This window comes from Galendromus occidentalis, unplaced genomic scaffold (assembly GCF_000255335.2).
Source record: "Galendromus occidentalis unplaced genomic scaffold, Mocc_1.1 scf7180000077488, whole genome shotgun sequence".
Classification (NCBI taxonomy): domain Eukaryota; kingdom Metazoa; phylum Arthropoda; class Arachnida; order Mesostigmata; family Phytoseiidae; genus Galendromus; species Galendromus occidentalis.
In genome coordinates this window covers 808,056-873,363 of record NW_003805476.1, presented here as the reverse complement: position 1 = coordinate 873,363, position 65,308 = coordinate 808,056, and the positions used below count along the sequence as shown (strand labels likewise).

The 65,308-nt window shown below is 51.1% G+C and overlaps 9 protein-coding genes and 1 pseudogene across 10 annotated transcripts; 6 read left to right on the top strand and 4 right to left on the bottom strand.

The window, feature by feature from the left end:
- Nucleotides 1-5,143: 5,143 nt before the first annotated feature.
- On the bottom strand, nt 5,144-9,930 carry LOC100902366 (sodium-dependent glucose transporter 1A-like). The gene is made up of 9 exons (XM_003746158.1): nt 9,856-9,930; nt 9,475-9,601; nt 9,183-9,341; nt 8,124-8,309; nt 6,523-6,671; nt 6,216-6,438; nt 5,783-5,968; nt 5,482-5,630; nt 5,144-5,356 (listed from the first exon to the last, which is right to left on the bottom strand). Exons 1-9 carry the CDS (start codon nt 9,928-9,930, stop codon nt 5,144-5,146), a joined length of 1,467 nt encoding a protein of 488 aa, XP_003746206.1.
- A 2,499-nt stretch (nt 9,931-12,429) lies between these two features.
- LOC114828382 (homeobox protein MSX-1-like) lies at nt 12,430-16,919 on the top strand. Its single transcript, XM_029112280.1, has 3 exons — nt 12,430-12,656; nt 13,748-13,898; nt 16,737-16,919. The coding sequence occupies exons 1-3, from the start codon at nt 12,430-12,432 to the stop codon at nt 16,917-16,919; spliced, it is 561 nt and encodes a 186-aa protein (XP_028968113.1).
- Nucleotides 16,920-18,378: 1,459 nt separating this feature from the next.
- Nucleotides 18,379-19,752, bottom strand: LOC100902225 (sugar transporter ERD6-like 6; annotated as a pseudogene).
- A 1,045-nt stretch (nt 19,753-20,797) lies between these two features.
- LOC100899573 (sugar transporter ERD6-like 6) lies at nt 20,798-22,364 on the top strand. The gene has a single exon (XM_003746056.2). The coding sequence runs from the start codon at nt 20,798-20,800 to the stop codon at nt 22,187-22,189; it is 1,392 nt and encodes a 463-aa protein (XP_003746104.2). The 3' UTR covers nt 22,190-22,364.
- Nucleotides 22,365-22,801: 437 nt separating this feature from the next.
- Nucleotides 22,802-24,897, top strand: NANS (N-acetylneuraminic acid synthase). The gene is made up of 6 exons (XM_003746155.1): nt 22,802-22,886; nt 23,121-23,238; nt 23,325-23,565; nt 24,121-24,298; nt 24,381-24,538; nt 24,637-24,897. Exons 1-6 carry the CDS (start codon nt 22,802-22,804, stop codon nt 24,895-24,897), a joined length of 1,041 nt encoding a protein of 346 aa, XP_003746203.1.
- A 224-nt stretch (nt 24,898-25,121) lies between these two features.
- On the bottom strand, nt 25,122-26,755 carry Fitm (acyl-coenzyme A diphosphatase Fitm). Of its 2 annotated transcripts, none has more exons than XM_003746053.1 (2): nt 26,520-26,755; nt 25,122-26,316 (listed from the first exon to the last, which is right to left on the bottom strand). In XM_003746053.1, exon 2 carries the CDS (start codon nt 26,189-26,191, stop codon nt 25,214-25,216), a length of 978 nt encoding a protein of 325 aa, XP_003746101.1. In that variant the 5' UTR covers nt 26,192-26,316; nt 26,520-26,755; the 3' UTR covers nt 25,122-25,213. The 2 variants fall into 2 exon arrangements, with proteins under 2 accessions (XP_003746101.1, XP_003746103.1); XM_003746055.2 differs by having other exon boundaries at nt 26,481-26,666.
- A 3,107-nt stretch (nt 26,756-29,862) lies between these two features.
- sud1 (Prolyl 3-hydroxylase sud1) lies at nt 29,863-32,437 on the top strand. The gene is made up of 2 exons (XM_003746154.2): nt 29,863-29,944; nt 30,712-32,437. Exon 2 carries the CDS (start codon nt 30,736-30,738, stop codon nt 32,215-32,217), a length of 1,482 nt encoding a protein of 493 aa, XP_003746202.1. The 5' UTR covers nt 29,863-29,944; nt 30,712-30,735; the 3' UTR covers nt 32,218-32,437.
- A 639-nt stretch (nt 32,438-33,076) lies between these two features.
- On the bottom strand, nt 33,077-40,511 carry LOC100901647 (uncharacterized). The gene is made up of 16 exons (XM_003746153.1): nt 40,319-40,511; nt 40,054-40,230; nt 39,331-39,903; nt 38,926-39,015; nt 38,740-38,841; nt 38,275-38,439; nt 37,667-37,844; nt 37,476-37,590; nt 36,598-36,685; nt 35,545-35,621; nt 35,060-35,206; nt 34,181-34,303; nt 33,932-34,074; nt 33,707-33,842; nt 33,582-33,624; nt 33,077-33,293 (listed from the first exon to the last, which is right to left on the bottom strand). The coding sequence occupies exons 1-16, from the start codon at nt 40,455-40,457 to the stop codon at nt 33,241-33,243; spliced, it is 2,349 nt and encodes a 782-aa protein (XP_003746201.1). The 5' UTR covers nt 40,458-40,511; the 3' UTR covers nt 33,077-33,240.
- A 2,383-nt stretch (nt 40,512-42,894) lies between these two features.
- Nucleotides 42,895-45,444, top strand: LOC100899085 (phospholipase D3). The gene is made up of 4 exons (XM_003746052.2): nt 42,895-43,078; nt 43,261-43,498; nt 44,178-44,455; nt 44,616-45,444. The coding sequence occupies exons 2-4, from the start codon at nt 43,261-43,263 to the stop codon at nt 45,366-45,368; spliced, it is 1,269 nt and encodes a 422-aa protein (XP_003746100.1). The 5' UTR covers nt 42,895-43,078; the 3' UTR covers nt 45,369-45,444.
- A 1,795-nt stretch (nt 45,445-47,239) lies between these two features.
- Nucleotides 47,240-50,210, top strand: LOC100901503 (rab-like protein 2A; the record flags this gene model as incomplete). The annotated part of the gene is made up of 7 exons (XM_029112279.1): nt 47,240-47,346; nt 47,547-47,576; nt 47,697-47,776; nt 48,369-48,448; nt 48,533-48,644; nt 49,503-49,684; nt 50,184-50,210. Coding segments are annotated over exons 1-7 (618 nt in total), but the record flags the coding sequence as incomplete, so codon positions are not given.
- Between the last annotated feature and the right edge of the window lie 15,098 nt (nt 50,211-65,308).

The window sequence follows — 65,308 nt, the reverse complement described above, 5'->3', positions numbered from 1 at the left end:
TGAAAAGTTATTGCGGTCTGCAACCTGTCGCAGAAAGAAGGTCTTGAGGAGAGCTTCCGGTGGTAGCGCCATTCAAACCCGTGGGTGCAGCCGTCCACGAGACATACCCGTGTGCAGGAAAAGTGGCCCGTGCATTGAACAGGGCCGGGCCCGTGACCAAAACCAGGACCCTCTGGTAGATAATCTTCTCAAGCTCACCTAGAGGAAGAGACTAATCTCTATTGGGTCGTTTTCAGAGAGCCGGATCTGCCCCCTTCCCCCAGACCTTTATCACAGTTTTATTATTCGATCCGCAGATATTCTAGGCCCTGCGCAGCTGCATCTCAGTACGCTCGCCAACGAGTAACCGTCACCGACGTCAGCGCTGAAAGCTCATCCAGGTGGTCTTGAGTCTCAGGAGGCTTCGAATGATAACGTCCTGGATCCCCTCCGGGCTCTGCTTCTGGAGTTGCATAGGTGACGCGCGATCCCAGCGGAATCCCATCATGAAGCTTCCGAGAAGTTCCTCCGAGGCCGAGGGGAAAGCCGGACGATCGGATAACTCTTTTCATCATTCTTCTACGGCGTACTTTATTGCTTATTTCTATTACACTTATTCTCAGCAGACTTCGGAGGCCCCTAGAGAGACACGGGGTGCGAGACTCCTCTTCGGGAACCCCTGAGCTTTATAGCGTCTCTTTCGGTGGCGTAGCTGGGGCGGCAAACCAGGGCACTCGACCTGAGCGCTGGCTCCCGGGGCGCGCTTCTCGACTAGGTCAATGAAGAAAAACGGTTGTCCCGCGAGGAAACCCTCAAGCCGCACCACTTTGGTTGAAGTTATTTGGAAAAACATGATTCCTCGGAGAATGAAGGCGCCGAGGGGGATGATCAATCTTCGAGGGAGCCGAACTTCCAGGGAAGCTTCGGATATGGGGCGACACTTTTTGGATTCGCCCTGGAGGCTTTTCGGCCCGGAGCGTCCCATTTGGGCGCCGCTCCATCTGGGCGCCAGTCCGTTTGGGCGCGAGCCATTCGGGCGCTAGAACCGTTTGGGCGCGAGCCATTTTGGCGCCGGTGCCGTTTGGGCGCGAGCCATTTTGGCGCCGGTGCCGTTTGGGCGCGAGCCATTTTGGCGCCGCCGCCGGTGCCTATTGGACGTCGCGCCGGCGCCGGTTTGATTGAGCGCGGGTCATCCGAGCGCGGGACCGGTGATCTCTATGAAACTCTGGCAGCTCATGAAGCTCTCCCACCAGGAAGCTCAATTCTTTGGGAACTTTTGGGTTTTTCGATAATCACAGCGAAGGCATGAATGAAGAGTGAGTCAATCATTTTGAAACACTCAATCGACCGCGTCAGAGACGCCGTTATTTCGTTTTAATCCTTATTCTTAGGTTATTCGTTCATCCCGGACCTTTCGGGATGGAGAGGAGAAGCTGAACGTATGTTCTCACAGTTTAAGAGTTTCGCGGATCACGTTCTATCGACGCTACTTTGGGACGGGGTTCTCGGAGGTAGTTTGCGATGCGCTCCTGGAAGCGTCTATCCTGAAGTTCCTCGCGAGTCCGCGCAAGTAATTAAAAGTTGTCCTGCCACCGAGTTCTCTGACTATTTATCATCGGCAGCGACACATTTACTGCGCTTCGGTTTCAGCTTGTTCCCAGCGACGTATCGAGCGTACCGTATTCTCTCTAAAAGTCGGGTACTCTCTAATAATCGGGCACTCTCTATTATGAGGGCAGGGTCGGGAAACTTGAAAAATACACGGGCACTCTTTATTATAAGGGCACTCTCTATTATGAGGGCAGGTTCGGGGAACTTGGAAAATGGAGGAGTATTCTCGGTCGGTGGACACTCGTCATGATGCAGCGGCGTTCCACGTCTTGTGGTTAAGTTCTCGCGGGATGACACCTTCGAATGGTCAGCTGTGTGAGTACGCGGCGGGATCGATCTCGCGTGAAAGTTTGAAGATACCTTCCACTCAAAGACTCATGGCTGCAGTGGAAAATATACAGGGGCACTCTCTAATATACGGGCACTCTCTATTTTTTTTTTTATCAGGAAGACTCCTCAGGGGAGTGAAATTTTATTTAGGTTATAACAAGTAATAATATTGGGATGGGCAAAAACAGCCCAACTATCCCACACCAGGCAGTCCGTCCGAGAAAGGAAGGGAGCCCTGTACTGCGGCCGCGTTCCCTCGCTGAACCTCAATCGCCATACGCTGCAGCAGGAACTCCGTAGCTCGTGTGTCTCCCGATTCTGTCTCGATTCTCTTGCCCAAGTCCTTCAAAAAGTTCTCCGTGGACCCTCCGAAGACACCCAACGTTTCGAACGCAACTGGTTGCACGATATAGCGGCTTTCAAGCTCCCGGTACTTCTCGAGTTCCTTTTCTCAGCCAACTCCGCAACCCGCCCGCCGAACGAGCAGCAAGGCTCCGATGAGATGGAGCGAGCGTATCCCATACAGTGGCGTCCCATATGAGAGATTTCCCGGCACTCCAAGATGATAGAGTTTGACCGTCGGGGCGGAGTGCTGAAGAACACGACAAGCCAGTTGGCTCCAACTCGTTCGCAATTCTAGCCGAGTGAAGTGCGCATGACAGAACCTTGTTGACAGCTCGGTGTCTGGGGTGACGACCTGCACTGCGAAGGCAACTCAGTCCGTGCTCTCCAGAAGCTGCTACCGGGGCGGTGCATCTGGCGCAAAGATGAGGCGAGCAGATAGCTATACCCAATCGTAGACCGACAGCGATGCGGAGTGTGTTGTTGTCCAGCATCGTGCCAATCGACGGAGAGGGCAGAGCGTGTAGCCATCTTCCGCTGCTAGGATGAAGCGCCGCGTTGAGCCTAGCTCTCTGAAGATTGTCTAGACCATCGTGGAACAGTTCTGATTGTCTCACACTTGCGACGATGTTGGCCAAGGATGCTTGACAAATCTCCTCGGGCAAGCTGCTCCAGGAATCGTTGAACCTTCGGGAAGAATTCAGTATCCGAGTTTCGAGGTGAGCAGCCACGTTGTTCGGCACCAATGTTACGGCGAGGGACCTGAATTGGCTTAAAGAAGCGAGGTGAGCGCTGATCCTCAAGTCGCTGAGCGACCTTATTCCCAGACCACCAGCGGTGATCGGGAGACAAGGCTGTTTCCAAGAGTCACCGGAAAGATCCAGGTTGAGCACCCTGCAGAGACAAAGTCTCAACTTTTCGTCCAGTTGCCTGAGGAGATCATCGAAGGGGTCGGCATCTGCGCTTCGCAGCAGATAGAGGAGTCGTGGGGCAGAAAGGCTGCAGCGAATGAGGAATAGGGCAGGATGAGCATCCAAGGTCGGAAGTCTCGAGCACCACAAGTCAACGAGCGCCATTTTCCTCGATAGGGTTATATCCATCGAAGGGCCATTAAGGGGAGCGCCTAAGGGTTCCCACTCGTTTTCTCTCAAAAGTTTGGCACTCTCTATTATACGGGCAGGTTTCGGAAACTTGAAAAATAGACGGGCAGGCCCGACTATTAGAGAGAATACGGGATGTCACGTCGCGACTTTGTTGAACTTTGCGGATCCCGTCTATGAACTTCCATAGATTGGGATGATCGACCCCGAACTCGCCCTGCAAACGACGGTGGGCAGCCTCCGCGAAATTATTCGTTCGAGCTTCACCGTCCAATGTACGTTGGTAAACCGACCACATATAGATCGGGAATCGAGGCGGAGTGCGAGCGATTTCTCCGCCGGGAACTAATCGCAAGCCTCCGACGTAACTGTCCTCGAAGTAATTCAAGACGGGCATGAGCTCTTCGGGCAGCTGTGGAGCCAGTTCGCTGATGGCGTTGTCGATGTGCGCCGGCGGAATCATCCGAGCACACAATGCGAAGTCGGCGTCTCGATTCTATCGTCTGATGAGCCCCAGATCCATGAGTTTTTCCTTCATGTTCTTAGCGAAGTGAAAGAGGCAACCGTTCATCTCAGCATCCGGGAAGGCGGTTCGGAAAGCGTTCACGAGACCGAGCTCGAAACCGACCGAGACTTTGTCTGAACCGGGGCCATGCTTCCCTCACGAGCTCCAGCATGCGCATGTACGTTGCTTGAGTTTTGTTGGGGAGGAGTGCGTAGCATACCGGTACGACGAAGCCCGAGCGCTCCGCTAGGATGGCGAAAACCTGATTGAACATCTTCGGAGCCAGGCTGAAGGTTCCGTCGACATATATCTTGTTGACGAGCCCGATCCAGCTCGAGGCAGACTCACGACCAAAGATGAGAATTCTGCCCTCGTCGCCGAAGCCCGAATCTCCAATCAGAAAACGTTCCGATGATCTGGGTTCGGGCTCGTTAACCGCATAATCATCAGGGATGACGATGAGGCTGCGGTCAGCAGGAAGAGCCGGTGCGCTTGCGCAAGCCTTGCGGACACGGTTCAGGACTTTCGCGAGCAAGCGGTTTGAGGGGAATTCCATCTGGATGGCAACGATGCTCCACTCTGGACATGGTTGATAACTTGAGCTGGACTTCCTTGGGTCTCTGCAGCCCGTCGTCTCAACGCTTCTCTCCTGCTCGCAACCTCTATCGCAGCCGTATCCGAAGAATCGCTATGATATCCAGAGACAAAATTGACCTCATTGGTAGCGATGGTTCGGTGCAAACGGATCTTTCAAGTTTTCTTGAACATTCAGCGCCAGGAATCCTCTGTACCATCCGAGCTGCTCTTGTCAAATACATACGTGTGCCCCTCCAAGCACAATTTATCCCGACCACGGCTTGATTTGACGAAAGTGGGAACCGACGACATGTTTGTATTGATTTTTTCTTCAGCTTCGCAATCGAACACCGTTCCCGCGCCCCGCGTTGATATGGTCGTTCCCGCGTACCCGCACACGCCCCACTCATCCATATCTTCAACGATCAAATACTGGGAGGACCTGCGAGTTGCTACCCAGGCAGAAAGTGAATTCTCAGGCCCGTAGACCGCTGGGGCGCCCAAACGGCTCGCGCCCAAATAGACGGATGCCCAAATGGACTGGTGCCCAAAAAGTTCGCGCCCAAATGGACCGGCGCCCAAATGAACCGGCGCCCAAACGGCCGCGCCAAAATGGCTCGCGCCCAAATGGGGTGCATCGTTTTCGGCCAGTTGCGTCACTGGTTTCATCCCTCTCAATCCGTAGAAGGTGGAGGCAAGATCACACGACAACATTTTCTTTTGATACCCTGTGCCGATCCCCCTTCCTCGCATGTATCGTCTGCTTTCCTCTGACGGCGCGGAACATCAAGAGTAGAATCAGCAGGTGCGTTATATTACAACATCCAGTATAGTACGGGAGGAACATCGGCCAGCTCTCCACGACCGGTGGCACGAAGTAGGCGGGGATGGCGATACCCAAACACGCACCCGTCTGTGGAAATGGTCAAACGATAATTTGCGTCCTCGCCAGGATATCCTCCACGTATTCTCTAGACTGAGATTTTCTCCCGGCAGATGTGTTCTCCCGATTCGCGAGTCCACCGCTAGCAAACTTACAAGGATCACGCTTATGTGGAAATGCCGCAGGTGGAAGTAATTGAAAACCAGAGCTTTTGCGGCGCCGTACATTGAAGACACACCGGAACCCATCATGGCGACTCCGATCCACGTACACGCAGCAGAGCCACCGAAGACTACGAGGATACCTGCGAAGTTCGCACTAGACAGTTAATAAATCACCGACTTGCATATCGAATCCTGGGGCTCGAGCGAGTCGTGCCTGTTTCTCTCGCTCGACTAGGAAGAATCGGGAGCCTAATCGACGCTCATATACATGCTTATAATTTTTGTCACTAACCCGATGCGCACAAAACGAGAGAGTGGGACACCAGCAGAAGTTGCTTCACGTCGAAGAAAGCCGCTATGAAGATTGAAACGATCCGGCCGCCCGTGAAAGTTGTCCAGAATACCCCCGCCAAGTAAGCTGCATCGGCCTTTGAAAACTGAAGGGATGGGCTGGCAAAAGCGTAAACCGATATGAGGGCTGCAAAATAGCGCAAAATCAGAACTGTCCCCGGTATTGAGTGAGAAGGGAGGAGCGTCAAAGACGCGGCTCTCGAATATTCGGAAGGTAGGAGTTCCGAGGATTTCTGAAACTCCTCTGCGAGAACCGATTCCATTGATGGATACTAATAGCCGAGGAAACAGAAGTCGAGAAAAAACAATGTAATTCTGGTGACTGGCTCCTCCCGATTTCTTTGATGTAATCTCAGGAAGTCGAAATCGCTCACTGCTGAATGTTGATTCGCTATTCACACTGATCGTCAAGTAGAAGAATAGCAGCGTCATGAGGAGGGTTTCAAAAGTTCCGTCCGAATCGGCATCCGCCGCCCTTTCGTTTTCCTTGGCCTTCTGGATGCCGACGGGGTCAGCGAAGTATGCCCCCACCATCGAAACAAGGATCAAAAGATAGAGAAATCCGGAAGCCGCGTATGGGACATGCAATTCCGATTCCTGCGAAAAACAGCAAAGACTCAGGACCAGGCTTCTTACTTTCAGAACTGCGGGGTTCGCCCGGATCGATGGACGAGAACTCACCCTCACGATGAGACCGTTCTCCCTCGAACTCAAAAATGGAGCTCCCAGGAAAGGCCCGATCGTTGCTCCAACACCGTAAGAGGCGTGAATAGCTTGGATGGCTGGAGCGCTATCTTCGGCCCAGATTTTGACTAGACGCACTTGAGAGCCTGCAAAATCATTCAAAACCCAGCAAGTTATCGACACCATCCCGGCGGAAATCTCTCCGAAAAATTACAACAGGATTCTATGCTAGTGAGGAAGAGAGATGGTGGAACATTCAGGATGAACTCGGCATGGTTTTCAACGGAGGACAGCGTGCTTCGTCGCACGATTATAAGGACCCCTGCTAAAGAAGGGGCGCCGTCATGGCGACGCACCCCATTCGTCACAACGCAGGAGCAGTCTCCTTATGATCTCTGGCTGAAGCAACGGACGTGTCAAGCTCGGACAGCGATGTCATCCCGGACCTAGGGATATCAAGGAATTCCAGGAGCTCATGCGAGGACTTTGGACTCGGCGGCATACGCTCACTATTCCTCCGTGGCAAAACTGACGCTGGAATCTCGTCCGAGATCGGAGTCAATTTCCCCGATTTACGAGATCCCACGAAAACTTACGAGCTACCTCTAGCTATCTTACGAGCTTCCGGGAGCGATAACATTTCGGGGGGAGTAAACTGCTTCTCGAATAACGTGTGATTCAATGACATTCGGTGAAATTGCCGAAATTGCGAAGTGTCCATACTCGCACACTACACATCTCACCGGTTCCAAGTTTCACGTTTCTTCCATCTTGCTGTTCATCTCCATTTGATCAATCAGAGAAAGGCGTCCCTCGCAAGTCAACACTTTTGCATGGATTTAACCCTCAGTGGAGGATCCACGAAGCACGCTAATTTTGTGAATGCGACCGACGCCACCTATCATTATGCGTGTGCTTTTCCGCCATTGAAGAACATCCAAACCACGCAAGCCTATATCACTCATCAATTCAGTCGGAACTGAACTGGCGCCTGCTTTTCGTCGTGAAACATCTTCAAGTCCGAGTTGGGGGCGCGTTCAATGTACTTCTTCTTGTAACGATTTAACGCCGCTTTCGAGAGGCTAGAACTATTATAATTGCGCACGGTAATTCAACTCAATTGTGTCGATCGCCAGACAATTTACGGACGATTCTCTCATTCGAGTTTGAATTGAATCTGTGATTGATCAGGGTCCTTACGACTCGAGTTTCCGATCTTCCTAAAAATCATCGCGCCCACTCGATAAATATGCCTGTGGCGCTCTTCAACATTGATTTTTGACGCTGATTTGACTCACAACGTGGAGTTTGCTTTTGGGCCGTCCAGTGCCGCTAGCTGATTAGGGTCTTAGGCTCCAGAAAAATTTCATTCCGAAAGGAAAAGGTGTGCGACTCGTCCTGATTATATACGCACATCGTTTTTCATGCACCGATTCTCCGTCTATTGTGAGAGGCTTTCTCAGTGGCGCGGTGAATATCCGTAGGCGGAACGTAACTCATCGCCCCGCATCAAACACGTAGCTTAATAGAATTGTTCCCATCGGCAACAATGGATGTCGACGCTTGCTCCCTCAATCCCTCGAAATCGGTGCCTGGACCTTCGTCGGTCCACCATTGACGTGAGCCGTTCTGAGCTTGAACTGTATCATCGCTACTTTTTTTCACGACGGTATTACTCGTGCTCATTAGGGTCGTGCGGTTAATGTATTCCTTTACCATGACGTTTTTGATCAGAAGGAGCATTCCTTCGCAGTCCTTGAGGCTCTCGAGTCTCATTGGATAGACTGAAACAGCCCGTCAATGCACTTGACTTTGAATTTAGATAATTTTCGGCGTGAAACGTCTTTAAAAAGGTTGGCCTAGTATTTCACCAAAAGTGACGAAACTTGTCCATTTTCTTCGCCCTGCAGCTCCGCGCCTTCCACACCGATCGACCCCCGGTTGGTGTCTTCAGATAGCAAATTTACGGGACATCAATTTCATATACTTCCTACGGAATTCCCCAATGCACAGATGAACTCCTGGACGCAAGAATGACACCCTATGCGCCCGATTCGCCCGTGAACATGGCTGCTCCTGGGAGAGGGCGATTTCGAATTTCCAGAGCGCGCGTAACGGCCCAATGGCTAGCAACGCAATTCCGCATCCACCTCTTTCAAAACTCAGAAGAAGATATTTTCCACTCAGAAGAAGATATTTTCCACTCAGAAGAAGATAATTTCCACTCAAAAGAAGATAATTTCCACTCAAAAGAAGATATTTTCCACTCAGAAGAAGATATTTCCCCAACTTCGGTGAAGAGTTCGACTACACCAGTGATAATGAGACCTAAAAGTACGTGCTGAGTTTGAAGAGATAATGACGATGCTCGAGTCTTACGAATGGCCATTCCAAAGACGATTCACGTCCTCTACACGGCAGTGGCTCTGCTGCTACCTCTGATTTTTTTTTCGGAAAACTTGATCGGTGAGAGAGATTGCGATGAAGAATTTCATACCGAAGAGTTGTTGAATGAGGAAATCGTGGGGAAATCATTATTACTCTGTTGATGAGCATTGCAAAAAATCATTGGAGAGACGTTTCACGTCCAATCGCGGTAGTGTCATGACGACACTACCTGTGGGAATTTTTTTCCCAATGCTGGAGCGTCCTCTTACCGATATGACATATTCCGATGGAAACTCCGGCGGAGAAGCCCAGAACGTGGAAGTAGTTGAGGTCCGGGAGGACTGGATTCAGGACCGTCCCCGCACCGTAGATGACACCCATAGCTATCATCAAGATTTGATCATTGATACGCTCATAGAGGAAGCCTCCTGTAAAGAGCGAGAAAACCTTCGAAGCTCGGCTCTCGGTGTTGGACGCGTTCCGGGGCAACCGGAGCCGCAGAAAAACCTCAATCTCACTCAGTCAAAAGGAAATACGGCTCGCTCGATCCATTCGACCCACCGACGCATGATCCGATGAATAGGCCAAGCGCTCTATATGAATTCATGACGGCGACCTCGTTCGGGGCTGAGGCATAGATCTCGCCCAGGTCGATCAAAGATGGCCCGAGAAGACTGTTCACCAGTCCCTGTATAATCGGGGAAAAAATCCATTATTTGCGATGTCAAATCATCCCCGGTTCTACAGAAAATTCTAGCCAAGCCGCATTTCATCCACAGTAGTCTCCCCACTTTAGAGCCCAGACTCAAGTCTAGACTCTCTCGAGCCTAAACTCTAGACTCTAGATAGACGGGGACGAAGCAAGGTGAATGCAAGGCAACCGGACCCTCGGTCCGGAGCAAGGTGAGCGCAGGGCTACCGGACCCTCGGTCCGAAGCTCACCACGCCGAAGACCACCAAGATCAGATTGGCGGTGTGCCACCAGTCCATTGCGGAGCGTTCCGATACTTTTGTCATTTTGAACGTCGTTCAAAGACGGTCACTGAAAACATATGATCAATGAGCGTCTCAGGTCGACAGGTGAAATTGTCTGAAGGGAAGCCTCGTGGCCATGCTCACGAGCGTGGAGAAGTCGGAAGGAGTTCGGAAATGTCATCCAGAGGAGTCTTATCACCCACCTCCGGTTGAGCTCGAGGTATGAGAGAGAAGACTCTTGAAAACGTTTCACCGTCGTCTATGAGATCTAGGACGCCTCAGACATCCCCGACACGTAGCCTGATACCTCGCTTGCGTCGACAGGGATCCAGTGAAACGATCGGAAGAAGCTTCGTCACGCCACAAACCGAAAGTATGGATGACTTCACCCCTTGCTCGATAAGGCCGCACGACCATGGATTCCGGAGGGAAGCGTTCGAATGTATCCCCAACCTCGATCCGATAGTACGAATCCCTCTGGCAGCGGGGCAGGAAGATAGCTGGAGTAGGAGAATTAGCCACTTGAATGTTCATTCATTCTCAGTGAGATCAATGACTGCGATCAGAAGCTCAAGGAATGAGGGGGAAGGGGAAATGGAGTTCGGCTGCATCCAAGCGGAACGGACCAACTTACCACGAGTGAAGTCACATGTGCCATAAAGGATTCAGCCGTTAATGACGCACCAATACCTCACAAAGTCCGGTGGGGCGAACGCAAAAATTTGTTCCTGAAATATATCATGGATTATCCATCGACCAAGACATCGATGATTCAGCGGAAGCGGCATTAGATGACATCCTAAAAAAAGGAAATGTAGGACTTCGTGTTGCGAGTGACGATCGTCCTCAATCGACGTGGCAGCGGTTTCCCTTCTTGACCAGTTCAAATAAGAGAAACTCAAACCTATCGATATGGCCTCGAACGAAAGCTCGCTGATTTCGCCGTCAACAAGACGCAATAACCCTGATCGATTCATTTGATTAGAATGATGTATAAAGGGTTGGGGATACGGGAAGCCGCATCCTCGGTGTGCCATCGGCGATCCATATATGGATAAGGGAATTTTCCGTGGTGACAGGGGCGGAGTGAATCTCAGAGACCTTGGAATAGCTTAATCTTATATACATCCGAAAAAAGATGAGCGAGTGTGCTTTTCATGGTCCGTGTTCATCGGTTTCGAACGGCTCTCATACGAGCCCCCGGGTAATTATGAACAGATTGAGTAAGAGACGGTACATCTTATGAAGAGTCATGGGAGCTTTCCAATGAACAAGGACGTATCCATTCTCTATGGCTTCATGAAACAGCGATTTCCCGGTAATGAGTCCTAGATCATTGTCTTCTGGGAGGATTTCGCGGAGTATTCTACCGGAAAGGAAGACCTCAAAATACGATATTTCGTCTCCACCATAAGTTTTGATGCTCTGTGTCTATGTGAAACTGATTGAATCAGAGACGCCTCAGCGAAACCAACGACGCGGCGTTAATCGACGCTCCTTGGGGAAGAGTGCTGAATACGACAGCCGGCTGAAGAAGCTCGAATCCGTTTCGCCCCCTTCCCCTCATCCCGGCGGTTTTCGGTAGCTACAGGTGTTCTGCGCCACGAAGCGATAAGCAGAAGAGGAGCACATCAGACTCGACCTAGCATCCGAATAAGTACTCATCTGAAGCAGTACGCGCAGGGAGTACCGCCTCCAGCGTACTGACTACTGCTCCTCCCACCAACGGCCGGAGTCTCCGCCTAGCGGTTGCAGATCTGGTGCTCTGGCGACGCCGCTCGGAGAAATTCTACCACCGGTATCGAGTTGTGCCCTGTTTCGCTGCGTGGACATCTGAACTTTCCGGCCGTGTGTGGGGACCGAAGAAGAAGAAACTTCCATTCGAGTGGTGGTCGCTTCGGAAGTCTTCGGAATCGTGTTCTATGGTGAAAAGTGCATGAAGTACCGCTCAAGCTAGCTTGGTCTATCATGTTGGAGCAACACAGAAATGTCCGCTGCAACTGTCGGAGCTCAAACGGAGTTCCGCAGTAATTTACTCTGAGGACAGATCCGGCAGGTAAGGTTCATCGGGCTCATTTGCTTATTCTCGAACTCGAGCCTGAGAAGATAGACAATAATTGCTCGAAGCCTCGTTGAGAAAGCCCTCCCCCGTTTAGACTGCATCAGATGAGATAGCGGATCATAAATAGTTCCAACTTAAGAGAAACCGAAGAGAAACAATGTAGCTCGATCGCACTCAAATTACAGACTTGCCTGGATTTGCGCGTTTAGTCATTTGAATGCGGAATTTATGATCACAGAGCAGAAAAAGCTCAATGCGGAACTAGAGCGGATCTCGATTGAGTTACGAATCAATTAACTTACGATCACAATTTACATTCGGGACCCTGCCTTAGACAGATCACATCCCCGACAGTGACTCCTCCGCCCGGACCCGTACCCGGGCTCAGCCGAGTCGCTGAGGCGCATGCTTCGCCTCGGTTACTATGTTGACGCTGATGCCGTACCATCCCGAATTTTCAGGGAGCGTCGGAAGTCGCGATGACTGATCTCGAACAGAAAAAACGGAACTTCTCGATTGAGTCCATATTGCAAAGAGGCGCCAGCTGTAGCTCTCAAGGAAGCAGATCGCCACCCGCTGGAGAGGCGTCCTATTCTCGGTATCTCCTGCCTGCGATACCACTCTTGAGGGAATCTGGTGACCATTTTGATTGGATAAGCTGCACGCGATATAATCCACCTCGACTGCAACGTAAGTTCGAAGGGCAGATATTTTTGTAATTCGAATCGACGATCACTTGGATCGATCTCTAACCCCGGGAGTCTGATCCCGCCGACTCCGGTCCGAGAGAGTGGAAATCAAATCGAGCTTCGCGAAGATTGGTTGTTCGCGCGTAGGCTCCTCCAGCTCCAGACACGAGGAGCTGGGACTTAGCCTGCGGGTCGAAATTACGGCCGCTTAGGGAAAATAGCCAATACGCATCAACGATCCGTCGGGAGCCGGGGCTATTATGGGCCGTCCGGCGTCCTCCATCCGACTCCCTCAGTCACAAGTGGCTCAACGTGATAAAACATCATCCACGGACAGTGAAATGTACTCAATCTCCTCCACGACGGTCCCACTAGAAGTTTGACGCCAGGCGAATCTCCCCGAGCTGGAATAGCTCACTGCCGATAGACCTCTGAGGGCATATCCTGAACCGCTGTTCAATTTTGACCAATCCTGGTTCTGCATCTTTCAAGTTCAACTCCGAGTCGGTGCCCGAAAATCTAATCAATCTTTTGCGTCATCCAGGGCTCCGTCTTTCCCCACAAATCGCACGACAAGGTTCGATCGAAACACTCCGAGCTATCCAGCTTGTTATCACGCCTGAAATCTCTTCTGAACTTTCTTCCTTATGAATTAGAGCTCGTAACTCTCTCCGGGAGGGACACGCACAAGCGAGGATGGAGCAGAAAATTCTCGTATCAGCCTGTCAGCAGCAGAAAATTCAAATCAAGATTCGAACAGATTGATTGCAGTGTATGCGGTGAAGAGGAAGCACTCGAGCACGTTCTTCCAGATACGAGAATGTCATGGAGTGGCATACAGTGGGTTACATGGGGAGTCTTGGAGGCGCCCAGATGTAAAGCCTCACTCAGTCTCTAGCGCCTCCCCCCCCCCGCAGTTAGAATCAGAGCGTGAATCAATCATCATTGGGGACTCGATCGCTCCGGATCGGAACTGGATCCCCCTCTTCCCGTTGCGCGAATGAGCTTCCTCCTCGAGGGTCTAGTCCCTGATAATGTCTCAATTGTCCATCATCAAAAGATAATTTACTGTTTTCCAAGCAGGTGATCTCGTGGGCCACGAACTGCCGAAAAAAAGGAAATATTTATCCAGATCTCCAAGGATCCCATTCAACTCGGAGCAATTGGCTGTGCTTGAAGGGAGATTCAAAGAATCGCCCTATCTAAGCGGCTCGGAGGTTCAAAAACTCGCCCGTGACTTGCATATGAGCGATGTTCGGGTAAGTGGCAATCCCACCCCTTTCCGAATTCGAACGATGGAATCGGGAGCACTCTCGAAACTGAAGGAGCAGTTTGTGGAATCTTGGAGCGGTGATCGCCGACTACCAGGAACGTCAAAGTCACCGGGCTTCTGCCGACGGCAATAGCGCTGAAGGTCGAAAGTCCTGTGAGAAACGATTGGATAAGCGCAGGGAGCAAGAGATACAGTCAAGTCAGCTGGACATGACGTTTCTGATTGGTTCGCCGAATCGTCGCAGTGTGTGCGCCCCAGTTTGACAATCTATCGACAGACGACGCTAAATGCATGGTTTATCAATTTGATTATTTCGATGATAATGGCAAATATAATGAGAAAATATGTTAGGGGATTGGCGTCGACGGTTGATAGAGGGATCAAGGCTTTTGAGTAAATAGCTAGCTGACCCGCAGGCGGAATCGACGGACAGGCCGTCGCGCGGCTAGAAGCGCGATAAGAATTTAATAAGTGTATATAAATGACAGCTTTGACGAGTTGGCTTCAGACACGGTGACGAGGAAGATCGCGATGACGATGGCGCTTGAAGTGACGCATCAGTCCGAGATACGGCCGAGAGACTTCATCAGCGGATCTCGACGTCACCGTCATCGGTGGCAGTGACAGCGGCGGCGTCGTCTGTTCGCGATACACTGATAAAGCGAATTTCGCTGCAGCGCATTCCGCCAAGCTTCGTCGAAGTCCCAGTCACTCTCCGTAGGAGTCGATTCAAGTGAGCTTGGATCGGCTTATTATCGTTCCATCCGAAGACGGTCCCCGAAGCGAGAATATCGTGGCCAATTATTTTATTGCGAGGAATCGTGCACGTATTTTGTAGAATTTTCTGTTGATCCGGTGGCGTTTGAGCTCTTCCTCACGGGAAAAAAATTCTCGTTGCCTCCCCCGTCGTACTCTCGAGACGATCTTGTATGGTCTCATTATCAAGGCTGACAACGGCGTGGAGTTCTTGCGGGCTGCCAGCCAATAAATTCATTGTTTCTTCGCCTCCCAGCGGAGCGGGCGAGTTGAGGTGAGCTTTCGACGAGTCGATCTCTCCGCTTGCCTGTCACAGTAAGGATTGGGCAGATTGAGAGCTCAATGGTCTCATCATCAGAGATGACAGCGGCGATCCTTTGTGTTCGCTCGCTAGCTCGCTCTGACGGCTTGCATCCCCCGTTCGATAGACACAAAGTCACAAAGTCGGATGGAAGTGCTCGCTTCGAGTAGGCACAATGTTCCGACACGACGAGTGCGCAACGACGACGAGGCTTGACTGCGAAGCCAATTATTTGGAGACGGCAGATGCGACTCTCAAACAAATGGAGATCATACACTTCACTGATTTTCGTGTACTGCAGGGATTTGCCGGGAGCGGCTCGAATTCTATCGTTTAGTGCACGCAACAATGAGGCTATTGAGCGGGACTTCGTTTGATTGAGGAAATGCTCAGATTCGAGCTTCACGTAAAGTCAGACCTAACACGACCAATGCGGACGACACACTAGACCGAACCAGGGATTATCTTTCTATTTTCGGGAAGAGGAGCTTTGTGATACATTTTGATTTGAGACGCAGCTCCCGACTTATCCCAGGGGGGTCCCTTAATTGCGCCGAGACATGGTGCTCTTGCGATTCCATCTTACGCCAGATTTAGAGTTTTTCATTGAACAATTACGATTGGTGCATACGACCGATCGGATCCCTTCGCTTTACGGAGCGGAATTTTCTCCTCTTTCGGAATCCGCTTCCCGAAACCCGCTGTGGGCTTTTTCTCGGGGGGATTCCCTCGAGAGCTCACCAGCATCTTAGCCAAGTAGGTAGTTCGTGCCTCTTTGTATAACAGAATTTCAAGCGACAAACTCTGCCCTACCTGATTCGGGTTTTTGGTTGAGAGCGATTCCAGCAGCTATCCGCAGAACGTACCTGTAAACGAATATCAGGAGGAACTCGATTTGACGGTTTTCGAGTGGACAATTTCTTTGTGAATGGATTTTCATCGGGAATCGACTCCGCGACTCGACATTACCATCACGGAATTGAATGAACGGGGTGAACGGATTGAATAGCAGCGTGAGCATTGAGTGCAAGGCTTGCTAATTCTAGATATCGCCGGCTCGGAGTTTCTCCCTTTTCTGGTATTTGTCGGAACTGATATCGCTCGTCCCTGTGAGTTTGCATGCGCATTTTCGTGTGGCCAAGCCCCAAACACGACGTTGTGGTCGGTAGCTCCGATCTGTTTCTCTACATTCTAATTCTTATCGATTTTATCAGAAATTAATTCATATTTCTGAAACTCACTCGCTCCGTAGCGAACCGGCTCGTCGAGAAATCTCCCAGGCAGCGGGCCGGCTCGGTGAACGGCTACTACGACAACGCAGAAATCAGCGATGAAGTCAATGAGCCCCGTCTGGAAGGACTCACTCACACGGGTCGGTTGATTCTGCTTTCCATCCATTCCGTTCTGCGCCGACCATTCCACGCTCATTAAGATATGATCTCATTGAGAAACCGACTGCGAGGGATGAAATCTCGATAGTCGCCCGCTAGCGATCTATTGACCGGCTTCCAAGCGGAGCGGAAGCTGAACTGGCAGGCAATGTTTACCAATCAAGTGATTACGTGAAAATATTCTCCACCGCAATCCGATGTTCACCATCGCAGGGCGAGTCATCACGAGATGCGCGATCGAGGGCAATGCAGCTCTTCACTTACTGAGGAACACCAGGCCCCCGGTCTCGTCGGCGAGAATTCGAGGAGCTACGCATGTGCTTTAGGTTCTCGGAACTTGCAAACCTCACTTGAAAACCGATTCTACGCGTTCCAGGTCAAAATATGGTTTCAAAACCGGCGAGCTCGAGAAAAACGCGAGAAACAAGCGAAAAGTCAAACGGACATTCAAGGATGCTCTCAAACCCAATCGGAAACTCAGATTGCGACATCGAAAGACCTCATTTTCGTGGATGGTAACTCCGATGATCCGCCGGCATTGCGGAAAGGTGACGTATGAGAGCAGCTGCGCCAGTCATTGAAGCTGACTATATCATCACGGCGAAACCTCGGCCCACGGACGCCTCGCTCGACGTACCCTACGGATAACGAGCTCCTCCTCTCGATGGATCAATCGATGAGGTTTCGTAATCTCACACTGGACACTATTCCAAGGGAGAGCGGACTTGAAATCTTCAAGTCCACCCTTATGGGCTTCCAATCCGAGCGATAGAATCTAGACTCGAGGCGATGAACTTCAACTTCAGTCGACTCGGCCGAAGGGATCAAGTGGTTAGCCGAGATTTCATTGTACGATGAGAATTTTTTCTATGTCTCCGGAGCTTACAGGGTATAATGTATTTAAGAATCTACACTTATAAAGCTCGTCCAAGGTTTCGGGCGGAGGTACGGCTGAGACTACGCACGTATCGTGTCAACCTCGCCAACAATGGAGGACACATCTTTTGTCACCTGACGATAAATAATTGGCATTGTCTGTTCTCGTTGTTTCCGAGCTGATGCTGAATCGCATGCTTTATCCCATGTCCGATCGGACCCCTGAAGCCGTATTCCGCGCCTCCCGTGATGAAGCCCTCTTGCGGGATTCCGTTCGGGGCTGGACATCCGGAGAGAGGCAATGAACTACAAGAGAACCTGATGCTAGTTGTACATACATGAGCCCGAATAAAGTGTGTTCATGGAGTCTCCTCCCCGTGCTTTTCCCTACGGTATGCTTATGGCGGAATGCTGCTGGATACCTATTCGGTATACCCAGGTTCACCAAGTCAAAAAGTCTCCCGCTGACCGAGACCTATCGCGTTATACAGTCACTTCTCCCAAACGTCTCCTGGACAGAAACCTCATGATATTTGGCTGGACTCCTTCTTCGGCTCGTGGTTGCTGATGCCACGATCCGGGTTGCACTTATCAGTCATCAGGTAGTCGACGGAGCCTCAATGTTTGCGCGAGGAATTGATGTTCTTCTGGCTATAGCAGCCGAGCATTCCGTCCTTATTCATTGAGGTCCTGTTCAGCTCGAGCAACATTTCATGATGTTACTTGCCCTCATAATCTCATTTGTCCCGACGTACATCAATTACTGATTAACGAGCACACGGAACGAAAATCTGTTTCTAGTGCCCCACGAGACACCCACAAGGACGTCCAGCGGGCGTTGACTCCCTGTCAACGGATGAATAAGCAAACAGTGGACTCCGCCAAATGGGTGCACCGGTTAATGAGATCGTCCGCTTAATCGGAACGCTCTCAGACTGTCCCGAAGAGTCTCGTTTCATTGCTCCAAACTCTGAATAGTCGGATCCTCCCCGTAAAGTTTCGCTCCCGATGAGTTCCGGAGAGACGGATACCCGATGTGATTTGATCGAGAGGAAGGAGATAGCGGACCATCGAACGGGGTAAAATAGGCAAGAGTCGAGGATTTTCCCGAAGAAGTGCACGTAATATCGAAATGTCCGGCTTTATTGAAGCGATTCAGTGTCGTTCCCGACTTCATTGATGACCACGTCCCTCAAGTCTCTTGGGCTCACGAATAATTTTTCGTAAAGATCCCGGAATCTTTTCTCCAATTGTTCGATGGCCAAGCCCGAGGTCTCCGGGACGAACAAATACACAAAGACGAAGCTGACGACTACGAAAATCGAAAAAACAAAGAAAGTGACCGGTCCGCCGGCCGCCTTGAGCAACAGCGAGAAAGCTTCGGTGACGATAGTGTCGAAGATCCAGCTCGTCGTTGTAGATGCAGTAGTCGTGAAGGTTTAGGCTTTCGACGGACTCAACTCGTTCATCATGACCCAGGGCACAGGACCGTATCCGATCGAAAATCCGCCCATGAAAACAGACAGGCCCGTGATCAATCCTGCGGAGAATCTCTCCGCGCCGAGAAAGCCTACCTTAACGGAACCCCAAGTCGCTCCGAGTATAATCAGACCCAGAAATTCGATGCTCGATGAGACGTAGAGCAAACTTTTCCGCCCGACCACGTCATGCAGGAAAACGGCGACAATCGACATGGCTGTATGCGTTACACAGAACGCGATTATGATGCGTCCCGAAAGCTCATACTGGTAGAGTATCGCGACAACTCCGCTGACACCGGACAGTTGCTGCAAAACCATCAACCCCATGCTGATGGCCATGGGTACATGTACGCTCCGCGTTTTGACGCTGTTCGAGAATATCATCGCTCTTCGGGAAGTGAGAAGTTGAAGTTGTCGATCTGCGAAATCTGAGGGTCCATGCAACTTCGTCAGCGCGAACTGGATCGCTTCTTTTGGGCGATTATTCTCCGCGAGCCACAAGGGGCTGGCGGGCGACAAGGCGAGCACGAGAGAGCTGAAGACAAAAGGCAGCACGCTGAGACACGTCAGAACGTGGAGATGGACGTTGGATCCGATCAGAAGACTCAGAGATAGTCCCACGGCGACAGCTGCTGGATGACCGGACACGATTTTGCCTCGAGTTTTGTAATGACTCACTTCGTGTAAATACGTTTGGGCCGTGTGACTGACGATTCCGCACGCGGCGCCCATGAAGACAACGCCGAGGTATAATGCCCGAAGCGACTCGGACTGCTTTGCCATAAGGAGGAGGACTATGGCGATCAAGGCCTCGAAAGCCCCCACCATGATTGTCTTGCTTCGTCCGATGCTCTTGTTACAGACAGCGTTGGTCAGGGAGCCGATGATTCCTCCGATGGGCAGCTGTAGACGGAACCACGTTCCGCTCAGATTCGGGAAGACTTTCTCCCACAAGTTCTTGGAGGAGTTCGGAAATCCCATGCACAGACCCTCACCGAGCGAGGCCAGATAAGTTCCGAGCATGGCGAGCACCATGCCCGTGGGGGGCATCGAGTTCTTCTAGAACATCTGCTCGTTTCTATGTGTCCCTTACAGTACCAATCCGATTTACAAGCGAAGTGGACTTTGTTGTTTTCCAGGGTGACAGAGGCAATTTGCCGACTCATTGACCACGATGTAGCGTGTATCTAAGCCTTTGAAATTTGTGTAAACGTGCGACTAGAATCGGTATATCCGGTCTTATTGAAGCTCTACTGGAAAATGGATACTGCAATTGGATCTACCCGCATTCGTTCAGCGGAAGACCTCTGGAGCTTCTCACCCTCGGATCCCGATCGTCCGCTGCCCACATGACGTTTCCATGCTCTCATTGCTCATTGTTAGTCTAGGCAAAACTCAGTGGAATCGAGATCTTGAGATGAATGATCCTCGAGGCCAGCGGGGAGCATATTGGGCGAGGGCTTTCGACAGATCCCCGTCTCGGAAACTTACTCAGGAAAGAAGACCTGAGCGGGCGCCCTTTCTCGCGATCGAGGATGCTGCGCTCAAAAAACCGTCGAGCATTCACGAGTGAAAATTAGCGGTGTCACAGAATTCCCAAGTGCGACCACGGTATCGACGGGAATGATGCGGCATTTTCAGTGCCTACGGTACCTTCCATACCTCCTTACTCGGAGTCTTACCCAAGTATTAGGATATTCCGCTGTCTGAACTTCCTGGCTTTGCTTATTGGAGACCGAGGGGAAACGGCGAGAGCACATCGCGATACACATCGCGCTCCTCAGACAGATATCCCAACCCCCGGAACAAGATCTAGATCGAGCCCCTCACACGAATTTAGGCGCTGGAGCATCGGGAATCATTAGGAATCACTCGCCTTGACGCTCTCATCATCGATAATCTCTGTATTTTAAGCCGAGAGCTGATACGCGCATAAGTCTATTCTAGCTGCACGCAACTCGCATTGAGTGTTCGAATCGCGAACCGTCGAAACCCTGTCAGCTTGAAAATCGGATTGGTACTGTGACGGACACACAGAAACGAGCAGATGGTCTCGAAGAACTCGCTGCCCCCCACGGGCATGGTGCTCGCCATGCTCGGAACTTATCTGGCCTCGTTCGGTGAGGGTCTGTGCATGGGATTTCCGAACTCCTCCAAGAACTTGTGGGGGAAAGTCTTCCCGAATCTGAGTGGAACGTGGTTTCATCTACTGCTGCCCATCGGAGGAATCATCGGCTCCCTGACCAACGCTGTCTGTAACAAGAGTATCGGACGAAACAAGACAATCATGGTGGGGGCTTTCGAGGCCTTGATCGCCATGATCCTCCTCCTTATGGCAAAGCAGTTCGAGTCGCTTTGGGCATTATACCTCGGCGTTGTCTTCATGGGCGCCGCGTGCGGAATCGTCAGTCACACGGCCCCAACGTATTTACACGAAGTGAGTCATTACAAAACTCGAGGCAAAATCGTGTCCGGTCATCCAGCAGCTGTCGCCGTGGGACTATCTCTGAGTCTTCTGATCGGATCCAACGTCCATCTCCACGTTCTGACGTGTCTCAGCGTGCTTCCTTTCGTCTTCAGCTCTCTCGTGCTCGCCTTGTCGCCCGCCAGCCCCTTGTGGCTCGCCGAGAAGAATCGCCCTAAAGAAGCGATCCAGTTCGCGCTGACGAAGTTGCATGGACCCTCAGATTTCGCAGATCGACAACTTCAACTTCTCACTTCCCGAAGAGCGATGATATTCTCGAACAGCGTCAAAACGCGGAGCGTACATGTACCCATGGCCATCAGCATGGGGTTGATGGTTTTGCAGCAACTGTCCGGTGTCAGCGGAGTTGTCGCGATACTCTACCAGTATGAGCTTTCGGGACGCATCATAATCGCGTTCTGTGTAACGCATACAGCCATGTCGATTGTCGCCGTTTTCCTGCATGACGTGGTCGGGCGGAAAACTTTGCTCTACGTCTCATCGAGCATCGAATTCCTGGGTCTGATTATACTCGGAGCGACTTGGGGTTCCGTTAAGCTAGGCTTTCTCGGCGCGGAGAGATTCTCCGCAGGATTGATTACGGGCCTGTCTGTTTTCATAGGCGGATTTTCGATCGGATACGGTCCTGTGCCCTGGATCATGATGAACGAGTTGAGTCCGTCGAAAGCCAAAACCTTCACGACTACTGCATCTACAACGACGAGCTGGATCTTCGACACTATCGTCACCGAAACTTTCTCACTTTTGCTCAAGGCGGCCGGCGGACCGGTCACTTTCTTTGTTTTTTCGATTTTCGTAGTCGTCAGTTTCGTCTTCGTATATTTGTTCGTCCCGGAGACCTCGGGCTTGACCATCGAACAACTGGAGAAGAGATTCCGGGATCTTTACGAAAAATTATTCGTGAGCCCGAGCGATTCGAGGGACGTGGTCATCAATGAAGTCGGGAACGACACCGAGTCGCACTCGTCTCATGGATCGAACCCTTGAGCGGAGCAAAGCCGCCAAAATCGATCGGAGGCGAATAGTCGGCACGAACTTCGGCGTGAGACCGTACCAATATCCGGCTCTGTAGACGGTAGCCATCGAGTCCAAACAGGGTTCGTTGAATATGTGATTCGCGATATGTATTTCATCAAAACGTGTGAATAAAGAAGATTTTCACGGAAAGATTCGTTCCCATGGGGTCAACGGTCCGCAAATCCAGCCTCCCATGTGATAGAGCTATCTATCTCTCACTCAACCGAACTACCGCCTGAGGGGGCGCATCCACATCTTGGTCCTCGGTGAGAACACACGGTGCACGCCGATAGCGGCGCCGCATTCCTCCCATCGCCCTGGCTATATTTTATTGAGAGCTCACCTTGTTGAGCGGAGCTGAGCTTACAGGACCGTATCACAGGCGACAATAAACGAGGATTTCCCGAAGGCCATCGAGTCCACCGGAGAGAGGCCTTGTCTATCAGCGGAACGAACGCTATGCCCTGCGCGGCTGAGACTTCCCTTTCTCCCGAGGGGCTCTCCCGTCGAGAGCCGCTCTGAACTACCTCGAGCGACTCGGACAAGTGTTACCTCGAACTTCTGCGCGAGCACTCACTCAAAATGGCTGTTCTCGATTTCGCCGGTCGGCTCGTTGGAGTCGATCAGCCTGTTTACATCATTGCTGAGATAGGACAAAATCATCAAGGTGAGAAATGATTTTCGTTTCGTCAGAGTAGATGAACGGAGGGAACTTGCCGTCTCCAGGACGGCGCGGCCTACCAAGAGAACAGCGGATTCTCTCCCCGTGCGATGGCACCTCAGCAGCATGAAGCTCGGTCGTTTCGAACTCCCGGGAATTAACCTCCATTTCTTAGAGTTCTCGACTCTAAAAATGTTTGATATGATGGTGGTTCTGCTCTACCTACGTCACGCTCCCCAGGCTGCCTGCAGACGGCGATGCTCATGATCGAGGAGGCGGCTCGTGCCGGTGTCGATTGCGTGAAGTTCCAGAAATCGACCCTTCGAGAAAAATATTCACCTTCGGTCTTGGCGAGACGGTGAGATTTACCGGGAGCTCCTATGCACGCGCTCAAGCTGTCTTATCCCTCAGATTCGCCGTCACAGACATGTTTCCCTCCGCCAGTTATGACTCGCCGAATTCCTTCGGCTCCACCTATGGAGCCCACAAAGCTTTCCTCGAACTCACCGAAGACGACTATCGAGCGCTTCAGAAGAAAGCCCGCGACTGTGGAGTCCAGATGACAGCTTCCGCAATGGACCAGACTGCTCTGGATTTTCTCGAGTCTCTAGAGGTGCCTTTCATCAAGATTGGTTCGGGAGACTCGAACAACATGCGTCTCATTGGGAAAGCGGCCAAAACTGGGGTGAGTCGCCTGTTCCAGCAGATTCGCCTCGGAGTCGTATTCTCCTAAGGTTGAAGGGGGATCCGCTCTTCGCTATCAAGCCCAATCGATGTGATATAGACATGTAACGAACATACAGGGTGCGGCATCGTCCCGATTACGAATGCTTGTAAGAATTTTTCCTGAAAAGATAACGAAGGTCTGTTCGCGCTATGATTTGTATTAACCCTCGCCATTTCAAATGGAATCGGTGCGGTTCCGATGGCTCGCCGCTGTGGAAATCACCAGCTGCGGGAAACAACGAGATTTCCAACGGCTCCATAGGGAGGCCCTAGGCCTATGCTCCATAGGCTCAGTCGAGTTTTTCCAGTTTTTCGTTCTGGAAATCTCAGAGCTTCCGGTCACAAAATTCTCACCTATCGCATGTGAAATGGCAAGGGAATATTCGAATTTAGGCGCAAACAGACCTCCGATATCTCATCTGGCTCGAATATTACAAGCATCCGTAATCGGGACATATACGATGCCGCACCCTGTATATAAACGTGCATTCAACAGGCTGGCTCATGATTCTAGATACCGCTGGTGATTTCGACCGGCATGAGCAACATGGAAACCGTTGAACGCATTTATTCCCTGGTTTCAAACTCCTTCGGAATGCTACAATGCACATCGGCCTATCCCACTCGACCGAGTCAGGTGAATCTCAACGTCATCGACGCATATCGGCAACGATTTCCGAGAGCTGTCATCGGTTGGTAGGATTTGAGTCTTCACACATTCCGCTCGAGCCGCCTCTCCTCGAATGCTATTCTGAGACTCCTCTCTGCTTGCAGGATTCTCTGGACACGAAGAAAGCTTCATTGCCACGTTGGGCGCAGTTGCAAAAGGCGCGAAGATTATCGAGAGGCACTTCACGCTCGACAAATCGCTCAAAGGGAGCGATCACAAATGTTCCCTCGACCCGGTCGAGATGAGGACGATGATCGAGCAGGTGATTATCGGCATATTATTGAGACAGGGAACATGCATTCCGAGAAAGATGAATCCCATCCAGGCCTTAGAAACAAGAGAATTATTTTTCCGTCCCAGATCCGCGTCTTAGAAAAGTGTCTCGGGAGCAGTGCGAAAACTTTCCTGGATTGTGAACGACCGTGTTTCGACAAGCTCGGCAAGAGTATAGTAGCTTCCAGGAATATCAGGAGCGGGACGAAAATCGCCGAAGTCGATCTCCAAGTCAAGGTCGCTGAGCCGCACGGTTGGAATCCATTGGAGGAGGACTCACTTCTGAAAAGAATCGCGACCCGTGACATCATGGAAGGCGAATCCATCGTCGCCGACTGCGTGACTTAGATCCCTGAATTTTCGGCCCGGGATCCGGAGCTCAAGAGAAGAGTCGAGGAGTTTCCGGTCCCGAGCCGTTCGCAGGTACGAGAAGCTATGTATGAGCTAAAGTACGGCTTGCCGTGAATAGCCTCGGAAAATCATGATTATGTACCTGAGCCGCTATCTTGAAAGAGATTCGTGGAGTGCTCGTTCCCTCGCGAATCGAACGCAGGACGAAAAAAAGTCGGATCTTCCGGAATCCAATCGCCAGCCTATGACGTATTTATTTGTACACAAAATATATCGTCTTATTAGTACTGTGAACAACCGAATACGTCGCCCATCAACCTCTCCTGTATACCTCTGAGTATTTGACCAAGCCGACACCTGGTGAAGGCGGCAAAACGCCACTTGGATACCAAAACTTGTAGATAAAGTACCATGGTACAATTGCAAAAATACCACCCAACACTTTTTGAACCATGTTATGAAAATAGAAAACCGTGGCTACCAACATCATATCCCACAATATAGCGAGCAGTGTGAGGAGAATGAACAACCCTCTTATATACGGCGTGTATTTATCGTAATAAGTTTTCAGCGCGAGCTTTTGATCGGCGTCGAGATCTTTGATCGGGCTATCGGCGTCGAATGGTTCGTTTCGTACGATGTCGGCTATCCTCTCCCAATTCACCAAACTCCGGAGTTCTTCGCTGATCACTAAATGACTGAATATCAAAATGAAACAATGGCCGGAAATGTCGAATCCCAGCCAACGATGGCCTTTCATGATACAGTTCTGCCTCGTTTTGAACTTCGGTGACGAGCAGGAAGCCGTCTGATTCTCAACGTACACGAATAAATTCGTACAGGTAAACCAAATAGCAGTCGCGACGATCATCCGAAGCAAATGATTGACGACTCGCGTCCGATCACCGGCGCAATAGACGCTGGCGGTCAGGTAAATGTAAGCTGAAGTCAGACTCAGCGTCCAGCCCCAGCCGAGTTTGACGAAGTACTGGTTTAGCACATTTCGCGAATTCGAAAAATAGGTCTTCGGATAGGGGAAGCCGGCGTCGCCGAGGGCCGAGCCTACAAACAGGAATATGAGATATATTCCGATTTTGTATTTGGGATCGATGAGGACGGCTTTTCGGCACACGTGAATCACAGCCATCAGTAACAAGTTGGCTACGCTCGCTGGCTCCGGCAAAGGTCTGCGACCCGTTGAGCCCGCGGGAGAGTTCAGACTGCACCTGTCCCACTTCATCGACGACGCTGTCCCGCGTTGCCGAGCCTTGTTCGAGGACACCGAAGACATCCCGATGTCAGCGCTGATCACATCGGATAACTGCTCAGGATCTTTGTTTCGGTCGCTCTCTATCAAGAGCGCGCTTCATACGCCGGACACAAATCTCGAAAGCGATATCACAAGCGCAACATTCTCTGCGGAAACAACATGGCGTTATTGTTTTTTCCTCCAGTGACTTGCTCGATGGTGTCTCAATTCGGGCTTCGATTTGGGATGAGGAGGACCGATTTTAAAACTTCAAGCTCTCGAAAGTCTGGGGATATCAGAAACTCGAATGAAGCTTGACCCCAGGAATCACCTCAGAACACCGTGATGGCGATGGCTCGTGTTTCCTCACCGGTTGCGGAACAGTTCGTGGTTCCTCGCTTTAGTACCGCGGAGGAAAGCAAGCGTAGAGGAAATCAGCCGGGACTGGGAGAGTCGATTTTCTTCCGTGAATAAGAGGAAGTCGTCTGCCCCGGCGGAGAACATCTGTTTTTACGAATCCCGATGATCACTACGTCATCATCTCCTCCAAAACAGTCGACTCTGCATCGGCGCGGAGTAAATCTCTCAAGTCATCGGAATGCGGCCGAAGTCTGCATGCTGCCTGCTGGGGGCTGCCGGCTCTAAAGAGGCGGCCATATTGGTAGAGGGCGCTGACAGTCAGCTGCGCGGCTTTCGAAACTCACAGCCAGAATGATCGGGATGTGAAACCCGAAAATCATCGGTGTAGTAATGCACAGCACAGAACCCTCAGGACAATCGACGGCTCGGGAAGAAAGAACCCCGTGGCGAAAATGGCCGCCTTTTTATTGAGACAGACTTCTGCCGCGGCGCAGGAGTAAGGAAGTCGGGACTCGACATCCCTCCCCGACTTAACCGTTGAGTTTCTTGTAATCAACGGGAACCTTGCATTTCCTGGGCCAACGTCGGTGGCAGCATGCGAGAGCAACGCCGTTTGATCTAGCTGCGACGTCGGGACGGGACTGACACTAAGGGAAGAATCGGGCTGCTCTTGGGTATCTCGAAGCGATGGCGATGGCGTTGGCGGGAAGACCGAAGCATCCAAATCGTCTCCGGATACGGAAGGTTCCATCGCGCGTTTCCAAATCTGGTCTCGGTGCCGAACAAGCCTCTGGCCCCGAAGTACGAGACGAACCATCGAACGACCGAGGAAGACGGCAACCTTCGCGGAAACTCGATTTCCGTCGGAGAGCTGGATCGAGACGTTTTCCCCCCTCTCGAACGAGCGATCCTTAGCCCGACGAATTTTGAGAAACTATCGACAACGCTAAATGGAATGGTAAAATAATTATTAATTTAATAATTATAATAATACATGTTCTAATAATGAAGAATAATAATGACCAATAATAATCACCTTCAATAATGACCATCATATTAACTACTTCTCTTAAAAGAATCCAAACACATCGAGGATACCTGGAATGAAAAACCCGAGAACCTTTCGGATTCCCATCCTCAGTACAGAGAGCCCTTGTGGGAACCAGCTCTGATTATCCTAGGGATGAGAAACCCGAGAATTCTCGGAGTTCTATTCTCATCAGAGAAAGGAACCTTCGAGAGTTATACCGAACAGGTCGGATTCGGGAAAAAACAAGTGAAGCACTTGAAAGACACAGCCAGGGATAATCAGAAAAAAATCCCGGACTACGAGTTACTTACGATTAAGTCAGGCACTGATGCCGCCGTTGCTTCGAATCATTAGCTCATCGTGACGCTGCAGAACGCTGAAGCCCACCGATCCTGAATCTGAAGATACCATGGAGATGCCACTTATCTCCCAAACAAGTTGAGGCCTAGGCTGCCGTTTTCCCACGAGACTCAACGAAGGGGTTTCCATGGCAGAGCGGCTACTCTCACAGTGGAGCTCGTTTTTTTCCGGTGGGGAACCCCACGTTGAAAAGGTAATAGCGGAATTGTGATGGAGAGCGTGCTCTCGCCTCACAGATCGGTCATCAGAACTCGGCGGTCCCGATGAAACACACAGAAGCTTATCCCACACAATTTTCATAGTTCATGATTCGACTACGGCTACCGAGTCCCAATACAAAAGCCATCCTTCTCCGTTTTGACCCGCCTCTACCTACCTCGACCCTTCCTGCTCTTCGCACGAGTACGTTTGCGCCCACCGGATCCGATTATACCTACCTACCGATTCGGTGAGATTTCCACCCTGCTCCCTCCTGCTCTCGATTCTAATTCGTTTGCTCGCAGGAACGTGATTTCGAGACGCACATACCTTACTGACATCACGACCCGCCGCCCAGCTCGGTTGTCTCTTTCTCAAGGGCGCAATGTGTTCCATTGCGTCGATGAAGTTTGATTGTATTCTACGCTGCCACAAACCTGGGAATATCCTTCAGGAATCCTTCATCTCCCGCGCAACGTCTCTCGAAGGTGGTCGCCTCGGGGCCATCACTATGCGAAATGCGATAATCAGACTGGTCTCCTTTGTGACCACCTATCGCCGCACATCTGGGAAGCAACGTTCACCGTTGGCTGATACGATTGGACGCTCTCATTGAATGCATCCCGCGAGGAGCTCAAAACAAATGAAAACATGCATCCGCGCGAGTCACACCCTTCACGCTCTTGACACAGCGGTCTCGACGTGAGCCCAGACGGATCACGTGAATCACTCAAGTCGGGATCCCGAACAATCGCTTCGTATCTAAGTTTCGTACGTGCACGTAACTTACGCGTACTGGGGTCTCGGTTCATTGCTCCGTGTCCACATAATTTTCGTGCTCACTCGGTCGGGCGAGTATGCAATAATGCAATTAATTATGCAATGCAATTATGTACTTCCGGCACCGATTGGGTAGACAGACACCCTCAGGGTGGAAAGCGTTTGTCGCTCTTCGTGGGCACGTGCGAAATCGCGGATACATCAATAGAGTTGGTAGCGTCTCCGATCCCATCGATAGCGCTCCTAAGATTAAGATTGACCGTAAAATGCGTCCCCCTCTCGAGCCTTCCGGAGTCGTGGAGGTCTCACGTCTCGCGTCGCGACGCAAATTCATATTCCTCGTTGGCACTCCTGACTCATTGGACCGCCGTTCTCGCGGGCTGTCAGCGCCCCCTGGGTAATCAATGAGGTCGATTTGAGTATTGTCAGGGGTCCGCATCGGATTGAATCCGCCGGAATTTCTGGGTTCGGTATCTCAGCCAAGAAGATCCTCCAAGTGCGGAGGGTATCGTACAGAGGATGGCGGGACTCCACGAAGTCGTCAAGTCTCTCGTTTCTCGTTCTGAGCACTTCCCCGAAATGTGCGGAGACTTCGCTAAGCGTGATGAGGGGGCGTCCTCGGTCTGATCTTCCTGCGTCGCATTTTCCAGAACGAATAGCTTGAGCCTCGGTTCCAGCAGGTCTTTGAGTCAGCGGGGACATCGGATCATGCGAGGGCTCCGTCGACTGCAGATAGAAGTCCGATGATTCCCGGGCCTCTCACCTCGAGAAGTCCTATCGCTCACTTGTTGTAAGGGCTCTGCGGACAGAGCTCCGACCATGCTCGGGTTTTTCGTCTCAAGGATTTTCGGACGTAATTCTCGTAGATGATCGAGAAATGCAACGATGCTCGGAGTTTCAAAGACCGCGCCGAGCTGGCTCTGAGCGCCATTTGCCAAAATGGCCGCCCCTCTTGCTTAAGCTGACGACTGACCCGGCGGTAGCTATCCGATGCATGTGCGAGAGACGACCGGCTTGTTTATGTTCTCGTTGACGGCGCAAGATACTATTCTTCATCGCGTCACACGGTGAGTTCAGGAAGCATTCGAATCCTGGCAGCGTTGACAATATCTATCGAAGTTCCTTATGGGACGATGAGCCAGATTCGCACGAAGAAAATTCGTTCCCCTTGAGACTTTCCCTGCGTTTCATTCGTCCAATATTCTGCGGACCAGGAGGGAAACCGCACGGCCGCATGGAATATTCTCTGTGAGTGCTCTGTCATAAGGGGTTTCGCCGAAGGGTCTCCGAAGGAGTCGAAAGGTCGTATACGCTTCAGTTGTTCTGAGCTTTTCGTTCTGACACAGGACGCTAGCATTGTCCTCTAAAAAAGTAGCTCGCGATCGAGCGAGGACCGGAGCCCACGAATGCATCAATGAGGCTTTCATAGACTGACCGAGGAGGAACGGGGAAGAGCATTCCCGACTCACAATTAGTAATGCTCAAGGGGACCGTATCTTCGATCCTGACTTTTCAAACGGTGCACGAGGTGCGACTCCGTACGTGCTCATTCACGCAGCCGTACCAGGGTCCCGAGGCGCACTGAGCCCTGCCGTTCGCAGGGTTCGTCAGCTGTCAGAGTTAATATTCAGTCCGGAGGATCGCGGAGCAAGGAAGTTGAATTCGGGCTGGGTTGAAATTCCAAGAGACTGAGCAGTACAACGCTAAGATACGGTATCTCATCAGGTTGCGAAACCTCTCATGATAATCGTTCCGAGCAATCGAACGATATCCGCTATCCATAACACCCAATACCAGAACATGGATCAGTACTAAAACGAGATAATTTTTCCAGAGGAGATGATAAGCTGTAGTCAGGATGAGTGCAAAGCGTGCTAAAGGTACGCGAAACGGCGTGAAGAAAGCCAAACTGCAGAATGTTCCTCCCATCGAGATCAATCCCTTGATTCAAGAAGACGGCGAACTGACGACGAAGCTCCAAAAGCACAATAAAGAAAACAAGCCCCTCGAGGATGGAGATCTCCAATTCACAACAGCACCGTATCGAGTCGGCAGCATAGACAACTTCTTGCCCGACTCGAGTTACATCGATGAACTCGCCGATGAACTATTCGATCTCGAACTCAATCCGAAAAACAATGATCTGTACAAGTTTCATCAGAGTGCCGACATGCTCAGCTGCGATACGCCCGCCATTGTCGGGATCACGACCGCGTTCCGGGAGAAACTCCTACCTTGGCTGAAGAAAGTCACCGGCATCCCGTTGAACGGTGAGATCAGCATGTCCTATTCGAAGTACTCGTACACCGACGTGCTTCTGTGCCACGACGATGAGTTGGAGGGCCGTCGGATCGCCTATATCTACTATCTGGTGTCGCCAACGTGGTGCGAGGCCGATGGAGGAGCTCTGGATTTGTTCGCCGTGGATCCGAAAACCGGCGAACCTTCGCAGATCGAGAAATCGCTGCCGCCGAAGCGGAATCGGCTCGTTTTCTTCGAAGTTACGCCGCTTAGTTTCCATCAGGTTAGCGAGGTGATCACCGAGGACAAGATCCGCCATTCGCTCGTCGGATGGTTCAACGGACCTCCTTTCGAACGGCCGCCTCACTACGAAGAGCCGCCGCTGCCTGTGTTACCCTACGGTTACGTGGAAGAGAGGATTCTCCGTGCTTGGATAAACCCACTATATCTGTCCGAGCAGCTCGAAGCAGAGGTTCAAAGGCGTTTCTGTGATGACAGTCAAACTCAGCTGGACTTTTTCCTCAACGAGGATCGATACCAAGCTGTGTGCGAAGCATTTACGGAGTACAATGGATGGGTTGAGAACGGACCTCCCAACCGGCGGAGGACGTACATGATGCGCGAGGATTCGATGCCTGAAGTTGTCTTGGAACTCATGGCCGTTCTGAGCTCCGAAGCGATGTACCTAATTCTGACCAATATGACCGGGCTGCCCTTGCATCCCATGGGCAAGATCGAACGCGACGATGACCAAGAAGAAGACGAAGCGGATCCGAAACATCGATACAAAATCCGAGACTGGCGACATGGAGCCTATACCTTAGTTCACGACGATATGCAAGATTTGTCCCGATGCGTGCTCGATGTGAACTTGTTCTTCAACTGCGACCAATGGAGAACCGAGTATGGGGGCTTCACCACCTACATAGCAGACGATGAAGAGATAATCACAGTGATCCCTAAATCTAATTCGTTGTGCATGATGTATCGAGAGGATGGGGTGCTGAAGTTTGTGAAGCACGTCAACCACCAGATGGGCCAAGTGACCGATCCCTCGAATCGACACTTCCAGGACGTCCATATCAATTTTACTCACTAGAAATTCCGACGAGCTTGGACCGGCGCATCTATGCTTAATTTAAACACGGTCGAGTTGATTGTGAGGAATTTTCCCGATGGCGACGGAGAGTCGACCTAGGGAGATTCTTATCAGTGAGAGGATTATCCTTATGACGAGAGCGAGAAAATTATCATCTATTTTATTTTGAGTGCTTTGAGTTAACTCCGGTTTGTCAGCGAAAATTCTCGAACAATGTGATGTCAACTCATTTCACGTTGTCGGCAGTGCCAATGTGAAAAGCATGCTATGTAATCAACTTTTCAGTATCGCAAAGAGCAGGTTGTGAACGCGCTCCCGAGCGCACTGTGTAATTCCCTGTGAAGAGGGGAGGGGCGCTCGGAAGAGGAAGACTGACTCCTTGAAAGGTTCTGGATGGTGAGGAGACCCTGGGTCGTCTTGACGTATCCGACCGCGGCGAGCTCGACCCCGTACATTCAGCGCCACTAGGTGATTCCCTGAATATCTTGGTGTGGGTCGAGAGGTATATCACGAGGGGCATGATTTAGAGGATAGAAGATCAGAACGCAAAACGTCCGGCGTCCTCATACTGTTCGCCCTCGATTTTCGTCCGCACGGTCGTAAGGCTTTCCGCGGGCGCCGGAGAGATGCGACTGTCGTGGAGGACGGGAATCTCGGGTTCGATGACTCTACACAAAGGGGCAATCGCAAGCTCCGTCCGGACGAAGGAAGAAAGTGGAAAACACGGAGCTGCTGGTGGAGTGAAACGTTTGGAATGATTGATTCCTCCACGAGAGCGGCCGTTATACCCGTCACCGGGGTTTCGATCCGGAAACCGGCATCACGCTTCCTAAATGTGATTGTCAAATAAATGTACATAGTGATCGGAAAAGCCCGTTTATATATTTCTCGTATTCATAAATATGCTTGATGTCGTATACATATATGTTGACGGATATGTTGTAATTGATCGGGAATGCGTTCTTTACATCAACCGTGTGCTCGCCTGGTATTATATTTACATCCCGCATCATCCAACGGAATTCACAATGCGTGAGTCATATAGTTATTTAGGTATTTGGTCTGAGACTTCTCATCTGAAAAGGAATGCCCCCGGTGAATCCTATGAGGCGCACGTTTGACAGAATTCCGGTAGCCGACAGGGACAGGAGTTCTCGTGAGGGCGGGGAGGTCGACGCATCGACGAAGGAGCGTATCGATATCGGGGCTAGAGGATTCCGTCAACAAGTACTGGCACCCGGAAATTCCCATAATACGGGGGCAACGAGAGGGGCAGGGAGAAGGGTCTGCGGCCGGACTGGCATAATTGAAAGAGCCCATTAGGAGAATGATCCAGTGAAAACGATCGCATTAAGGCTACTCACTGACGGCAGCGTAGATACAGTCGTAGAGGAAAACGTATTGCTCCTGGGGAAAAAGAAGCGGGTGTGTTTACCCCGTTCAACTGCATGGTTCACTAGAGCTAGGTACATGGGAACAAGGAACGAACCTCAGTTTGGATCATAGAAACCCTTTGGGTGCGCAGATGAGCGACGACGCGCGAGATCGTGGGTCTTTCGCCTTTCTCTAGAAGGTCCATGAGGAAGTCCAGGGCTACCAATGTGCCCGATCGACCAACGCCGGCACTGACATCAAAGGAAGGAACGTTCATTAGACCTCACAATCAATTTAATCAAAAGAATTTCGTGAAAACGACTTGTTCACGCAAGCTCACCTGCAATGGATAACGGGAGTTCCACGTTTCAATGTCCGGTAAACTGAGAGAAACGTCAAGAGATCTTCGGACTTGGTGGGGGTTTGGTGATCCGGCCAGCGGAAGAAATGAAGCTGGGCGACTCGATGAGTGACACCAGGACCCTGCGGATGACCGTCGGACCTCTCATAGTATTCACGATCGACCCTATACATATATCATAAGAAAGCGGCGGTGTCAGTTTCCCTTCTGACAGGATGCATCCCTTACCGAGATTTTAAGATTGCGCCGTAAGAAACAATCGTATCGAGACTCTGATTCGAGCTTGACGCTGAATTTGCCGAATTCTTCGGAGGCTCCGACTTCCCTTGGCCAGTATCGACTGCATTGGCGCTGTAGAGGTGCACAATGTGAGATTGAATCCATTGAGATTGTTTCATCATGAGAGAATTCATTTTGTCAAGTTAATAGATTCCTCCCCAGCCCTCCAACACGTACAAGCTGCTCTTCGGAAATTCTGAGGAAAATCTCGAACACGCCACCTCCCACCGCTTGAATGTTTACTTATTGGTATGACATTATGAAGCGGCTTGCGCTGGCGCTACTGTTTGTCGTCCGAGCGAAACGGCTAAACACGTCATGGAAGAGGAAGCTCATGCAAAAGTGGGCGGGGGTGACGTCGGTGGACAACACGCAGCAACTGGACTGCTACACGACGCTGCAATCCATTCCGCGCTGAAGAATCGGTTTGCCCAGCTCAATTTTCGCCATCACGATGGATGAATAATTTCCGGTCCCAATCGTCGGTCGTTCCCCAAAACTCAAAATCACTGTCTTCCTTGACTTGAGATGACCAGTCTAGGAGGCGGAGGGCTCTTCATCGTTTCCGAATACCAATGCGAGACGATACGAGCGAAATAAACTGAGGCTCAGGCGCAGGTAAAAAGGATTAACGACTCCTCATGAATGAGTCATGAGCGAGCCCAGACAAGCATTCGAGCTTCTATTCAGTCATCGGGAGGATATTTTCTGATCCGCACGCGTAATCGCCGAGAACGTGTGGTCACGATCGCAGTCCCGGTTATTTCAGACGGACAAAACGGAAAGCCGCCGGAAAGTAGATGACTGCGCCGTAGAGCGGACACCCACCTTATCCTGGTCAACGTCGATATCAATGGTCGACAAGAGCGATGCGATCAGACTGACGTCGTATTCGATGAGCATCCGTAGAAAATCTTCTAGGGATTCCATCTTCGGTCCTTGACTCACAATGCATTTCGCTCTCCCGTCGAAACCCTGCAAAGGAATGAAGAGAATTAGCCTGAGTTACTGTCTAAAGACTCTAGGCAAGAATTGCGAAACGGCGTCGGTCGCCGTTCCAAATCGCTGAGTCGCCAGAGGTCTGCCGGGACTATGAGATCATCGGCTGACGGATCCACATAAATTTGCGGTTGTCAGACCACAGCCGCCAGATATGGATTGCTATTCGCAGTTGCGGAAGGCGAACTCAGTCAGTAGACGAATCGGTAGAGAAATTCGTTACTTCTCACCGGGATTCAAGAATTTCTCGGAACCCAAGTGCGCATTCATGGTTTTCCCCGGAACGTCTCAACCTTCGTCTCTATTTCACGAACCTTGACTAGTGACGCATTGATGTACGTGGACAGCACTTCACCGTTCTGAGCTTGAAGTACGACTCGGTTGTTGTTGACTGAAATGTCCGGGGAGCGATTCTGTTACTGCCGAATCCCTTTTGTGGCGGCTCGGCTATATGGAAATCGGTGTTCCGAGATTGACCACCGAATTTATTCAATGGATTCGAAAACTTCTTTCGAGCTGTCAGATTCCCCCAGGAGGTATTGAATATGCGAGAATCAAGTACCTAATCGCAGCGGAAACCCTCTTTCGAAACCACAGTATATTCGCTCCAATCTATCGAAGAGAATGCCGTCTGAATAAGGCAATGGGACAATGAGCTTCGGCCCGCGAAGCCTCGGGGCTCCGTCACATCGCCGTCGGAAACTTTGTCGCGTGCCGGTTCGGAAGAATGGTGGAAATGTTCCGTGAACTTCAACCTCAGAAATCGCTCAAAGCGGCAGGACACGCGGATTCCGTAAATGGTTCATTGGATCGATCGATCGATTCGCTTTATCAGTTTCCGTTTCTTCATGTTTCCCAAGGTCTCGGAGTTCATTAATTACTGTTTCGCTGTGACACGTTGCACAGTGAACATTTCTGCCGGTCAGAAGCGAAAGTTCCCTACCGGGCTCGTAACCAAGCCAACATCACCTGTGGTCTAATCTGCCTGCCGTCATAGTGAGTCACCGATTGGCGTGCACGGTCGGTGCCTGAGCGCGGTGCTGTCGATGCAGAAAAATGTCGCTCCTCCGGGAGAATATTTGAGAGAGACTTGGATGTCCCATCGAACGTCCCACGGTTATGCGTGATTTTTTGGATGAGCTTGAGCATCGTTTGTCAAGCGCAGCCGGACTGAAGCAGCAGCCGGAGATGGAGACGTTCAGAAATCATTGGTACTTGTTCCGGGCGTGGGCGTCTCAGTCGCCGGACAGACGGTAGTGCGATGACGACGACGGCTTCCCGGTCTTAATCTCTGACTTTCATTATGGTCGAGTGGCCTCACGTGATCTAGAGCTACTCGGAGATCGGAAGGGAGCAGAACCACTTACATGGAATGATGTTCTTGTAGCGATTCTTGAGCCGCAGCTCGGGTTGCAATCCAAAACTTTGATCAGCCATCAAGCGCTCGCTGTCTTGCTGCGGAAAAAGGAGTATCTGGTACTTTGAGAGCCGATCTGACTTGTTGCCGATAACGTGCTCCAATATCATTATAATCTTCTCCATTACGTCCCGGGAGGAGCTCTGGGACTTTTTCGCTGTGGTTCCCCTCCGTGGAACCGTCTAGTTTCCGTTTGGTCGGCTGAACGCAAGGAAGGGTTTCCCGAGGATTTCTCCTGATCCGCTTCCTCAAAAGACTCGGACAGAATTAGAAGCCCCCTTGTCGCCGGAGAAAACAATGAATTTGATGCTCAAATAAATTATCTGTTCTGTGAACGGCACACGAGGGGAGAATTCCGTTCTTCCACCTGATTGCTAAGGATCGCAGTGGATTCGCCGTGAGACGACGCCCATTTAATAAAGAGATTCTGTAGTCGTACGAAATGCCTCGGATGCAGCAGCCCTTGCTTCAGCATCTCGGCCCGATGTCATACGGGTTTGGCAATTTTCTGTTCTGATCTGATCGAGTTCAGAATCCGGCCGGGCCAACGCAATATTTTTTCTCTTCTCGTCAGGCTGCCACGGAACAGCCCGCGTGCAACAATCTGCGCTTCGTAAGCTCTGAACACGAAGATTGCATCACGAGGCCCAGGAGAGCAATGACATAATACGAGCTGTCAAACAGGGGACCGATATCATTTGCAACTTGCAGCCGACGTGAAATTATTCCTCGGGAGCTTCTTCCGAGGCTCCATCGAGCCTTCGAGAACGCCGTTCCGCATCTTCGGTACATTTTAAGTCCTAAATGTGATCAGAGTGAGCTACCAACCTGAATTTGTTCGTATTCGAGGGACATTGCGTAATTCATGTCTCTTTTTTTCTGGAAATATTCCTCAGTGAATCGAGCAGCCTCCTCGGGACTCCGAATTTTGAAATACGAAACTCTGAAACATTGTGCGACCTCAGCGTGATTTCTAAGCAAGGTTGCGACTAACCGCGTCAACACACGACATGACTCACCTAGGCAACTCGACACCATTGTGGCAGCGACTCCGTCGGCTGAAATTGCTTATGAGGTCTGTCGCGAATGTCCAGAGCGGTTCCCGCTTCTTGTAGGCTATGCCGAGCGTAGTCATCGCGACCAGGACTCCGAAGATCACCCACGGAAGAGCCGATGCTTCACCTCGGGCTCTCGCTACTGGAAGGGATGGAGGGGGATTTTCGACATAAAAATGGGATTCGGAAAATTCTTAGCGACGAATGCAACGGTCCGGGCTGGGAGGAGATTCCAGAGACCTTATCGTACATCGGATTAGTATGAGGATCGAATCATGTGTCAGGCGAACCACATCGACGGCGTTAAGTGTCGTCGTTCCGCTTCCCGGACCGACGCGACATCACCACAGACCATCTGAGACATGCAATGGTCCTGGACGGCATCGCCGCAGTCGGGACGTCGGCTTACCACAAGAGCGGATGTCAGTCTCCCGCCGATTTGACGCTTTTAATTCTTTGAATATTGCTGATAACTCGCTCTCTTCGGGTGCAGAGGGAGTCACGGAAGGGACGGAAGCGGAGTATCTCGTGGGAACGATCCCGAAATTCGCCTCTCCAGAATGATAACTCACCTATGAGCGCAGTGTTGCTGACAGCGAATGCACAGCGGCCTTCTGCGTCTACAGCTTTAACCACGAGCCGTCGATCTCCGAACTCATGGGGCTGACTTTCTCGGATCCCAATAGAGCAGCGAAACGTTTCCCAATCCGCTAAGTTACAAGTGAAGGGATCCTCTTCTGCGAGCCACGAGAAAACTCAATCCAAATACTGAATCCAACTCCGCAGCACAGCAAACTACGACCTTCTCTGGCGCAATGCGAGGCATGCGGCGCGGCGCCTGTACGCAAAATGTACGTGTCCAGACTAACGCCGCGACTTTCGCCAAGCGCCATGTCCTTGGCGTCGTCATGGGAGGAGAGTGCAGCTCACGAGGAAGAGTCCCATTCATGAGCGATCCCAGCGGAAATACTTCAGGACCATGGATTCACGCAGGGCATTGTTCATCCCGAGTCGTGAGCGATGTCAAGAGTACTTACCAGATGACGGTATCCATTCTGAATGCTCGAGGGGGGAAGCGCACGTGAATGCGGCCCTCGGATCACTCCATTCGATCTCCAGTTTGTCCACAATTCCGAAACCTAGAAATATGTATGAGTGTGGTGCTTGCAAAGGGCCCTTGTCACTTAGCTTGGATCAAATTCATCAGTTCCCAGTCGACTCACCACATATGTGAGAAAAGTGTCTTTTCGAAAAGAGGAACTCCGCCTTTTGTGTGATCCGGTTGAAATGGAGGCTCAAGTCGGACAGTGTATCTGAAGTCGCAGTCAATCGAAGAATGGCGAATCAGATTCTCTCAAGGCATTATGCTCGCTCAGGACGCAATCGACCATCTCCTGGTCCCTCAGGGTTTTTGTAAGCTCGAGTTATCGATTCGAATCGGGAATGCTCCGCTCAAGAGGCCCGATTGGATAAAGTGAATTTCCTCAGAAAGGCACCAAACCGAGCTCGTGCAATAATCCATTGGGAGAATATCGTCCGTCGTTCACGATCATATCGATGGAGGACACTCTCCAAGGAAGATTGGGCATACATATGAATAAACAAGAAATAATCCGTACGAGACTCACCGCCTCGACATGAAGTGCGTGTCACATTCCGAGAATCGGAGTCGACAGAAAAATCACCGAAAACAAACCGATGGCTCGCCCACAACTCCACGGTGTAAGTTTCAACCACTGGCGTCGTCCTAACGGTCAGGGCGTGGATACCACTTCCAACTGTGACGTTCTTGCATTTTTCGTGACCGAGCTCGACACATATACGTAATCGAAAGTCCAGAAGTGCTCGATTGCTCTTTGTCGGGGTATCCCATGTGATGACCAGTTTTCCGGGCTGCGGCATCACCTGAAGAGCCGGAGCACTCGGAGGCTCCGGAGGAGACCAGAACGGAATCGTAGCTTCCACTCCGGTTTCGCGCTCGAAAACAGTGACCATGTACTCTTTGAAGGACTCCAAGGGAACTGAAGTTGTGTTGAGTCTCAGTCCCCAGCGGAAGGTTCCGATCTCTTCGAGAAGTGTTTGATCGTCGTCACGCTGACTGATGGTCACTTTGTAGGACGAGCGCGAAGTTTGCTGCCACCTTACGATGAAAGTTGTCGGAGATTCGAACCTCACGGTGAGCTCACGTATTTTCTTTGTCCCTTCGATTGGGAGAAAATTGAGAATCAAGATGGTTGCCTTCCATTGGGCATGATACGATCTCCGGCGAGGCCAGGCTAGCGCCCATTGACTAATATATGTTGCTCGAAAGTTATGTCCCACGATGGCTCCCGCCACAGATTGGTTTCTACCTTTCGTTGATGGAGGGATCGATATGGTCGGAGGGAGGGGCGTCAAGCTGCTTTGGGCAGACTGCTCAACCCGCGGTATGGTGTCTCCCGACCCGAGCTCGGGCTCGGCCGCGGACCCTCTGTCGCGCTCTAATGCGAGGAACCCAGAAGCTTCGAGATCGTATACGGTACGCTCATCTTGAATGTATAATAATTACTGCAATCGATCACATGCGGAGAATCAGCAGGGGATTTTGTATCACGAGACACCGAAAGCGAAGCGCACCTGTAACCTTGGAATCCCCGAGAGCGGAAACGAAATGGGATTCAAGATCTCCTTCAAAAAACGACGAATCACCGAACTCGAAGAATCCGCCCAGCATGACGCAATGGAGGACCACGAACCAAATAAAACGGTCCTCCATCCCATAACGCGGAAAGTTCTATTCTTGCGGGCAACACACGCTCGAATGCCGTCCACCAGGCCATTTTCCGGCTCAGCCCCTCCGCCGGCAAAAGGTCTCCTACGGTGACTAATTGTAAGCCGCATTACGCCGAGCGAAAGAGGAGCACTTCTTCCCAGTTAGAAAGTGTTCAACAAACACTTACTATAGTAGATGCTAAATCGGGAGTGGTCACTGCAGAGTTTTCAAAACCGATCGCTAAAGATCCAAAACTAAGTTCAGGATCTAGGAATATCGGTCTTGCAATCCAGGAAAGTACTCTCTCTCTTCCTCCCGGCTTGGATGACGAGGGTAGACTGGAAGTACTTGAAAATGTGAATCGATCCCGTAATCGACTCCCCGCGGTCGGGGAAATCTCAGGATTAGAGTATTGGATTACGGAGGCTCGAAACGCGATCCTGGAAATCGGGCCCCGATGAACGGACAACTTGAGTCGGAAAGCGATGGACCTCCAGAGGAGTCTTCAGAGATGCCTATCGATTTCCGCTTATCGTAGCATTGCACCGTAAAATAGTCGAACATATTTTATTGCGATGAAAAGGGTAACGGATTCGAAACACAGTCTTGGCTCAGATCAGGCCTTCTTAGATTGATATCCTTGATACGATCGAGATGTTTGTGTCATTCGATGGCGAAGCATTCATTCGCTCTAACCTGAACGAATGTCTGTACTAGTTTTGCTTCGTCCTGGGAGAGTCAATCCAATGATATGATGTTATCGCTTCTGCATCGATCGCCTGGCGCCGAGCTGAACTTTTGCTCTGACCCTCAACTCGGCAGATTCCGGTCCTTTGAAATGAAGGGGAGAGAGTCAATATGCGCACCCTTAACCACGGAAAAAAACGAGAAATGCATAGGTATCATTCATGCCGTATAATTACGGCTGCAGCGTACTCGATTACTGTGGAAACTCGCGATTCTCGGTGTAGATTGCGGAGAATCGATCGAAGCCTGATTAAGCAGAAGTCTATCGAAACTGCTGTTTGAAGCTCGTTTGTAAGTGTTCTGGAATGAATAATTTCAAGAAGTTCCACTTGACAGCCAGGACGGGGATGGCGCGCGGAGCCATCGATACAAATATCTCGAGGAGCGATACGGAGCTGATGGTGCGTGATTCACCAGCTCTGATAATTGGAGTCGCGTGTCGTGTTCTAGAGTTGTTCTCTAGAACTCAATCGGTATGGAGTTTCGGGAGTTCCCACCGACAAATCTGAACGTGACGCTGAATCATCGAAAAACGCTGTCTTATCCTCACAGCCAGGATCCATCGATTGCTCGATCAATTTTTCGCTCATCCAAGAGGGCAGGAAGAAGAGGAACACTCGCTGCAGACTCCGTATGAATTCCATTGGAATCGTCAGTACGCTCCTGCGGTCGGGGAATTTCCTTAACATGACTTCCTGACAGGAATACTCGCAGAAATCTCCTGGAATGGTGGACCACTCCGAGGTCCCTCGACAAATAAGTAGAGCTTCGGAATCTCCACGTACCGAGTCTCATTCAGGTAGCTTTTTGCAATTCTCTCTTGCGACTTGTCCCGCCGAAGCTCGAGACGGCGCTCACAAGGTCCCGGAGCTCACGTGTGGAATTGCGAGAATGATTGAAGGAGCTCAGGAAAGCACACCAGGATTCTTATACTGAGACGTTTCGAATGTTTTCGTCTCGAATGTTGCCATCGAACAAGCGCGCATACACAAAACCCTGGCACAGCTGATGGTGGAAAGGTCGACGGATAAGTCCGTTCGCGAACAGGAAACTTGACTTTTTCCGGATGAATGTTCAGTATCAAGATCGAGGCTCATAAAACCACACGAAATCTCCATCGACCCGCGTTTCGGAGGACACGTAGAGGACTTAGTAGAGGGAAGTGTTCCAGAGACGTGAATTTTCTTCGTGGATCTCAGACCGGATGTATGATTGAGTTTGTGCCAGGATACGTAGGCCGTCGGAGTTTTGTCGTAGGCTGCGGTCGTGCCGAGGTACCCACGCTACTTTCGCCGACTGCGGGGCTCTCCCCGGCTCGAGTTTAGGGTTTGCTCCAAGAATGGCTGGCCGTACGTGAATCGAGCGGTGAATCGATGTCGACTGGGACCGCTCAAGTGCGGGATTGAGTCCCGCGCTCCGGCGGCGGTCGAGAGGTGGAAGGCAAGAAACTTGAACAATGATGAGTGACCCGGAAACGGAAGCTGAGGCGAGACGCTCTCAGCCGGGCTAGATTCATGAATACTCTCTAGTTGATCTCAGAATCTCGCATTCAGCGTTATCATCACAGAGGTGGGCGTGAAGCTCTCTCTGTCAACCGTCTGCTTGGTGTATTTGCCATCCTCATTCACGAAAGGATTACCACTGGGACAACCGGGTGGTTCTCTCTATTTCCGCTGCCGATCGTGGATCCCTAGAAAGGTTTCAAGGAGTCTATGCCTCCCTGATAGCTCCTCGCTTGCGAGCTTATCCTCTCTCCTTTCCTCGAGAACCTCTCCGTCAAAGGCTGACGACGCGCTTGACGAGAGAACAGAATCGTTCGGCGCGTCTCCTCTAAAACAATCTTGAAGAGAAACCGAGCACTGATTCCTCAGCGAAAAGTGAGTCTTGTGCCTCTTCAGGGATCCCACGCGAAATATAATGATGAAAGTCAATTCTCCATATGTCCCGTCGTCGTTTCCACGATCAGAATCCAGACCGTGAGATATTCGTTTCCCGTTTTAGCTAGCGCCTTCTCCTCGATGACTTTGATTCCGATTTTTTATCGCTCTCCCATCTGCAGATGTTTGGAGCGACTGCAGTTGCCGTCGTGATCGCAGCCGCCGTGGTGGCTGTAAGTGCAATCGACAGCTGTGAGTTCGCTTTTGTCGAGAGCATGCCTGAGGGACTGGAGTTCCCTCCCGACTCTCCTCTTCATCCGAAGACTCATCAAGTTTGGTTGGATCTAACTCTGGGTGCCGAGAAGTCCATCGACATTGCGAGTTTCTACTGGACACTGCGCGACGAAGATGTTCCTCCAGGTAAAATTCCGCGAGAAAGCTCATCGAGCGCATTGGCGGAGCATTCCGAACTCTACATACCGTAAAGTCCCCGGTACAACACCGGGCTTCAACTTTTTTCGACAACCTCTCGAGGAGGGCTTATATAGGAGCGGAGCTTCTTCGGAGAGGGGCTTCTAATATTCTAGTTTCGACTGTGGAATGCCGATGTGAGAAAATCCCCCCCCCCCCGTCGGCGAGAATGTCATCGGCCGAACAATGAGCGACTAATGTGGGATAGCGATTAAGGTGTTCGTCGGGAATTCGGAATTTCATGGTTTAATCGCTCAACGCGATCGAAAACTCACTCGTTGTACCGGCTGCGCTTTGCATACTCTGGTCCCGGGAGGCTTGTATGGGGAAAAGGGCTTGCTTCCGGAAGGGGCTGGGGGGACTTGTATTTGAGACGGGCCATTGATGCTTAGTTGGCTTCCATGGGGAATTTCACGGGATGAATCCTCAGATCATTCGAACGGAGCGGCAATATTTTGCGGATATCCTTCGCATGACATTCCACTACGATCGAGGAGTAAAGATCCCGAATGCTCGTCCATCCTGTTCCGGAGCTGCCTAGTCTGATCGAGGAGAATAAGGTCCAGTGGGACAATAATCTCCTGTCGAACTTTTTGTGGTGACTTAAAGACTGATCATGATCCCACAGGTGATAACTCGAGTTGGATGGGAGAGCAAGTATTCTCGGCTCTCATGAACACCGGCTTGAAAAAGGAGATGAAGATCCGCATTGCTCAGAACAAACCCAGCAGGATCAATCCAGCTAAGGACACGGAGCTTTTCGTGAAGGCCGGAGCCGCAGAAGTGCGAACATTGGATTTCGATAAGATTCTGGGCGCAGGTGTACTTCACACGAAGTTCTGGATTGTCGATGACATGCATGTGTACATCGGGAGCGCCAACATGGATTACAGAGCTCTGAGTCAGGTACATTTCACGCAGATCAGAATACGCGTGCAGTATTTCTGTTTCTTCTAGCGACAGATAACGGAACTATCGAACACTCACGGTTTAACTCCATTGACGGAGCAATCCTTTCCCAACTTCCATTGGTCCCCGTTCCAATGAGCGAGGATCCCGATTGCAGGTGAAGGAGTTGGGGGCCGTCATACACAACTGTCCGACTCTGGCCGCCGATCTCAAGAAAGTCTTCGAAGTCTACTGGACGCTCGGAGAAAATAATCGCCTACCGGACTCGTGGCCTAGCAGCTTGGAAACACATTTCAACGCGAAAACCCCATTGCCTGTGAACCTCAATTCTTCCGCTGCCCAGGTGTACATTTCGAGTTCCCCTCCTGCGTTCAGTCCGGCTGGGAGAGCTGACGATTTAGAATCCATTGTCGCCGCCATCGACGCGGCTAATGAATTTGTTTACGTGGCAGTGATGGACTTCATTCCTCAAATGCTGTACAGCGGCCCGCAGAAAGGGAAACTGTGGTTGCCCTTAGAGTCCGCTCTGAGACGAGCCGCCATCGAACGAGGTGTCGAGGTTCGACTTATGATTAGCGAATGGCAGAGTACGCGAGAATCGGTCCGAGCCTTCGCCGCGTCACTCGGGGAGCTCGGTCACGCTTTTAAAATCCAGACCCGCAAATTCGTTGTGCCCAAACTCCCACCCAACAGAGTAGTTCCCTTCTCGCGCGTCAATCATAATAAGTATCTGGTCACGGACCAACAAGCCTTCATTGGAACCTCGAACTGGTCAGGAGACTATTTCGTCAACACAGCTGGTGTCGGACTCCACGTTTTCCATAGGCAGATCATTCTTCAGCTCAAAGCTATTTTCCTCAGGGACTGGGAGTCTCAGTACACCCACAGAATATACGAAAATCGTCGCTGATCTCATCGAGTTGGTGTTCATAGTCGATAATTGAGTATGAAGCATAAATAAAGACATGGAACATAACATTCCCCTTCCATTTGAACTTCTGCGGTCCTATAGTCGTATGCATTAGGCATCATGGTTGAATAATAATAATCAAACCGCTCCCTCGCGTCGTCGGGGCTCCTGAAACTCTTGCGAATTCCGGAACGGACCGCTCGGCGACGAAGTGCTCTGTACTAATGCATGATTAGACCCTGCGGGTTCGGATCGATTTCTGTCGATTTTCCCCGTCCTTGGCGTTAACGCGGGGAGGCTCACGGAATTTCCATTTCGTCGTCAGCCAAGTGCGAGAGGAAATAGCTCAATGCGCGGTCAGGCTCGCCTTATCCTGAAGCGAATGAGGGGCTCTTCCTGAAAAATGCTCCCGTCTCGGCAAACAAGCGTGGGACTCCTCCCGAAGCATCTTATCTGTTCGTAGCCCCACCGTTCGTTCTGGGATTGCTCGTGCTCGAGAGATGGATGCTTACATCAGCAGAGCTATGATTTGATGGGGACAGATACGGCCAGAGAAACTCGGAAATTGTTCCCTCCACGACGGAGAAAACCACGAAGCGATTCAAATCGCGGGTTCGCTAGAGATGACGACAGTGTAAAGAGTCGTGTTGCCATGACTACGACGAAGTCTCCTATACGTGAAGTTGGCCACGAACAGAGTGCACCCACAGCTGGACGGAACCAAAATGAACGTGAACTGATGGCGCAGTTTTCCTGAAATTTCTCCACCAAGTGAGTGAGCGAAGCCTTCCATTCCTCCAAACGAAAACTTCCTATTCTTGTGCTCTTCGCGGAATCCGAAACAGCTCTGGGTCATACCGGGACTTCGTTTGCTAACGTTTCCGGAATCCTTACTCCGGAGGATCTTTAATGACAATTTTTTTTAGCACACTTTGTTTTCTTCTGCCCCATGTGAGAATCTCTATTCTGACGTCCGCGTCCGACGCAGAGGACCGACTCTAGCTGACTAGATCGGCGCTCCGGAGAAGCTCGCGGTGCTCGTTCGAATCTCGCCGCCGACTCCAAATTTTCCGCGCATCCCGGCAGCGTTCGCGGTTTTGGCTAGAATCAGACCAAAATCGATCCGTTACGCTCTCGGCTAGAGACCGCTTAGGCGCCAGCGCTGCCTCAGCCGCAAGGTCGGACTTTTTCCTTCTGCGATTTAGTGGAATGATCGATCCACGCGAACGCTGCGCCTCGATAGCATAAATCTCTCAACTCGAGCTGCTCGGAGACCTTCCAAGATTTCCAAAGCAAGTACTCCGGACTTGAGGCTCCTTCAATGTTCTCACCGTGACTTCGAATTGATATCTCTGTCATCCCCGCTAGACCCGAGAATGGTTTTGTGGTTTTGTTTGGTCAGGTATGAATCCAGGTCAACGTGTCAGCCCGCCGACGAGATTCATTTTGTGAATTTCGAATGACGTGGCTAAATTACCGCGAAGAGCCGCGCTGACCGGATCGTGGTCAGCAGCATGAATACGGATTACTTTTGCCTCGGCGATGTTCGGCCTGACGAAATGTCATTTGTGGGGGGACGACTCGAATGAGAACTGTGTACCATCAGTGCCGCTCTCTCCTCCCTCGTTCAATCTACTTATTGCTCAGAGGATTGGGCTCGAAAATCGGGTACGGTTCACGCAGGAGGCACTCGTGGATTGAGAAATTTCCAGGGCAAACTCTTCCGTCCAAGGCCGGCTCACCGTGGATTATGACAGAGTACACTTGATACAACTCCCTAGAATATTTTCCCGTGACTTTAATTTTCAGATCAAGGACCAGGGTCACGGAGACGTCAGGTAGGGAACGGAGGTTCCGTCGTGGCGAGCGGTATGAAGGGTCAATTCGACGACGTGTCGGACTACGATCAGGTCGGCAGCGATGGCGTTCATCGGGTGAAAATCATATGCCTCGGCGATAGCGCCGTCGGCAAATCAAAGTGCGTATGCCCAATTCACCTAATTTGGGATAAGTCCGTTACAAAGCAAGTCTATCGGACGTGGAGGGTGGCTTCGAAATGCGTGAACTCATAAACTTGTTGCCCTAGACTTAGTTCCTTAAGGGCGAGTTATATTACAGAGCACAAAATCATATGATCTCATCTGCCTTCATTCCTGAATTGTCCTCTCTCTCTTCCAGGTTGGTTGAACGGTTCCTCCTGGACGAATAGTGAGTCTCAGACACGATCGATTGGATCCGTGTCATTTCAACGGATCTGATAACGAGCAAGTAGTAAAAGGTGAGAAACGGCAAGTACCAGTCGTTGACATCTCCTTTCCGGATCCGCAGCAAATCGAATCAGTTGTCAACGTACGCTCTCACATTGTTCAGACACAAGGCCACTGTGGACGGAGTCAACGTAGCTGTGGGTGAGTTCATCATCGGCTGAATCGATTCGCGATGAAATTTATTCCGTATTGTGGCAGTCCCGGCGAGTCGAGGCTCCGCAGATGACTCGATGGCGGCCAGGTTCCGAGTTCTGTCCAGTGTCCTCGATTCCGCCACCATTCTTGTAGCGAGAAAAAAAACATGATTCCGAATAAGCACCCCCCGCGATAACGTCAACGGCCGGGTTCGAGAATGGGCAACAGCGTCCAGCCCCCAGAAAGAGCGATCACGATAGTTCGATGCGAGTCACGGACATTGTGGAGAATTCGATGCGCCAACATTCCCACGCTCTATCCTGTATGTTCTGAGCTTTGAACTCGCGCGACTCCGGAGGCAATCTCTGGTCTTTCCAACCAGAAGCCAAAGTTAGGATCTCATGAAGAAAATGTCTATGGCTGTGAATTTTCGGCGGCGGGATATAGCGAAATTCGCGGTCTTTTGCGGCTTCTATTGTATGTCCGTGGGGGATCAAGAGAACATTCCAAAGAAATTCGGCGGGGACCGCGAATAATTCACTGCTCTACTCATGTTCTACCTGAAGACGAGCACCTTGAGATACATCACTGATTCCAGATTTCTGGGACACTGCCGGACAGGAGCGGTTCCAGAAACTTCACGCCTCATATTACCATCAGGCGCACGCCTGCGTTCTGGTGAGTCTTTTGGCGAAGATTTTTTTCCCTGCGAAGCACCCTCATCGACGGAGTCATCTTACTGACGGCCGGGTCTCGAAACAGGTGTTCGACGTCACTCGCAAGATAACGTATAAAAACCTACAAAAATGGTACGAAGAGCTGCGTCTACAGAGACCCACCATCCCCTGCATATGCGTGGCCAATAAAATCGACGGTGAGTTACTGCATTATTGACGCGGAACCTGACTCGACCGTGCCGAGGTGGATGCGGTGGTGTTCTGTTCAGACTCTCCAGATCTCTGAGCCGAGAGGAGTCAGTTCGACGATACGGACGCCTTCACTAGCTTCGAATCGTACATGATAAATGATAAGAATTGAGATTGTGGGTCGCAAGCGACGCCCCCTCGGTGACCTCGCTCACGATCATCTGTCATCGAATTCACAAACTCCGCTTGCCAGAGATCGCTCCCCCTCGCAGAATACAGTCCGCTGACGTTCGCTGACATTCATGAGGTGAACTCGAATACATTGTAAGTATATCAAGGTCGGACTCGAAACCGGCACTGGAGCGTTGATTCCGCGAAATGCCGGTGTCCGTAAATACGTCAATGCGGTGGTGATGCAAGTCTGACTGGAAGGGGGCATCCAATGCACCGCGTCGCCTATCCTAATGAGATTCCAGTTCACTGCTGATATTTTCGCTCCATAGCTCTTGGAGGTCAGTCTAGCCACCGGTCTCCATGCAATACGTCATCGTGGCATTTGTTATGACATGTTCGGACTCTTACCCAGATACGTGGTTCTAGCCATCAGCGACCTCGACGGGATACGTACATAGATCCACCCTTGGGAACATGAAGGATCTCAAAGATGTGAACTCGCGATGATTGTCGATAATAATGTAATGAAAGTCATGCTGAGCGTCCGGGAATGAGACATTCAGTCGACCGTAGTTCCCTTTCGGAATATCGATCGCTTTCTCCCCAGTTCCGGTGTCTGTTTATCTGATTCGTTAGATTTCCAAGGAGCTGCTTATCTACTCCGACCTTGAACGATGGACTTTGCGTTCCAGCTGACTACGATGTCACGAAAAAGTCGTTCAGTTTCCCTCTCAAACACAATATGCCGATATTCTACGTTTCGGCCTCTGACGGAACGAATGTGGTGAAACTGTTCAATGAGGCGATCAGAGCTGCCTTGCAGTACAAGAAGAATCCCACTGACTTTGTCGATAACATCCTCGAAGAGCTGCAGGTAGGTGCTACCAGCGTCGTTAGATTCCCTGGTCGGGCGGAAGATAGTAGAGAAAACTCCGGGTAGCAGTCGTAGCGGATAGATCCTCCTACACTCCGTGTATTGCACGACTAGCTCGATCGGTCAGACTATTCTGTATACTGCGTCTCAAGATCGCATTCGTGAATTCATGGGAGAATCGGAAGGTCGCCCCAATGATCGTCAAGGTCGCTCTCCAAAAATTATACGGGTTGTTCGAAACGGATGTCCTCCGCTCACAAATGTTGCTCTCATGTTGAAGTGCGCGACGTATAGGGGCTCGATGCTGAGACGAGACCGCATGATTTTACGATGCACCATCCACTGATATCGCCGGAATGAAGGATGCAATTATTGTCAATCCCGACAGACTCCCGATTCGGAATTCCATGGGATTGGCATATTCTAGGGATTCGGCCATCCTCTTATGTTTCCAAGAGGAGAGCTTCCATGGAGACTCTGAGAGCTTGTCCTTCCACAGGCTATGGCGAGCGACGACGAGGACGAGAGAGATTCCAAGTGAAAAGGAGGAAACTCAGCAAGGGGAGCGATTCCTTGAATAGTCACAAGGTTTTAAATGAGATTTTCCGTTAGTCTTCTTTTTTTTCATCGATAGCCGCCGATATAACTTTGGATGCATCGCATTCTGGAATGCGCTGTCACGGAATCGGAGCTCCTCTTCAGCGGCTTAACTTTGGACCAATTTGTATACATCAATAAAGAAGTGTTCTGTGTGGGAAATTCGCTGATTTTGCACTTACTCCCGGTCATGCGGTAGCTTGGGGGCCGGGGGGCCGGGGGGCATTCTGTTCGACATACCTGTTGGAGGAAAGGACCAATGTCGGAGTCATGCCGAACATTCGATCGATAAACAAATTCATCGATGATGCCGAGATTTCTCCTTCGAGACAGCGTAGAATTCATGTGAGACCGAATCGATCTTCATATGACGCAAAAAACATGGTCCGGGAAGAAAATAGGGAGCAGCGCTTTCAATTTTCAACCCGAAAGCGCTGACGCTAACCATCTGTTGAGGCTGGTCAGTCCCGCGATTATATCTTCCAACATCTGTCACGAGTATTGCAAGCGAGGAGGATTCTCCAAGTGAAGCTGATCCGGCAGAAAGGCTCTTCATCGATCGACGAAACCTGTTCCGTTTCCGGCTCATTCTGCGGTTTTCAGGGAGTGGAACCTCGGGAGACTTGTGATGGGATGAAGCATCACGTCGTTGACGACAGTCGACCTATTTCGGCTACCTGAAACCTTTAGAGCTATTGCAATGTATAGTTGGGTTCCGGCTGAGCCAATCGGGATGGAAGATTTCGCTTCAGCTTGGCGAAGTCCACAAATAATCGAATCGAAGCAACAACTGATTTTGGTCGAAGATCTTCAGCAAGGATGTTCGAGTCATGGCCAGAGTCGATATTTTGGCAGTTCCCCTGCTTTGGAACGAAACTTCAAAAGCATCAAAGCCAAGTCTCTATTCCACGCTTTGGACGGATGCCATCCGGTTGTTGGATGCTCGATGTTTATGTATGTGTGTGTGTGCGCGTTTTTTCCAGTCACTCGCTCACAGTAAACGACAGCAACAGGGGACTATGCCGCCGCCGCCGGTGCCACCTCTCTCGCAAGCTGCGGTGACGTTCGTGTCCTTGGCAAGGCAGGGACTGTCAGTGGATGGGCTGCTGTGACCGCGGGATCATTTGAGCATGATCGCGGACCATTGTTGTCATTACATACGGTGTGTTGTAACAATCGTTTGTCGCTTCACTCCGCTCCCTCGTTGACAGAACAGAGGAGCACGAGTATTTAGTCCTATTGTTTTGGTACGGCGAGTGGTACACTTCTGGCCAGCTTTAAATGGAAATAAGGAGTCTCACGAGGCATTTAATAATTTGTTTGCCCTGCCGATCGTATTCCAGAAGCACGAAGTTGGGAAGCTCCTCCGGGAGCGCTGGTGTTCGCTTTAAGACAGAGAGGCAGGGAGCGTAGAGTAGGATTTGGCGCCATTGAGGGATCCCATGAGCTTGGAGCCACGCCTTCTGATTCCTCGTTTCAGGACTCTTGATTCATCTTCGCTCAATACAGAAACATAGAATTTATCTCGGACTTAAATTCGGAAGCTTGTAAGGGTGCTCAAGCATTGAGTATCTGCACTGGCCGAGCGTCCAATTCTGCTTTCTGATGAGGGCAGTCGACTTTTCCCTCGAAACTTTCGAACTTGAGCTTCGCTCGAATGGACCAGGTGGCTCCCCGCCCGAAGTCCACTGGGACGATTATCAAGACGGGATTCACTTCCTCGCCTCACCCGCTCGCCTGGTTGCCCACGGACTCGACTCACGGCCGGTCGGACGGAAGAGAGGCGGAAGAGGCCCCCGCCGGTCGGGCCCAGTTTTATTCCTGAATCGCTCTACAGAGCTAGACCTACCTATCACCCCTTTCCTCTGCGAGACCTCATTTAAGTGTTGGTGCACTTCTTTTTCTGATCGTCAGCGTCGCCATGGGCATCTATGGCGTTGTCGACGTCGTCGTCGTCGCGGTGTTTTCCTCCTCTGTCAAGATTTTCGTGGCGTTGGGCGGTCGTCTGGTGGAACTGCCGAGCTCTTTCATCTCAGCTCTTTGGGGCACGGTGCCACAGGGGGCCCTCATATGGGGCCTGCTGTTCTTCTAGATTTCGCTTTCGCAGTTTAAGCGGGGCCTCATCGTTTCGAGTCAAGGTTACGACGCTCACGTGGAAAGAACTATGCCGCCGCTGATGCAGCCGCTATGGCCGTTGCTACCTGAAAGAGATCGTCAGACGGACATCGGAAATATTCGATTAGGGCAGGGGCCTGAGCGAACAGGAACCAAGAGAAATTCTCGAGCATTCCACGAATCTGCATGTTATCACGCATTCGAATCCATGACACCCGCCAAGAACGAAAACGATTCAGCGTGGGAATCCTCTCCGTAGGTAAGAGGTCTGTTCCATGACCTCTCCATCGCACGGAGTTTCTGGGCACGGAGTTTCTGGGCACGGATGACGTCTCCTATTCGCTTGCGAGGGATTGCTCGTGGAAGGCACTGAGAGGAATCAGCAGTCGAATGCTGATGGGATGCAAGTCGGACGGACGCATGGCAATCATCCGAGCCGGGGCACAGAGGATGTTGCTAGATAAGAATATGGCAACAGATTTGTTTTCATGTACCTCTGTGTTCCAGCACGTCTCTACGGCCAGTCATGGGCTGAGCGGTCCGAGGAAGACTGGAGGCGGTGGATTCATTTCGATTAAATAGAAGTTCCGGCGATGTGCCGATGTTTGGTTATCCGCGAGCCTTTCGAAATCCTACTGGGAAGCCACGACGGCCACAGAAGGACGATCCTCCATTCGAAATCTAATGGATAATCCTAATAATTCTCTTCCTTCTCGTCAATTCCAAAAAAAATTCTCCGCTCCTCAGCGATGAGACTCGAGAGGATGGAACCAGAAGGTCTTCCTAGTTCATTCATTCGACTACAGATTTGAACCGGAAAAATAGCTCAGAGTTCTTTCTAGATTATCGTCTTTCTGGAAGACTCATCGACGGCCTGGACGTGATACGGTTTCGGTCTGGATATACGTCCCATGGATTCCGAGTATCGTTCCGGCTAGATCTACGCTACCGAGAGCGGTACCAGTTGAGGAAAATGACTTTCGGTGAATATACCGTCGTCGTTGGGCTTAGTCGTTGGGGTTCAGCTTAGTTATATATGTTCTGGACGAATCTAGCGAATTGAAAGCTAGATCCGACCAAGCTTCCACGAATCGTCGTCGTTCCGCCTTACCGTCGGAGACGGCGACGTACGCCACGGTGTATGAAGATCCTCGGATTTTTCGAATAGTGCGAAAATCCGAAACTTTCCTTCAGTGAAGTTCGCTGCTGTCTCAAGTCGAGTCTAAGCGCGTGTGCTTTAACGACTTCTGTGGCACCAACAACATCGACAACAAGAACAGCTTAAACCAGTGAGCGGGAGAGCTGCGGGAAGTAAGTTTTCTTGTTGTGTTTCTTATTCAAATCGTTGGCCTTGACGAAGTCGCGGTCCGTTTGACGTCTGTGGGAGGGAGACTCTTCACAGTGTTCAGAGCGGTCGCGTCGTTCTTCGCGTCGACGCCACCGCTGATTCTGCTGCCGCCGGTGCCGCCGCGCGCCTAGATTTCACTGCTGGAGAAAGGAATCCCTCCTGGACGGCGTGCTGCCGCCGCTTCGAGCTGGCTCACCGGCCAACAGCAGCGAGCCGGAGTATCACCGACAACAAACACAACAACAGCTACTCGGGAATGAGATATCGCTAAAAAGAATCATATGCGGTCGCGTCGGCGATGGGGGCTGCCAACTGAAGGGTTACTTTCGTGAAATTGAGTTGCGTGCGGCCAGAATGCTCGCCAATGACTGAACATACACCTCTCTTTTTTAATCTGGCGGCGATTTAATTGTTGATCACTCGCGATATTTTCTCGGCGAAATTCCAAAACGGGTTCATGCTCGTCGCTCAGATAGAGATGGCGAGACGTCGGCGTCGCGTCGTGGCGGATGAAGTTGCAGGTATTCCGGACGTCAATGGTTCGGGAGAATGTTCCGGCGCAAAAGTCTCACGGCTTTTCAAGAGGTGTTCCTATGGTTCCATTCTCGAACGACTTTCGTACGATTCAATCCACGAGGACGACGGTGAGCGTTGACCTCACGACGCCAACGTTTATCTGCCGAGTGGATCTAACATGATGCTTGAGCATCCTGCATCGGAGATTGCGGTGGACAGCCCCGAGGTCAATCATGATCTCGCGGAGGCCGAGCGACGAGCCTGGATGCGATGACTTTTGATTCCGTTTCTCCCGGTAGATTTGCGTATACTTCTCAATGTCGGAGATCTAGCGTCCGGAATCGGCGAGCTCGCGATCATAGGGCGGTAATGAAAGTCAGGATGATGGGGGAAGTATCGTTGTTGTGCAAATTTTGATTGTTTCTCCAGGAAAGTTCTTCGTACTATAAAGTTCCGGTGAGTGCGAGGGTCTCGGCTCCCAGGTCTCAGACCCATATCACGTATCTTAAGACTCGCGGAACGTGGAAAATACAGAAGGGGAATAGCCCCGAGAACCGGAACTCGAAAATATCATCTCGAGGCTCTTCGTGTCGCAACGGAGTTCTACTCCAGGATACTGATCGCTCTCGATGGGAACCCTGTCGATTCCATCCGGAAGCTCGTGGATTCGTAGCATGAATCAATCAAGGCGGATCCCACGATGCCTAGAGCGCTATCGACAGTGTTGGAATAATCCAGCGATGAAGGATAGCAATCGTTCCGAGAGGTCGGGGAAAACTACCGGGGCGGCCTATGAGGTCCTCAACCTCGTGCTGCGAACGGAGAACGCTTCTATCCCCGAGGGGACCCATTACGATTCCGATATTCGTTCATCCATACCCATACTCGGGTATATGGTGCTGTATTCCGCTTGATCTACGACTTCTCCTTCTACAAAAGTTTTGTAAGGAGACCGCGGGTCATGGGCCAAGACGTTGCGGTGCACGCGGTCTCCATTTCGACCATGTGTGACGCGGTGAGCTCAGTCGAGACCGCTTGGGAACGGAGAAAAATACTTGGAAAAATAACGGAATGTCCACCGTGGTCACATTTTTTTTCTTTTATTCCAAGTTACTCGAAACGTCACGATCCTTTCGTACAACCACAGCCGCTCGCCATCGGAATCAGGTCAACATTTCACTCGGAACGATTATTCGCGTCGGAATGGAAATGATTCAGGTACTTCCCCTGAATCATAGGACGAAAGTTTTCTCGGAATCATCCCAAAAAGTTCAGCACAAAGCTTCCCTAGAGATCTTTCAAGTGTAGGGTTCCCACAGCACCAAGCTGACGGCGAGTCCCAGAACTTCTTCTGGTGAGGACAGACTTAGAGCTCCAGCCTCATCGAGGCAGTTCAGAGAATCATCGATTGCTTCCCCTATCAGGACTGCAATCAATACTTTCGAGAATCGGTGATAGATGGAAAGACAAGTCATCCGGTGATTCAATCCGTTCGACCTATTCCGCAAGTCTGATTGGAGTCTTCCTTCCGCCTGAACATTTTGAATGTCGCTTCCGAAAACGAATTCAGTGAACGCGTAATACTCCCCCGAAGAGACAACCCGACACTTCTCTGCATATTTTTTTCTCCGCCGCTTCCACCGAGACCTTCGGCAGACTCTAAATGTGCGTATTTCCAAAAACTTCGTACTTTACTTATTTTCGGCGCTGCCACAATGGGAGGTACATACGAAACTCAAACACGCACATGTACCTCATTCTTGGGTTATTAATTATCGCGGCTCCGTGGACGCTTGGGACTTCTCGCCTCATTATAGTCGTAAGGCCTTCTATCAAATTACCGTCGACCCGGATATTCGAATCGAACGTATCAACTTACCGAATCGATAAAGGCTCAGCTCCCCCTGTGCGCCACTGGCTACGGAGAACTCTGCGCAGGTGCTCCGATTTTACGAAAGGAAAAGTTCTCAGCGATTTCCGCCGAAGAGAATTTCACTTTCGCCGCGAGTGATCGCTTTTTCGTTTGGCTTTTCCTGCCCGTTCCGTCGAGTGGCTGTCGCTCTGACAGCGCCCGCCAGCCAGCCAGCCTGCCCGCCCGCTCGTTCGCCCGCTGTCCATTTATCCGTGAACCGGCGGATTGAGCGGTTCGGCGCAAACGACCCTGACCGTGGCTCGAGCGTCGGGGTCGTCTCGTTATCCGAGAATTGGCTTTACTCACTCTCAGTGTTGGTCTGTCGACCGCTCGATGGCAGACTGGTTTTTCGCTCGACTTGCTCGCTAGCCTCCAGGTTGGCCAGCGTGCCGTCTTGTCTGAGCAGCGTTCACCGTCGTTTGGCTCAAAGTCCGCCGCCGTCCGGGCAAGGTTTCATATTTTCTTGACGCCCGCTTTTTTCTCAACGAAGTTCTCACGCTACACACAATCAGTTTGTTTTGTAGGCCACGCTGTGACATTCGCGGAGTTGATACGTAAAATGAAATCGTAGGAGAGGAAGGTAAAAAACGGCTGCGAGTCCCCGACAAAGCGAACGCTCGTGAAGGAGCGGGCGGGCCTATCCAGGGAACGGTTTCGTTTAGAATTCCTCGACACAACGATGAAATGACATTACAGCATCGTCAGCCTTCGGAACAACAAGGAAGCTGTTTCCAGCTGAAGTTTCCTCTCGCTCCCTGGGTTTCCCGAAATCATTCACGATTATTCCCTGAAGAACCTCGGCTCGACTCTGATTCCTCGGATCGGGTTCGGGTTTATAGCTTTCCTCATCGAATTGAACGGATTGTTTGAAAATAAATTAAAAGCGAATCAAATGCGAAATGAGCATTCTTCGGTTCGTGCATCCCGTTTCCTCGGGAGCCTCCGTTTTCAATTCTAGAGTCGTGGCGGATTATTTTTCTTCAAGCAAAAAAAACACTCGCTCAACCGTTCGAGGAACAAAACATCATCTGGTTACAGAATCCGTAATCTTCACCTTCAGCTCAATATCAAGGTTCATCGTTTGCTTTACGGGCGACGCGACGTCTCGGGATTGGTTCGATAAACGATTCCAGACAAGACAAGCTTGTCAACTGCGGCGCCGAAAGTCGCGGAGTGAAAACTAAAGCTTCGCTGAACTATAATCCTCTAATTCACACGTAGTGGAAGGACATCACATTTGGAAACGTCATGGCACGGATTACGCTCGGGTTCTCGACATCCAGGAAGCTTCGATTGTGTTCGAGCGATGATAATCCTCTCGACACCCTGCGAGTCAGATGTTGAGCGGTATCACACATCTGCCAGGGCAATCCTACTGTTCAAGTTATCGCCTCGCCGAGTGGTTTTCAATGCCGACACTCATGCGGGGCAATCCCGTTCTGACGCCTGTCAGAGCAGAATAATTCACTCTAAAGACAGCGCCTCAGAAGATTGAATTCGAATGCGTCGAGATATGCAAGTCATCATTATCACTACCGAAAGCCTCAACACTGGGGTCGGACTCGACAGAAGGACGGTCACTTTTTTCGAGCCTTCAAACTTCCTTCGCCTCATTTCCACTTCGCTCCCCTATTCCAATTTCCTATTCAGTCCTCGCTGTTTGACATTCGCTTCATTTTGCGCAATACGTTTTTTTCTCATCAGTCACTGCTGAAGCAAACTGCCTGCTGGGTCGATCGTCTGAGTATCAGCCAGCCGTCTCAGCTCGATACCGGCAAGAAAAAAATCGAAGACAGTCGATTTCGGCTATCTTCAAGTACCTACACGGTACTGAACGTGAATTACAACGTCTTCAGTGTGAGATTGCGCGAGTGAGTGCGGCTTGTGTTCGGTTGGCCTTACCGGGGAAGGCCTTCGGACCCACAGAATTTTCATGGGCAGTCTGCCTGCGCGTGCGCGTCCACTGTGCGCGGCTGTTGACTCGGGACGCCTTTTCGCGAAACGTGGACGACGTGGACGTAAATGACGTGAAAGACGGAACCACTAGCTAGACAGACAAGAAGCTGCGAGAAACCAGGCTGGCTGACAAGCACGGCAATGAGCGGGTGAACCGACGATTCTTGGGTAACAGACCGCGGTGGCACCGGCGCCGCAAGTGACGCCGAATCAGCCGCGCCGGCAAGACCTTCGCGATTACGCCTCTGTGGCCTTGCAGTATTTCGCGTCTTCCTTGTCTCCGAATAAGAACGGAGAAAAAGAGAAGACTAACAGACAAAAACGGCGTCACTTTATCTCGGGGGCGACATTCTTTGCTCCGGAAAAAAATCTGTGCGTTCGCATGAGTGATAAGTGATTTTCTTTCCATCGGGAGGGAGAATTCATGTATCCATGAATTGTTCTCCTTCGGGCGCCCGGGAGGCCGCGAAGATGGTTTAGCCCCTCGCTCCGGCTATGATCATACGCGGAGACTTTCGCGTCAGTTCTATCTACACGGGAGAGAAAGAGAGTCTCACTCGAAGAACGTGGCGATGTATCTATAGACCCCGCAGCTTTTGTCGTGACGTCTGCGAACTCGCATCGATATCCAGGAATACTCATCCCTCGCCTTGTTTCAGATCCCTGCGCGCGTTTCCGCGAAAATACAACGAGCTCAAGGGATGTTTTGGCATTTTGGAAATAACTCTGAGAATATAAAGGGTGTCCGGGTGCTGAGGTCTCCTCCGATGACGCGATTCGAAACGGTTTCCGGATTAATGCATCGGAAACTCGTCGCAAGAAATTTCGCAATCGTGTGCGTAGCTCTCTGAGGTCAGACCCCGGCTCGAGACCCTTGTGAAGGCTCAGGTTAATACCCGAAATGCTTCAGACCGCTTCACTACTCTGCACGGACACCTGCGAGGGAATGCCGAAAAGCGGTGCGAGTGCACGCGACGCGGGCGGAGGGAAAATTCTGAAGCAATTTGAATTTATCTCATTGGATCCGAGAGGTAATGATCCTTTTTTTCTGTGACAGATGGAGAAATTGCGAAACTTCTTGGACAATAACTCCTCTCTCCGCCTCACTGCCGCGGAACTTGAGCGTTGATGAGTGATGAAGCGCGATTCGTCAGTGGTAGCGGGAGTGGAAGCACAAAACGTCGCCCCGGCAAGCTGGCACAGAAAAGAACAAGAAAAACGATAAGAAGCCAGTAAAAAAAGGAACCACGTGAACGACCTCGGAAAGCTTCCCCCTCCCCCCAAGGACGCACGGAAGTGATCGCCAGAGCTTGGGACAATCAGAAGCAGCTTCCACAGCTTTAGGAAGCAAGCGGTGTTTCTCAACCCACACTCAATCATAATTGCCATGACATCTCATCAGAAGTGATCGTCATCCCAAATTCCGTCTTAGACATCAGTTCCGAATGAGCGGGATCGGTTCCTTCTCCTTTCCCGCTATTCTTCCTCCCGTCGATTAGAAAGTCTTTTCAGAAGGAGTCGTCCCGGAACCTTCCAAAAATATTTCCTCGCTTGGAACATGAGCGACTCTTTATGATTCTTTGTCTCCAATTTCGCTTCATCCATCTCCACTGAGTTTTTCCCGCACCGAGCACCAAGCGAGCGGTGAGCGAGGCACCGTCGGCGTCGATCTCACGTAGCTTCAGGAATAATCCTTCCAAGATGAGGTTTCCTCAATTATTATTATCGTTCCTGCATCGCGCACGAATCAGGATTGCTGGCCGAGTCCTCCGAAATCATGTTCCAAGAAAAAAATTGATGATCTCGCGACCGATTCGTTGATTGATTATTAAATTAATCGACTGATCGACAGGAAATTCGCCGGATGACCGACCCTCTCCCAGGAGGGATCTCAGGATGGAGTAATCAAGTAGACAGAGACGATCCTCTGCCTGATAGACACGGCGAACGAAGTCGAACGTTGGAATTCCCATACGATGGCGTTTGTTTTGACATCGATGACCTTGAATTCGAGCGGGGCCATTCAACTAGCCATCATCAGGCAGTTCATCGTGACGCATGCGTTAGCGAACGCGCGACCGAACGGTAAATGTCTGGATGACTACCAGAGTCACTGAGCGGGTGCGTGAGCGAGCGTGTGCGTAACCAACCTAACCAACTAACCAGCCAGTCAAGCGCCAGAGCCGGCCCGCCGGCGGGCAACGCCGGCTCGCTTGCCAGCGCAATCCAGACGGCGGATCGCCATGATGCTCGTGACAGCGGTGGAGGATGTCTAGCAGGCCGGCCTGTTGCTAACCAGAGCGTCATTGACGTCGTCTCCGTTGACGTTGTCATCAGAGGCGGCGGCGGCGGCCGTGGTGTTGCTGCCGCCGCTGCTGCTGCCGGCTAACAGACGTATACCGCTACGAATTCCCTTTCCCGATGACGGCCCTGCACGCAGCAGCAGGCGGCGGCGGCGGCGCGCTGTCAGTGTGAAGCGGCGCTGGTCGTCTTCTCCATTGGCGGCAGCAGCAGCAATAACCGCGGCGGCCATTGGTCGTTGTTGTTGATCAGCAGCGGCAGCCACAGCGGCAGCAGCACCAGCATTACACACACTCGCTCACTCAATCGCTTTCCGCGCGGAAAGCCAGGCGGGTGCCACGTTGTTCTGACGTTTCTCTCTCAACCACTCTCATGGTCTTCGTTGTCGTCGTCGCTTTCCCCCTCTTTGAACGGCGTCTGTCAGTTTTGGCGCGCTTTTTCCGCCGCGGCCGCAAAGCCTTCCGATGAGCAAGGCATTTTCGATGGGAATATATTTTTTTGGAAATCAAAATGCAGAGCGAAGGCCGAACGGTCACGCAAGCGAGCACCCGCAATCGAACCTTGTTACGGCTGGTTTGGCCTCCAACGACGGGTCCCTCAATCGACGGATTTCCCTGTTGTGGATCGGAGGTCAGAAGGACGTGTTTTCCGACTTCTCAGGGCAGAAGCACGTCCGCGGCGTACTCGAAACCGATAAAATGTAAAGTCCCTTCCCCTCGAGCATCCGAGACGTCTGAATGAACGTGACTCCTAGATACAGAACGGAGTCGCATGAGTATCGGTCATTCGGGTTTCATGTCTTTCCCGATCAGGCTTTAGGATGCACAATTGTCTTTTCTTCTCGAGAGACCCTCCGGAGAATAGTCTGATGGATGGGACGCTTCTGAAAGATCGAGCTCGTCGCTGTAATTCTTCTCCTCGTTTCCCAAGAATCGCGCGTCCAGGATACAAGCAAACGCATTTGAGAGCGATGGCAGCATAAATATAAACAATATCTGTACCGCTGTGTCATCTACTCCGTTGGGAAGAAAGCATCTTGTCTGTTTCACTCCCGCTGTAGAAACGCGTTTTCGTTTTTCTGTGGCTCGTCCGCTTCTCTCTGACTGAGTCAGTATCTCCTTGAAAGGCGTGTGGAACCCGAAGAAGTCGCAGCAGTTCACAACACGAGAAACCTCTCTCTGCCTAAAAGTGCCGGAGGAATATTATTCGAGGATTAAATTGTTCTTCCTTGGCAATGAAACCGAGAAAAACTAGAACGCCGCTGACAATTGCATTCAAGACGAATACGGCGAAATTCGCGGCGTCCTTCGAACGCTTTCGGGATCGCGCTCCGTGGACGTAACCGCGAACGCGGTGGAAATCCATGTGCGCTTTCAACACGGTGCGATAAGGGACGACACGAGAACAACAGACCAGGAAAAGCATGTTCCGACTTTCACAATTCCGTTCCGTGTAAAGCACACAACGAAAAAAAACGGAATTATATCTTGGATCTCTCGCTATTGGTTCACGATACAGACGCTGTTCTTCGTTGCGAATCAGCTGCGCGATGTTGAATCTTATTAATATCGAGGGAGAATATCCGGCGGAAAATACGTCCGAAATTCAAGCGGGTCGGTGAATTGGCCGAGGACGACACGCGTCCGTGGGCGAGGGGAAGCCCGAATCGGCTGATTCCTGTGCCGGATCTGATGACAAAAATTATCCTTCTGAAGCGTGACACAGATATGCCGCTCAGAGGGCGCGACGATTTAATTCAAAAGAGCGGTACTCTGACCGCTTCGATTCTGCTCCTGATTCGACCGGTTCGGGGGTCAGCAATCTCTTCGCTCACGTGGAGGGAATTCCTCCAGAGTACCTCCGTAGTCATCGGAGAGATCGCGAACCTTCCGAATGAAGAATTCGGAACATCGAACCGTTGCTGCTTTCTGATTCATGCGTATTTCTGAGTTGTATTGATCGCCGCTCCGCTCCTTTGATTGACTGAATGCCTGGTCGTTCGCTCGGTTTGTCGGTGAGATGCCAGATCGCTTGGTAAGATGACAGCTTGCCAAACAGTGAACCCTCACGTGGAAGAGCACTCTTCAAGGTCTTCAGTTTTTTTTCTGAAACTTCGCTCCCTTTCTCTTTTCGTTCCCCTAGCGAAGCGGGGCTCCTCCAACGAGCAGGCCGATGAAATCGAACAAGCCCTGTAATGCAGGCCCCAGAAGTTTCAGCGACTAATATATCGCTGAAAAGTTTGTCCATGCTCCGCTCTTATCTCCTCTCTGGTTCTGATGACGAGAAATCGATGCCTGATCGGAGAGGTGAAGGTTTCTCGCGAGATTTCTCCTGAGCTGTGCGGGACCGACGTTCTCCGTCCCGCGAATCCGATGGGTTGGCGGTCGGCTCTGGAAATGCTCTACGAGAATTCTTGCCTGCTGTCAAGCTGAATGAATCGAATTGGATGCAATACTTGAGGAGAACCCTAGAAGCGGTGACGAAAAGTTATTCACTGGTGACGTCATCTAATAGGTTCCGCCATGTGAGGAAATTCAACGCAGACGGGAGGAAAATTATATCAATCTGATAAGTTCGCGGATATCAGGTAGCGAGATAGAGCGGTAAAATTGCTTTCCGTGCGAGCTCTCCGTACAATGGCCGTATTGTATTGAATGCTCGTTCATGCATGAGATTTTCTGCTCGACGCTCCATTCATCGGATTTTCCGCTTGATCCGTTGTTATCGCATTCGATTAAAAAACTCTGTCATCGCGATGGAAGCCTCGCGGCAATGTCAGTCTGGCAACAGTGTCAACGAGAACCCGTCCGCCCTCGAATCAACCTTGGGATGGCGGGATCCCTTCCAGTGTGTGACTGAATGAGCATCATCAACGCAATGATCGTCTATCCAACGTCGCCTGATGATGACAGTGCGCCGAGCGGTTTTGGTGAAAACTTCGGAGCAGGAATCGAATTCTCAGTCGGTGTTCGAGGAATTATTTGAAAACGGAATCGATTCCGAGTAAATGAAACTCTTTTACACGATGACTGGTTGAATCCGGAGATAGGAGCCAGCCATGCTATTCAGCAAGAGAATCTTTCGTCGCTTTCTGAGTTATGCACAGCGAGCACATAATGCTAATAAATGCAAGGCCCAGAAAAATCTAAATAAAGAGATACCGACCAATGTGGTAACAGGTCGACGGATAGTTGTCTAGAGACTGAAGATGCAGCCGCCGGTCGACAAGCCAGACAGGCATCGGTTCGAGAACGGGCAAGTCCTTGCTGTCAAAGAGCGTTCCAGCCCACGTGTTCAACGACGAAAGTATTCAAGGAGGAATTCAGCGCGCTCTCCCCATTGTTACTCTAATACGAGGGCACTGAGCTCGCGGTGCGTAGTGAGAACGAGTGCGACCAACCGAACGAACGACTAGCAGATAGGCAGATAGAACGCGCTAGAAAGAGTAAACCGACGAAACATTCAGCCAGTTTCGAGGTCGAGGCCACAAGTTGGAAGCGATGCGCCGGTTGTCAAGCCCCGCTCTATATTTTGCCTTCTATCCGGGAAACGAGAGCATTCTGTGGAACCGCAATTTTCCCTGTCGGTAATTCGCTCGAGAATTTCTTTCGGTCCGCATTGTCATGTGTGGGTCATCAAGGACCTTCGGATTTTTCTCCTCCTGTCCCGGGTGCCCAAGTGCGATCTAGGATCCTTCGATTCTCTATCCAGGACCCCTTCGGTATCCCGTCATCCGACTTTCCTCGGGATAATCGTCTGCAAGACCTCACAGCCTGCTTTCGAATTCCGCTCCGGATGGAAAGTTCCCCGCGACGCGGGGAAAGGCCTGGCGGAAACGTGATGGACCACGGGGGACGGGACTCGTTCCATGCAATCGGGGGCGGCTCCTTCTCCCGACACATTTCAGAGGTCAATGACTACATTTTCAAGCAGACATCGAGCTCAGATGCGGACGGAGATCGCATCCGATTCGCTCTATCTTCCCCGCAACCGATTGCAAATCGCAGCGATGCAGCGCAAGCGATCTGCTTGACTTGAGAGGTATCAAGATCCTTGTCGGAATGATACGTTGTCAGAGAGAAGACTTACGAGGCTAAGGCGATACTCCTTACGATATGAGGACTGCCGACAGAAGATCGGACACGAAAAAAACGAACACAAGGAAAAGTCGAGAGATCACTTTATTCTGCCCGTGACGATCCGCTGCGCGGTTCGACGACGGAATCCATGGATGACTGTCTCATTGATCCTACAGACGGTTGGACGAGTAACGCGCGCCCCCTCGTGCGAAGGTGAAAACGTGCTGCACTGTGGAAGGGACCCGCTTCCAGGACACCGCTATCGGCCGAGATTCCTTGCGGAGATCTCTAGGGGTTTCTCCAAGGATCGCCCCACGGGGTTCCCTTGCGGAAATCGCGCACCCCGGCTAGATGCATTTAACTCCAGTCGCGTAAAGGATCCGTTCTTGGGACTACCACCTCATTCATGACGTCCAGGAACGTACGGCGTCGCGGGTCAGATCGCAAGATTTCAGCGAAGCGCTCCAAAATAAGAGAGGTCCTCCATGAGCTGAATCCCATATGAATACGATCACTTGTTTAGGATTTAGCAGCGGGAAATCAGCTCATGTTTGAGATTTTTCTGATCGAGTTTCCCGAAAAGTAATAAGTACATACCCGCAAGCAAGACGGGAAGCGAGAGCGGAGATCAGGTGCACTGCCTCCCGCATACGTAATTCCAGAAGACATTGTATGGCTAGATACCGGGCATTCGATAGGTTGGGGATCAGTGCATCATCACCGATAGATCTCCCGCATACAAACAAAGTCCATTGTGTCCTGTCGGTAACCGTAATGTCCCTCAGACCGGTCATCAAAAT

Excerpts from the sequence above, each read along its gene's own strand:
- LOC100901647 (XM_003746153.1), bottom strand. The coding sequence starts at position 40,457 with ATGGAGGACCGTTTTATTTGGTTCGTGGTCCTCCATTGCGTCATGCTG. Across the intron at positions 37,591-37,666 it reads AATGGTGTCGAGTTGCCTAG|AGTTTCGTATTTCAAAATTC; the intron begins GTGAGTCATGTC and ends ACAATGTTTCAG. Across the intron at positions 33,625-33,706 it reads TTTCTATGATCCAAACTGAG|GAGCAATACGTTTTCCTCTA; the intron begins GTTCGTTCCTTG and ends CTTTTTCCCCAG.
- NANS (XM_003746155.1), top strand. The coding sequence starts at position 22,802 with ATGGCTGTTCTCGATTTCGCCGGTCGGCTCGTTGGAGTCGATCAGCCT. Across the intron at positions 22,887-23,120 it reads GATAGGACAAAATCATCAAG|GCTGCCTGCAGACGGCGATG; the intron begins GTGAGAAATGAT and ends CACGCTCCCCAG. Across the intron at positions 23,566-24,120 it reads GGAAAGCGGCCAAAACTGGG|ATACCGCTGGTGATTTCGAC; the intron begins GTGAGTCGCCTG and ends TCATGATTCTAG.
- LOC100899085 (XM_003746052.2), top strand. The coding sequence starts at position 43,261 with ATGTTTGGAGCGACTGCAGTTGCCGTCGTGATCGCAGCCGCCGTGGTG. Across the intron at positions 43,499-44,177 it reads CGACGAAGATGTTCCTCCAG|GTGATAACTCGAGTTGGATG; the intron begins GTAAAATTCCGC and ends ATGATCCCACAG. Across the intron at positions 44,456-44,615 it reads ATTACAGAGCTCTGAGTCAG|GTGAAGGAGTTGGGGGCCGT; the intron begins GTACATTTCACG and ends TCCCGATTGCAG.
- LOC100899573 (XM_003746056.2), top strand. The coding sequence starts at position 20,798 with ATGGTGCTCGCCATGCTCGGAACTTATCTGGCCTCGTTCGGTGAGGGT.
- LOC100902366 (XM_003746158.1), bottom strand. The coding sequence starts at position 9,930 with ATGACAAAAGTATCGGAACGCTCCGCAATGGACTGGTGGCACACCGCC. Across the intron at positions 6,439-6,522 it reads AGAACGGTCTCATCGTGAGG|GAATCGGAATTGCATGTCCC; the intron begins GTGAGTTCTCGT and ends TGTTTTTCGCAG. Across the intron at positions 5,357-5,481 it reads TCCACATAAGCGTGATCCTT|ACGGGTGCGTGTTTGGGTAT; the intron begins GTAAGTTTGCTA and ends CCATTTCCACAG.
- LOC114828382 (XM_029112280.1), top strand. The coding sequence starts at position 12,430 with ATGACTGATCTCGAACAGAAAAAACGGAACTTCTCGATTGAGTCCATA. Across the intron at positions 12,657-13,747 it reads CAACGTAAGTTCGAAGGGCA|GAAAAAAAGGAAATATTTAT; the intron begins GATATTTTTGTA and ends CCACGAACTGCC. Across the intron at positions 13,899-16,736 it reads TGCATATGAGCGATGTTCGG|GTCAAAATATGGTTTCAAAA; the intron begins GTAAGTGGCAAT and ends TACGCGTTCCAG.
- sud1 (XM_003746154.2), top strand. The coding sequence starts at position 30,736 with ATGAGTGCAAAGCGTGCTAAAGGTACGCGAAACGGCGTGAAGAAAGCC.
- Fitm (XM_003746053.1), bottom strand. The coding sequence starts at position 26,191 with ATGTCTTCGGTGTCCTCGAACAAGGCTCGGCAACGCGGGACAGCGTCG.